We start from the raw sequence: 72089 nt of genomic DNA on the forward strand, positions 1-72089 counted from the left end.
CATGGATCTCTATGCCACAGAGCCTGCATATCTTATTTCCCAGGTGTGGGTAAATAATAATAATAATAATAAATTTTAAACATTTGATTTTAAATCTATTTTCCAGGTCAGTGGTTTTTCCAATGAGATATTTCACATTGCCTTGTACTTTTTCATTTGTATGGATCTGTTTAATATCTTGATTTCTCATAAAGTCACTAGTGTCCATTTGCTCCAATGTTATTCTGAAGGAATGATTCTCTTCAGTGAGCTTTTGAGATTTTTTTTTCCATCTGGGAAATTTTGGTATTATAAGGTATCTTTCTCCTCATTGGCCTCTGTTGCCATTTGGATTAGTTTATTTTTTAAAGTATTATTTCCTTCAGTCAGGTTGTTGTCTTTCTTTTCATGATTTTCTTGCATCATTCTCATTTCCCAATTTTTCCTCCACATCTCTTACTTGATTTTCAAATTCCTTTCTGAGCTCCTCCATAGCCTGTAACTAATTCATATTTTTCTTGGAAGTATTTGGTGCAGGAGTTCAGACTTCACTCTCTTTCTCCCATTCCCATACTTTGATCATTTTTGTTCCCCAAAAAGTAATCTAATATTTGATTGCTGTCCTTGCTTTGCTTCCTTTGCTTACTTAAGGTTGCACCAAAATACTTGAATTTTGGGCTTTTTGCCACTGTAGAACTCTGCATCCAGAGAGGAGAGCTTTGTCCCAAATTGCTGGGGTTTTCACAGCTGCTGGTGCTATTAATTTGGTGCCTTCTCTACAATCCCCACAAGCTCTGGCTCACTGGTGACATACCCCAGTACCTCCAGCCAAGACATCAATTCACATCCAAGCAGGTTAAAGCAAGAGTGATTACCTCTGAATGGTTGCTTGTTCCCCCTACAATCTGGCAGCTGCATAGCTGCAGCACTTCCTCTGTTTCTCGTTCTTGGGGGAAGGGCCAGACCACACCTCTCCCCCACCAGTTCCAATAGAGTTCCATACTGACTTTTTATTTTGTCTTTGGCATTTATGGGTGTATAATTCTGGAAACTGCCACTGCTGCTAGTGATCTACACTCCCGGTATAGGCTCCAGCCACTGCTTGTCAGGGCTACTCTGGGGCTAAAACTGCAGACTCAGCTGGTGCTGGGTTCTGCACCCAGTTTGCTGTAATGGGCCCTTTTTATCTGCCTGCCTAGCAGTCTGCTTTCAGCAGAAGATTTTTTTGTCTCTGTCACTTTTTGAGTTCTGTAGCTCTTAAGTTTTTTAGAGTCATATTTTATTGGAATTTGTGGTGGTTATGGGGGGAGCGCATGGAGTATTCCTGCTTCTACCTCACCATCTTGGCTCTTCCTCCTTTCTGAAGCTTTTTCTTAAAGCAATCGGGGTTAAGAAACTTGCTCAAGGTTACATGGCCAGTTTTTTTTTTTTTTTCTGGTTGTGGGGCTGAGTATCTGAGCCCAGATTTGATCCAGGTCATCCCGACACTGGAGCCAGTGCTCTTACTTGCTGAGCCACCTGGCCACCCCTAAGCAATTGGGGTTAAGTAACTTGCTCAAGGTTACATGGCCAGGTGTTTCTGGGTGGGTGCTAAGGGTCTGAGCCTGGGATTTGATCTCCAGGTCATCCCAACACTGGAGCCGGTGCTCTTACTCGTGGTGCTACCTGGATGCCCCCTTTCTGAAGCTTTATTTAAAAAAAAATAATATACAGAAATGGTAATACTTTATTTTTACAGGTCACTTTTAAAAATACCTTAATCCATTGATTTTTCATTCTTTCTAAAATGAAATTTATGTGTTTTTAGTTTTCAACATTCATCTTGAGTTCCAAATTTTCTCCTATTCTCTCCCTTCTCCCCACGCCACTGAGAAGGCAAGCAATTCAATATGGGTAATATATGTGAAGTTATGCAAAACACTTCCAAAATGGTCAGTTCTTGTCAATATTTTATTTAACTCTATGTAATTATTTTCTAGTCAGATTTTTTATTTAAGTCTTGTTTTTTCATCAAGAATGCTTGAAAATCCTATATTTCATTGAATATTCATTTTTTTTCTCCTGAAGTATTATACTCAGTTTTTCTGTATAGTTGATTCTTGGTTTTAATTCTAGCTCCTTTGCCCTCCGAAATATCATATTCCAAGCCTTCCAATCCCTTAATGTAGAAGCTATTGATCTTCTCTTATCCTGATTGTATTTCCACAATATTAATTTTTTGTTTGTTTGTTTGCTTGCAATATTTTTTCCTTGCCCTGGGTTCTGGGGAATTTGGCTAGAACATTCCTAGGAATTCTTCTTTTGGTATCTCGTTCAAGAGGCAATTGGGGGATTCTTTCAATTCCTATTGTCCTCACTGGTTCTAGAATATCAGGGTAATTTTACTTTATAATTTCTTGAAAGATAATATCTAGGCTATTTCTTTGATCATGACTTTTGTATAGCCTGATAATTTTTAAATTATCTCCCCCAGATATATTTTCCAGTTTAGTGTGGTTTTCCAAAGAGATATTTCACCGTATCTTTTATTTTTTCACTCTTTTTCTTTCACTCTTTCAGTTTTTCAATCTGTTTTATTATGTCTGGATTTCTTATTAGCTTCCATTCGCTCCATTCAAAATTTTAAGGTTTTTTTTTTATTAATGAGCTTTTTGGACCTCCTATTACATCTGGCAAATTCTGTTTTTTAAGGCCTTCTCCTCATTGACTTTTTGGATGTCTTCTGTCATTTGATTTAGTCTCTTTTTTTTTTCTTTTTGGAAAGGGGAGAGCAAGACAACTGGTGTTAAGTTACTTGTCTAAGGGCACATGGCAAGTAAGAGTTAAGTGTCTGAGGCAGAAGTTGAACTCAGGTCCTCCTGACTTTAGGGCTGGTGCTCTATTCACTGGGCCACAGATCCAACCCCTAGTCTCTTTTTTAAGGTGATATCTTTTTTTCAGTATGTTTTGGGTCTCATTTATCAAGCTATTGATTTGTTTTTCAATATTTTTATACATCACTCTCATTTCTTTTCCAAATTTTTCTTCTACTCCTCTTACTAGATTTTCAAAATCCTTTTTGAGCTCTTCTATGGCCTGTGACCAAATCATATTTTTCTTGGAGGCTTTTGATGTAGGTGCTTTGACTTTGTTGTCTTCTGATTCTCTATTTTAATCTTCTTCTTCAGCAAAGTAAGTTTCTATAGTCTGAGGTTTTCTTTTTTTTTTCTTTTTTTGCATTGCTTGCTCATTTTTCCCAGATCTCAACTTTTAAAAGTTGTGTCAATATTGCATTTTACTTCCAGTAGGTGTGGGAGTGACAGTGCATGTGGGTATACTCTCCCAGGCTTCTGGGGTTTTGTGCAGATGTTTTTAGAAATATTTCTTTAAATTTTCATTTCTTCCTAGGTGTTATGATCAAAGGAGAGATGTTTACTCCTTTCCTGGTGTGTTCTCTGATCTGTGAGTGAGCACAAGCACTCTTTTTTGCCCCAGAACCGTGAACAGTATTTTATCTCCACCACAGCCACAAGCTCTGACACAGCAATGTTCCTCCTTACCGCAGGAATGAGACCCATATTAAAGCAGGGCAAAGGAAGAGAATCCTGCCTTACCACCAGCAAAGAGAACCTTGCAATCGTCTCATCATTTGCTCAATCCCCCACTATCTGTGGGCCCAGAGCTACGGAACCAGCTGCTGCTGCTGCTGCCCCCATTGCCACTACCTCCATTGCCTGTCATTTTTATTATGTTAGCTTGGCCTACTCATACTAGTATTTTCCTATTTATTTAGATCTGACTTTATTTGTGTGGAAAGTGTTTTATAATTGGGCTCATATAGTTCCTGGGTTTGTTTTCACTCATATACTACCAAATATGTTATAATGTCTATAGTAACTTTAAATGGAATTTATCTTTTTATCACTTGCTGTTCTACTTTATTAGTAATATGTAGAGATGTCAATGATTTATGTGCATATATTATGTATCCTGCAACTTTGCTAAAGTTGTTTATTATTTCAAATTATTTTTACTTGAATATCTTGGATTCTCTAAGTATACCATCATATCATCTGCAAAGAGTGATTGCTTTGTTTCTTTGAATCATTTTTCTTCTCTTATTGCTAAAAAGTATATTTCTAGTGAAATATTGAATAATTTTGGTGTTAATGGACATCCTTGTTTTACTCTAGATCCTTTGGAAATGCTTCTAGTTTATCGCCATTATGCACAATGCTTCTAGTTTATCGCCATTATGCACAATGCTTCCAAATGGTTTTAGTTGGATGAAACTTATACAATATCATGGTAAGGAAGACTTCATTTATTCCTCTGTTTTCTAGTGTTTTTAATAGGAACAGGTGCTGTATTTTGTCAAAAGTTTTTCTCCATCTTTTAACATAATAGTATTATTTCTGTTCATTTTATTGTTGACAGTGTTAATTATACTGACAGTTTTCCTAATACTGACCTACTGCAGCATTCTTGGTATAAATCCTACATGGTCATAGTGAGATATTTTCATGATAAATTGCTGTAATCTCTTTGCTAATATTTTCCTTATCTGTTCATTTATTTTTTATCCATATTTATCAAATACATTTTTTTTTTTATAATTTTCTTTCTCTTTTTTGGCTCTTCCAGTTTTGGGTATCAAAACTATATCTGTGTCATGAAAAAAAGTGGTTGAAGTCCACCTATTTTCTCAAATATTTTATGTAGTATTAGAAAAAATTGTTCTTTAAATGTTTGATAGAATACATTAGCTTCCATTTGTCCAATTATTATTTAAGAAATTATCTTCAATGGATTTTTGTACCTCCTTTTACCTATTGCCAATTCTACTTTTGAAGGAATTTTTTTAGTGTATTTTTTTTCCATTCAGCCAATTGTAATTTTAATTATTGTTTACTACATTTATTTTCTCTGTACTTTTCTAAGCTGTTGGCTCTCTCTTGTGTATCCCTCAGTCCTTCCCCCTATTTTTTTGTTCTATCTTTCATATTTGACTTTTAAAATCGTTCTTGATCTACTCCCAGAAGATTTTTGGGCTTGAGACTAATTCATGTTTTTTTCTGTGAGGTTTCAGATTGAGGTATATTGACGATGTTGTCCTTTTCTGAATTAGTGTTTCAGTATTCTCTGTTACCTGAGTAATTTTCTATGCTTTATGATCATTTTTGCTTCTTGCTCATTTTTTGGCCAATTTTTTGTCTTTTAAATTTGAACTCTGTTTCTGGGACACAGGAGGGACACAAACTTCTTGTTCTGGGAATCTGGTGCCTGGTTGTGGGCTTTCTGCAGTAGGGCCTCACAGCTAGAGGTTGTAGGGGTTCGGCAGATTGCCTGGCACTGAGCTAGTATCCTAGTGGTAGTGTCTGGCATGCACTGAGGACAGGGAGTGTTTTTATGTGTTTCCCCAGGGCTACATTGGCTGGGAAGTGGAAATCTGGCATCTGGAGGATGCTTCTTTGCTATAGACTGTGCTGGATCATATGACCATTCTGTGACTTGGAGTTTGCTTGCTCTCCTGTCTATACTAAACCCTGGGATGGGGTGGGGGTGGGAGGTGATCCTGGTGCTGGTATTTCCCTGTTTTATCAAACTGTGATTAGGGTCTCCCACTAGCTTTCTGACAAATGGCTTGATCCTGGCTTTCTGTGACACTGCCTGACTTGGAATGCACTTTTCTTTTACACAACTAAAATGAACCTTTCTCATGGATCCTCCAAGGTTCCCAGGACAAAAGACTCTGCTATGCTTTCTTTCTGCTGGCTCTGTTGCTCCAGGAATTTTCCTCTGCAATACTTTCAGTTTTTTCAGAGGTCAATATGGGAAAGTGATGGAGATTCACTGCTTATTCCACAATCTTGTCTCCTGGAAGTCACTGGCTGCTGTTTTCTTTTTTCTTTTCCCCAAGTTAATAATTTCCTCAAATATTTTACTTAATTCAGTATTTTTTTTTCTTACCTTGCCATCATCTTTGCAAAATGAAATAATTGTGTTTTGTCTTTGTGTATTATTATTCCTTCATTTTTTTCTCCTGCCTTTGTTGCTATAGTTAGTATTTTTAAATTAATATCAAATGATAGCATGGAAAAATTGATACTCTTGATTGAACTTTTATAAATTATGGAAAGATGGATAGTGTTTCTAAGTTATAGATGATACCAGTTCTGGTTTTGTATCAAAATCTTTGCATATTAAGTAAAGCTGCTTTTACTGTGATGTTTTCTACTGTTTTGCCTGTTTTTCCCCAATCCCATCAATATTGACCATTGCCAGGTTTGTCTTCTTTACCAATTTGTTGGTTCTGAGGTGTATCTTAGAAATGTTTTTGGGGTGGCTATTTGGTGCAGTTAATGGAGCACCAGCCCTGGAGTCAGGAGTACCTGAGTTCAAATCCGGGCTTAGACACAACACAAAAATTGCCACGTGACCTTGGTCAAGTCACTTAAGCCCAATTGTTTTGCCTCCCGCCTCCATAAAAGCAAAACAAACAAACAAATAAAAAACCACCACCACCACCACCAAGAAAAAATGAAAACAAATGTTATCATTTTAAATGTGGGTTGTTAATTATTTGCTTTTTTGGAGAATAGATTTTCATATCATCCAAAATGAAGCTCATTTTATTTTCCAACAATCTATTTCACCCATATTTCTTTTTGAGGGTAAGGTTATCCTTCCAATAAGTCTCTTTTTCAGCGTTGCAGTCATACTTGATTCTTGACTTTCCTTCATCCTCATATGTAATCAATAATGCAGTCCTATAAGATCCATATCCACAAAATCTGCCAATTCATTCTCTTCTCTTCAATCACATGGAACCTCTGTTCTTATTACTCTTGTCAATTATATTACTTATTATATAGGATTGTGGCAACATTTCAGTTGGTTTCTGTATTTCCTGTCTCTCCAGTATCGAATGCATTTTCTATAGAGCTGACAAATTAATATTCCCAAGACACTGGTGTAACCTTGTAACTACCCTATTTAAAAATCTTGAGGAACTCTGACCTGATTTAATCACACATTTGAAACAGATTCAGAATACCTGGACACAAAGTTATTTCTGATACCAGTTTTGCTACTTCCTACCTACATGACATTGAGCAACTCTTTTAACCACTCTGAGTTTCAAATCATACATAAAATGAAGTTTTTTGTCTTTTGTTTTCCCTAAATGGATTCCATGCCTACTTCCAGTTGAAAAATATATCATCTTATGAGTTTTATTTCCTCTAGGATTAAATATAAATAGCTGATAAAAGTTTTCACATTTTTTTACCTTTATTTCACTCCACATCCCTTATAGAATTCTCCACTCTAATCAAAATGACCTATGATGTTTCCCAAGTAAACGACTGTCTTTTTTTTTCTGCCTTACCTCAGTCTTTCCACAGTGCCTGAATGCACTCCTTCCCTGGCTGCTACCTCTTAAAAGTTCCCCACCCTCAGTCTAGGTACTTTCTTTACATTGCATTTAATTATCTGCTTACATGTCATAACCTACCAGATACACTATAAGCCTTAGAAGGAGAGACAAAAATTCATTTGTGCTTTAGAATCTTTAGCATTATTTATAGTTTACCCAATGTAGAAGGCTACATATTTTTCATTGAAATAACATTTTTCAAATGAAAAAATATATAGCCATCCAATCAGATATTCAAGAAAAAAATGGGAGTAAATATTTTTGAAAGGTCAGCTCTTCATGAGAATTAATGCAGACTGACTTATTATATGAAAGTGAATCTGCAGTCAGAATGATTTGTGGCATAGGCAAATTTAAGCTAGAATTCCAGAGAATATCAAGAACGATTTTAAGTTAATTTGAATTTCATAAAAATACTTTAACATCTAACTTTATTTCAGCCCAAAATGAAATTTTCAGAGCTGCAACTGTTTGTAGTATTGATTGACATATTTTCATCTGCTAATTTTAATATTTTATTGTAATTGGCACCAGTTATGTATTAGGACATACATATGTATTATGTATGTGTGTGTATAATTTTGTCTTTGAATCATTTCTGTTTGAATAGTACATAAGTAGTGTATGCATTTAGATACCATTTATACCAACTTTTTAAACCTTCTTAATATTCAACTGTTGAGGTAGAGAGTTAGTGTGATCCTCTCTATTACTTAATTTAAAACATGTTATTGAAAGAAAAGAAGTTTATTTAACTTCAATATCTAGTTTGACAATGTTAACTAAATCTAATGTTTACTTTTCACTCCACTTTGATTGTGGTCATATTTACTTGTGATTAATAGTCTGAAAAATAGATGTGTTAGTCAGACAATATGACCTATGATGCCCATACTAATTATCATTTGGATTCAACCTAGATTTAAGTCACTTGAACCTGGAAAATTTCTTGAAAGAACTGATGATAGCCATATGATAGGTAAGCATAGAATTAGAAGCAACTTTAGAGGTCTTGTACTTCAGTCTCTTTGTTTCACAGAAAGGGACACTAAGGATTGGAAGTGGGGATATTGCATAAAGTGATTTATCCAAGGTCTAATCACACACACAGATATTCATGTGCACACTCACACACACATGTCTCTACATACTAAAAATAAATAATATCTTTTTGCTCTTCTAAGTCTTGAAATCTTAAAATGAGACAACCTACCTCAAATATGTCTAACATATCAGCATGAAAGCCATGATGCCTCTCAGTAGAAGAAAAAAAAACATCTCATTCAGCACTTCAAGTGCTCGTCAGCTGAAGAGAATTTGAGACCCAATTAAGAGAGCAGAGATATACAAGCTCCTAACAAACATGGGTACAGTTCTTTGAGTAAATAAGCAGCTTCAAGGAATGTGACTGTTGACAGACAGAGAGAAGATCTCCCTATGGAGATGAGTAGAGTGGCTGAGTAAGACACATAACAGAAACTCTGCAAAAAATAGTCCCTCTATGAGGAAAATACAAGTTGACAAAGAATTTCCAGGCCCTGGGAAACTGAAAGCTGTGATAACATAGTCACACATATATCTTAATAATATGCCTCACCACCTTTTTATTCTAAATCTGAGTATACTCTTTTCATGCAATTTTGGGAAAGTATACTACTGGTGGGAATGCTTATACCTGTTTTAATGCCATCTTAGGAAATATATTTGCTAAGAGCAAATTGCTTTCAGTGACTGATTGTTAATGGAACTTATACCATTTGGGGCTCATTAAATTTTAGGATGTCATTCCCCTTAGGATTATCCCTATGTGAGATAGCAGTTACCCTTTGGAGACCCAACTTACTAGTGAATGGGAAGAGATTGCCATCACCTCATATTATAAGATATTTTTATGAAACAGTGATATGCACACGAAAACTTCCAGTGAGTTTAATTAGCTATATTGAACTAATTATTATCTGTTTATCAATTATAATAGTAGATAATTAGACCAGAAGGGTATACAAAATTGGATTAACAAGCAATCCTATCCTGCACATGATAATGTTATTTCCTCACCTCATTGCTAAGGTTTTGCTTTGCAAAATGTGTGTGTGGTGGTGAAGTAGGGAAATAAATCATATTTGAAGAAATAAAAGGCAAGGAAAAGTAAGTAAATAAATAAAACACATTTAAATAGTGATCTATAATATATGTACGTATATAAAGACACATATAGAGACACATACTCCTGCATGGCCCCTTTTTTACCTTCACAAAATGCCACTAAGGGAAGTTATGTGTATGTAATGGTAAGCAAAGGAACATTTAGCTCCTTGTTTCAGCTCTTCAAGTGCCTTTGAGGCACACCTGTGATTATATCAAGTCTTTGTAAAGCCCACAGTGGGAAGGACTTGCTAAAGGTCAGAACAGGAAGGATGTAAGAGGTGGGTAGAACAGGGAGGAGCTGATGATAAGTGTATTAATATATCAACTGGGACTCAGCAGAAGTGGGAAGAAGGATGGCTATGGTAGCCACACTTTGTCTACCTGTGCTGATGCTACTTTGTCAAACCTGTCTGGTGATAGAGGATGTAGCTGCTGTTACAGAAACCCTGGAACCTTACTGTTAGTTCAGAAGCCCTGAAAGAGGACTTTCTTGTTTGTTTACAGAAGTCCTGGAAGAGGGTTTTACTGATATTCTCAGAGCTCCTGGGATTTTACTGATGTGTGTTGATTTCTCAGAAACTGTTTGTGGGTTTGTGTTGATTTTCACAGGCAGAAAGTGAATTGGTGGTGCTGGCAATGTGTCTGCATATTCTTGTGACTCTTTTAAGTTTTTTCTTTCCAGAAACAGACTTCAAAGGTCTTAAACTAGATTGGCCACCATGAACTCAATATGCAATGGGAACTGGATGAGGAACTGGATGAGGACATGGAGCTGATAGCTGCCTACCTGTGAATCAAGGCAGGAAGTGGGAGCATGGAGGAGGAACCGAGGAATTTGAGAGCCAGAATCAAACCAAGATGAAAGAACCTTTCCTTGGATACTTAGTGCTGACTGAGAAGATAGTGATTTATTGTTACCTAGGGGTGGGAAAACTTTGTATTTTATAGCCCCTTAAAGATGACTGAGTTAAGGGTGATGGTTAGCTAACCTCCAATCAAGATGAAAGAAGACTTTCTGACTGATGACATGAACACAATGTGACCTAAGTGTGGGAGACCTTTGTACTTAATATCCTTAAAGGATTATTGCTCCTTAAGGATGATTGAGTTAAGGACTTAATGAATGATATCTTTTGTTCAACACTATGTGGCCACTTTAGTGATAAGTTTTTATATTATATCATTGTGAATGCTGTACTTTGGTTTTTGTGAATATTTCACTTTAGTTTACTGCGGAATAAATGGAGAGTTCCCTATACTATTTGATCAGAGCCTTAGAGCTATTCATAGCAGCAGTCCTCTGGAGAGCTTCTTGTGCCTGGCCTTAGAGTATATCATGGCTATTTCACAGAAAAGGAAAATGATGAGAAGAGTGATTAAGTGACATGTTCAAGCTGAGACAGCAAGGATGGATTTGAGATAATTGCACATTGCAAGATACTTTTTAATTATTATTTTTTTTGCTTTTAGTTTACAAGATTTAATTCCACAATTCCTTCAATTTCACATTTTGACCCCCCCATACCCTCATGGTGGCATAAAGTCAAGTATAGGACCTGTAAATACTTTCACATTATACATTAGTCAGGTTATAGTGACGGATTCTATCAAATGGAATGAAAAATGGTAAAGAGGACATAAAACCAAACAAGAAAAGGAAAAAGGTCAGGTAATTTACTTCTATCTGGATATAAATTCAGTTCTTTCTAGTTCTTTCTGTGGATGTACACATTTCTCTCCATCATGAGTCTTTGGGCATTGACTTATATCACTTCATTTCTGAGAACAGTCCAGTCTATCAAAGTTGGTAATCACACATACGTGTGTCTGTAATTGTGTACACATTTCTCCTGGTTCTACTTTTCTTACTCAGCATTAGTTCGTATAAGCCTCTCCTGGTAAATATTAAGACCATCTGCCCTTCATTTCTTATAGCACAATAGTATTCCATAACATGCATATACCACAACTTGTTCAGCCATTCCCCAATTGATGGGCACCCCCTCAATTTACAATTCTTTGCTACCACAAAAAGAGCTGCTATAAACATTTTTGTACATATGGGCCTTCCTCCCACTTCTATGATCTCTTTCGGATATAACACTAGGAGTGGTATTGCTGGTCAAAGGATATGAAATTATTTATAGCCCTATAGGCATAATTCCAGATTGTTTTCCAGAAAGGCTGGGTCAATTCACAACTCCACCAGCAATGCATTAGTGTTCCAGTTTACCCACATTCTCTCCAGCATTTATCATTTTACTGTTTGGTCATCTTAGGCAATCTGACTGGTGAGATGTGGTACCTCAGAGTTGTTTTGATTTGCATTTCTCTTATCAATAATGATTTAGAGCATTTCTCCATGTGCTTATAGATGTCTTTAATTTCTTTCTCTGAAAATTTCCTGTTCATATCGTTTGATCATTTATCACTTGGTGAATGACTTGTATTGTTATAGATTTGACTCAATTCTCTGTATATTTTAGAAATGAGTCCTTTGTCAGAGACATAGGTTGTAAAGAATTCTTTCCCAATTTCCCACCTCCTTCTTAATCTTGGTTACATTGGCTTTTTGTACAGAAGCTTTTCAATTGCATGTAGTCAAAGTTATCCTTTTTACATTTTATACTGTTCTCTAATTCTTGATTAGTCATAAAGTTTTTTTTCCTCTCCACAAAACTGACAGATAATCTATTACCCATTTTCTAGACTGCTTACAGTATCAACCTTTATACCTAGATCATGCACCCATTTAGACTTGATTTTGGTGTATGGTGTTAGATAATAGTCTATGCTCAGTTTCTGCCATACTATATTCCAGTTTTCCCAGAAGTTTTTGTCAAGTAGTGAGTTCTTATCCCAAAAACTGGGGTCTTGGGGTTTATCAAACAATACATTACTATATTCGTTGACTTCTGAATCTCGTGTGCCTAATCTATTGCATTGATCCACTCTTCTATTCCTCAGCTAGTACCAAGTAGTTTTGATGACTGTTGCTTTATAACACAGATTGAAATCTGGTATAGCTAGTGTACCCTCCCCAGCATTTCTATTGATTAATTCCCTTGATATTCTGGACCATTTATTCTTCCGAAAGAGTTTTCTTACTCTTTTTTCTAGCTCTATAAAGTAGTTTTTTTGGTAAATTAATTGGTATGGCAATAAATATATAATTTAATTTAGGTAAAATAGTCATTTTAATTATATTAGCTAGACCCAGCCACGAAAAATTTATATTTTTCCAATTAGTTAGATCTGACTTTATTTGTGTGAAAAGTGTTTTGTAGTTGTGGTCATTATAGGTCCTGGGATTGTTTTGTCACCTAGATTCCCAAATATTTTATAATGTCTACAGTGACTTTAAATGGGATTTCTCTATCTTTTGCTGTTGAATTTCATGGGAAATACATAGGAATGCTGAGGATTTGTGTGGGTTTATTTTATATCCTGACACTTTGCCAGATTCATTTATTGTCTCAAGCAGTTTTTTTACTTGATTCTCTAGGATTCTCTAAATATCTCATCATATCATCTGCAAAGAGTGATAGCTTGGTCTCTTTTTTGCCTAATTTTATTCCTTTGATTTCTTTCCATTTTTTTTTAAAGCATTTGGGGTTAAGTAACTTGCTCAAGGTTACACAGCCAGTTATTTATGGGTGTGGTGCTAAGTATCTGAGCCCGGATTCGATCCCAGGTTATCCCAACTCAGGGGCTTCTGCTCTTACTCACTGAGCCACCTGGACACCCCTGATTTCTTTTTCTTCTTTAATTGTTGCTGCTAGCAATTCTAGTACCAGAATGAATAATAGCGGTGATAGTGGACACACTTGTTTCACGCAGATCTTATGGGAAATGATTCTAGCTTCCCCCCATTACATATAATACTTGCTGATGGCTTTAAATAGATGCTACCTATTATTTTAAGGAAGGCTTCATTTATTCCTATACTTTCCAGTGTTTTTAATAGGAATGTATGTTTTATTTTGTCAAAAACCATTTCGGCATCTATTGAGATGATCATGTTGTTTCTGCTAGTTTTATTGTTGATATGATCAATTATACTGATGTTTTTTCTAATATTAAACCATTCTTGCATTCCTGGAATAAATCCTACCTGATCAAAGTGTATTATTCTTGAGATAATTGCTGCAGTCTTTTTGCTAACATTTTATTTACATTTTTTGCATCTGTATTCATGAGGGAGTTTGGTCTATAATTTACTTTGTCTGTTTTATCTCTTCCTAATTAGGCATCAGTACCATATTTTTGTCATAAAAAGAATTTGGTAGGACTACTTCTTCACTAATTTTACCAAATAGTTTGTAGAGTATTGTAATAAATTTTTCTTTAAATGTTTGATAGAATTCACTAGTAAATTCATCTGGCCCTGGAGATTTTTGCTTAGGGAGTTGACTTATGGCTTGTTCAATTTCTTTTTCTCAGATGGGGTTATTTAAGTAATTTACTACCTCTTCAGTTAATCTGGGCAATTTTTATTTTTGTAAATATTCATCCTTTTCCCTAAGATTGTCAAATTTGTGTGCATATATTTGGGAAAAATAATAAATGAATATTGTTTTGTTTTCCTCTTCAATGGAGGTAGATTCACCCTTTTCATTTTTGATACAAATAAGTTCTTTTTTTTCTTTCTTTTTTATTATATTTACTAAGGGTCTATCAATTTTATTGTTTTTTTTTCATGAAACCAGCCCTTAGTTTTATTTATTAATTCAATAGTTTTCTTAATTTCAATTTTATTAATCTCTGCTTTGTTTTTCAATATTTATAATTTAGTATTTAATTGTGTATTTTTAATTTGTTCTTTTTCTAGGTTTTTTCAATTGCATGCCCAATTCATTGACCTCCCTGTTCTCTAATTTAATCATGTATGCATTCAGGGATATAAAACTTCCTTTAAGAACTACCTTTAATGCATCCCACAAATTTTCATATTTTTTCTCAATATTATCATTCTCATGAATCAAATTACTGATTGTTTCTATAATTTCTTGTTTGACCCACTCATTCTTTAGGATTAAATTGTTTAATTTCCAATTAATTTTTAGTCTTCTTTCCATGGCCCTTTTTTGCATATAAATTTTATTTCAACATGATGTGAGAAGGATGCATTTAATATTTCTGCCTTACTGCATAGAATTGTGAGGTTTTTATGCCCTTGATCATGGTCAGTTTTTGATTATGTGCCATGAACCACTAAGTAGAAGGTATATTCCTTTTTATCCCCATTCAGTTTTCTCCAGAGATCTATCTTACCAATCCTCTCTAAAATTCTTTTTATCTCCTTAATTTCTTTCTTGTTTATTTTGAAGTTGGATTTATCAAGTTTAGAGAGGGGAAGATTAAGTTCTCACACTAGTATAATTTTGGTATCTATGTCTTCCTCTGATTCCTTTACTTTCTCCTCTAGGAATTTGGATGCTACACCACTTTGTGCATATATGTTAAGTAATGATATTCCTTCATGATTGATGGTGCCTTTTAACAGGATAAAGTTCCTTCCTTATATTTTTTAATTAGATCAATTTTTGCTTTTGCTTTATATGAGATAAGGATTGCTACACCTGTTGTTGTTTTTTTTACTTTAGCTGAGGCATGATATATTTTACTCCAGCCTTTTACCTTTTTTCCCTGTGTGTATCCCTCTGTTTAAGTTGTGTTTCTTGTTAACAGCATATTGTAGGATTATATTTCTAATCCATTCTGCTATCCGTCTCTGTTTTATGGGAAAGTTCATTCCATTCACATTAACAGTTATGCTTGTTATCTGTTTCTTTCTTTCCATCCTATTGTTTCCCTTGTTAATGTTCATATTTTCCCCCTTTTCCCTTCTCCCCCTTAATAATTTTCCTTTTAACCACTGCCTCTCTCAGTATTCCCTTATTAGCACCCCCTCCTTTTTCCTCCCCTTCCCCCTTACTTCTTCCTTCCCTACTAACCGTCCCCCATTTCGTAGCCCTTTCCCCTCCTACTGCCTGTAGGATATGTTTATACTTAATGAAGTATGTTATTTATTCTTCGTACCAAGAGGGACTGGAACAAAACTCATGTGAAGCTCCTCTCCCTCCCCTTTTTTCCCTCTAAAATGATACTTTTTTCTTCATAAAGTTCTGTGCTTAACTGGCTGTTGTTCCCTCCTTTCACAAGAATGACTGACGGAAAAGCTTATATGATTCTCATCTCCCTCCCTTCTTTTCCTCTGCTATCTTGTTTTTAGGCCTCTTTGTGTGGCATAATTTACCCTTATCCACTTCATTCATTCCTCTTCTTCCATTGCAGTCCCTTTGTAGCCCTTAATAAGATTTTTTAATCATCATTTTGTATATTTTACACTCATACCCTCTACTTGTCTACTTGTTTGCTCTTATCTAATAGCAGTGTGTGTATGCGTGTATGTGTGTGTGTGTATGTGTGTGTGTGTGTGTGTGTGTGTTTACCTCGTTTGCCTTTCTATGTCACTCTTGCATCTCCTATTTGGAGGTTGAATTTTCCATTGAGCTCTGGCGTTTTCATCAGGAAGATCTAGAACTCTGTTATATCATTTAATGACCAACCCTTTGCCTGGAAGAATAGCCTCAGTCTCAGTGGCTATGTGATCCTTGGTTGTAACCCAACCTCTTTTGCCTTCCTGAAAATTGTATTTCACTGCCTCCGATCTTTCAGTGTAGAGGCTGCCAAATCCTGTGCCATCCTCACCGTGGACCCTACATATTTGAATTGTTTCTTTCTAGCCACTTGAAGAATTTTCTCTTTTACCTGGTAGTTCTGGAGTTTGGCCACAACATTTTGAGGACTTTTCATTTTGGGATCTCTTTCAGCAGGTGTCTGGTGGATTCTCTCAATTTCCATTTTACCCTCAGGTTCTAGTATCTCAGGGCAGTTATCCTTAACAAGCTCTTGGAGAATGTTGTCCAGGCTCATTTTTTCATCATAATTTTCATATAGGTCTATGATTCTCAGATTATCTCTCCTGGATCTGTTTCCAGGTCAGTTATTTTTCAATTGAGATATTTTATATCTTTTTTCTAATTTTTCATTCTTGTTGTTTTGTTTGACTAATTCTTGGTTCCTCATAGAGTTATTTGTTTCAGTTTGGCTGATTCTATTTTTTAGCAAATCATTTTCCTTTGTTAATTTTTGGAGCTCCTTTTTCATATCATATACTTTTCTTTTTAGAGAGATGTTTGCTTCATTATGAAGTTTTTCTAATTCTGCAATTTTGGTTTTGAAAGAATTTTTCATTTTTTCTTCTATTTCTCTCATTGGGTTTTCAAAGTTCCTTTTCAGCTCATTTAGAAGAGCTTTCTGTCTTTGGGACCTGTTCCCTGATGATGTTTCAGATGTGTGTGTGTGGAGTCCACATAGTCTCCCTCTGAGTTTTGTTCCTCCCTCTGAGGATAGTAGGACTCCAGAGTCTTTTTAGTCTGCTTTCTATCCATTTGGAGGCAGGGCCCTCGCCACACCCTTCCTCTAGTGATCCCAAGAATTTACTGTAGAGGGTTTTGCCCTGGGGCAATAGTTACTATGTTTTCAGAGTGTGTGGGGGGGGGGAGGGGAGTTGGAGTAGGCTGGCTTCACTCTGGCATCCTGGTGTTTGGAGGTCCTGATAAGGGCTTTTTTTAAATTTCAGGGCCTGCCTGTCTCTGCTGCTTGCCTTCCAGCCCTGCCTCTGGGGCCACTCACCTTCTTGGTCTGCCTCTCTATGTTGCAAGATTCTAAGCTAGATAGATAGTCTTTGTAATATTTAAGTATTAGAGAAAAGATAATTAATGGGAAAAATAAAATGTAGACTTCTGGTTGGTTCCTGATCTTAAACTGCATCACATTCCTTTTTTTTTTTTTAAACCATGATTTAGTTCTGGTGCTATGTTGTATGTGACAACCTGCTCATGTTTTGAGAGAAGGCACATGGACAAATACATTCAACTGAAAAATTTGAATAAGGCTAAGACTGATAAAGAGAACAATGCAAACTTAATTTAAAATTTCATAATAACTAATAATCCTAGAAAATCTATACATATCTGGAGATAAGCTATAATAGGGTCTTCATTAAATACAAGCAACAATTTAATTTTTGTTGTTGGATGTGTTGGAATTTGCATTCTGCCAAAAAACAAACATTGGTTAAATCTTCCGTGTGAGCCTTTATATCTCAGAAATTGACAAATCAGGGCTTGCTTTGTTATTTTGGTATTTTTCTAGACACGAATTGTGTCATGAATACTTTCACTTCTTCAGAAAACCACAGGTTTTTAGAATCATAGTATTATCTGAAGTAATTTAAGAGGACTCCTAAAAACTACTGCATTCTTTGTACTGTTACAGACTCTATATCAAGTATATTACATATAGGCTTTTTAAAACCCATTTGAAAGGTTCCTGGAAATCTGAGCATGGTGAATTTACTAATATTTTTTTATGGGGGTTAAGGCAGGGTTATTGGGGTTAAGTGATTTACCCAAAGTCACACAGCTAATAAGTGTTAATTGTCTGAGGTCAGATTTGAACTGAGGTCTGCCTGACTCTAGGGCCCATGCTCTATTCACTGTGCCACCTAGCCACCCCAACATGGTAAATTTCCAAAACAGGTATACATAACTTCACCCCTTCCCCACTTTATTTGTTGAATAGGAAATATTGCACTGTAACTGGACTGCAATTATACATTCTTAGCTGACAGTTGTTTTTCTGAAGCTGAATTATAGAGACTTCTTTTCAAATTAAACTGAATGATTTTAGATTCAGTGGGAAGTATCACTATTCTTTTGAATGATTACTACTCTAACCATAAAACCTATGCAATAGGAAAATAAAAATTAGATAAAGTACACAAAGTGCCTAGCTTTAAGCTTTGAATGACATCATTTTGAGGATTAAAACAAGTGGGAAGTTCACCCAAACTTTTTAGTGGCAGGTAGTAAAGTATAAAAATTAATTATTAAAGTATAAATTATATATATATATATTTAATATATATATTATATAATAATTATATATATAATATAATATAATTATATAAATAATAATTAAAAATATAATTATTAAATTATTATTAAAGTATAAAAACCAAAAGTCAATTTAGAGATCAGTTCACAATAGTAAATTTAATTTAAGAAGAATTCATTAGCTGTATCACTAAATAATAATTAATTAAAAATCAGCTTTATGTACTCTATGACTGATTATTTAAGGCAAATAAAAAACATTATATGATAACAACATACTTTGTTTTCAATTATACCCAGACTATAAGAATAAGGAATATTTATGGTTACATAAGTAATTCTGCTTCTTAAAGATGGACTTTCCTTCCTGAATTTGAAAACCAAAAAAAAAAAAAAAAAGATATCGGATCTATCAAATGTTTTCCAAATGCTAATATATTAAATTTGACTTAGAGGGAATGGAGCCAAAATGGCAGAGTAGAAGAAGGAAATTCCATTTGCTCCAGGCACAACTACCTCCAATAACTGTAAAATATGACTGTAAACAAATTTTAGAGATACAGAACCCACAAAGTGAGAGAGAGAAATAAATCGCCCACTGAAATGATCCCAGCGGGCTGATAGAAAGGATCTATCACACAAGACTAGGAGTTGAGCATAGTTCGGCATGAGCCGAGCTGAGCACTGTGCAGCCTTGACCTGCTGCCCAGATAGACTGGACCAGATGTCAGGAGAGTGAAATACCAGCAGCTGTGTTGTTTTCCAGACTGCTCAGCCCATAAACACCACAGAGAAAGTAAAAGGTTAATTGGGAACTCTGTTGGAACTGGGTGACAGAAGAGTGTTGTCTGGCCTCTGCCCTCTGTCTGAGAGAGGGCAGAGGTGTGGTGGCTGCAGCTGCTGCCATGAGGCTGCCTCCAGAGCACATGGCCTGCAGATTGTAAGGGTACCCAGTGATGATTCAGAATGTAATCACTATTGCTTTCTTCTGATTGGATATGGATCCTGATCTTGGGTGGTAGTCCTGGGGTGTGTGGCCAGTGTGCCAAAGCTTGTTGTGGCTGCAGAGAAGATGCCCTCCTCAGACCTCTGACAATATTTGTGAAAACCCCAGTGATTTGGGACAAAGCTCTCCACTCTGCAAGCAGATTTATACTATGGCAAAACAAACTTAAGAGTCAAGTAATTGGCTGGCAAGATAAGCAAGCAAAGGAAGCATAATCAGACCAGAGAATCCCTTTTTTGAAGACAGAAAGGAGGAAATCATGGAACCAGAAGAATTCAACAATGGCAAAACTCCTTGCATAAAAAGCCTCCAATAAATATATGAACTTCTTACAGGCCATTGAGGAGCTCCAGAAGGATTTTGATAATAAAGTCAGTAAAGTATAGTAAAAATTGGGCAGAGAAATGAGCATTGCAAGAATATCATGAAAATGAGACAGTCTGCTAAAAGAAACCACAAAAAATTCTGAAGAAAATAGACTTTTAAAAATAAATCTTTAAAAATAGACTAACTCAAATTGGAAAATAGGCTCAAAAAGCCAATGAGAAGAATACTTTAAAAAGTCAGATTGCCCAGATGCAAAAGAAATGTCATAAACTCACTAAAGAGAATAAAGCTTTCAAAATTAAGCTGGAGCAAATGGAAACTAATTACTTCTTGAGAAATCAAGACACTATAAAATAAATCCAAATGAGTCAGAAAAATAAAAGTCAATGTGAAATATATCGTTGGAAAAACCACTGACCTGGAAAATAGATCCAGGAGAGATAATTTAAAAATCATGGGACTACCTGAAAGCCATGATCAAAAAAAGAATCTAGAAATCATCCTTCAAGGGATTCTCAAGGAAAATTGCCCTGATATTCTAGAACAACAAGGCAAAATAGAAATTGAAAGAATTCACCTATCACTTCTTGAAAAAGATCCCCAAAAGAATACTCCTGAGGATATTATAGGCAAATTCCAGAGTTCCCAGGTCAAGGAAAAAATCCTGCAAGCAGTCAGGAAGAAACAATTTGAGTATTGTGGAAACAAAATCAGGGTAACACAAGATCTTTCAGCTTCTACATTAAGTAATTGAAGGGCTTGGGATATGACATTCCAGAGGTCAAACGAGCTAGGATTAAAACCAAGAATCACCTACCCAGCAAAACTGAGTATAATGCTTCATTGGAAAATATGGTCATTTAATGAAATATAGGGCTTTCAAGTATTTTTGATGAAAAAACCAGAGCTGAACAGAAAATTTGACTTTCAAAAACAAGAAGCAAGAGAAGTATGAGAAGGTAAACAGGAAAAAGAAATAATAAGGAACTTATTAGAGTTGAACTATTTACATATCTACATGGAAAAATGATTTTTGTAATTCATGAGACATTTCTCAATTTGATGATAGCTAAAGGGAATATATATCAACATATGTATACAATACATGTATACATATATATATATATATTTATATAGGAGGGTGTTTATGCATATAAATTACATATCTGAGTGTGTGTATATATAGACAGAGAGCACAGGATTAGTTGAATTGGGAAGGATAATATCTAAAATATAAAATTAAGAGGAGAGAGAAGGATCTAATGAGAGAAGGAGATAAAGAAAGAAAATATAGGGTAAATTATCTCATACAAAAGAGGCTAGAAGAAATTGCTACAGTGGAGGGGAAGAACAGGAAGGTGAAAGGAAATGGGTCAAACTTACTATCATTGAATTTGGCTTAAGGAGGAAATAACATACACACTCATTTGGGTATCTTACCCTACAGGAAAGTAGGGGTTAAGGAGATAAGAGGGCAGATGCTAGAAGGGTGGGCAGATTGGGGGAGATGGTAGTTACTAGCACACACTTTTGAAATGGGACAGGGTCAAAGGAGAAAATATAATAAGTGGGAGGCAGGATAGGATGGAGGGAAATATATTAATTTTCACAATATATGTATAATGGAAACATTCTGTTTAAGTACACATGTACGACCTATATTGAATTGTTTATCTTCCCATTGGCATTGGGTGAGGAGGGAAGAAGAGAAATAATCTGGAAATCAAAATTTTTTAAAATAAATTTTAAAAAATTGTTTTTTTACATGCAACTGGGAAATATGATATACAGGCACTGGGGTATAGAAATTCATCTTGTCCTACTGGAAAATAAGAGGGGAATAGGGAAGCATATAAGAGAGAGCAGAATGGGGGAAGAGGTATCTAGTAAGCTTGCTATTTGGCAGTGGGAGTAGGGGAAATATGTGCAGAAAATATGTAACTCAAAATCTTGTGCTAATGAATGTTGAAAACTAAAAATAAATGAATTTTTAACAATAAATGTAACTCAGAATCAACATTTACACAGTTTTCACTTGTCAGTATAATTAAAAATAAAGCTGGAGGAAAAGAAGCATGTGAGTAAAACATGAGAGTTGAATATATATTCACAAATATAAATTAAATACATTCTATCATATTTAATCTAGGCTTGGGTAATAGAAGATGACAGGTAATCTAAGCAGGGGCTTCTCATAAATTTTAGTATCACAATGAAAGCAAAGAGGGAAAGGGAATAAATAAGTAATAAGTTCCAGGGAAGAATTAAGGACCACAAGGAGTCTGGTGCATTAAAACACTTTAAAATTCACTCTCTAATGATTCCTTTAAGTAAATATTATATTGAACCAGTGAAAAATAAAAGGGTTGTTCAGTAGATAAATACAATGTTCTAGATTAAAAAAAGAAAAAGCTATTTTTTCACCACCTCCTGAAACACTGAAAAGTAAAAGATAAATAGTCTGTATTAACTTCTATTCCTTGTTCCTCAAATGAATATATACTCTCTTCAGTATGAATATATATATATATATATATATATATATATATATATATATATGCCAATGATACACATACCGGCTCATCCATGTCTGCCCATTCCTTGCTACTCTTATCTATGACCTCTGATAAATTATCTATGGTGTATCAGCCCAGGGTTCTAAGGAACTTATTCCTTTTCTCATGCTATTTTAAGGATACAAATGGAATATATGTCCTGTACATGTGATGTCTTAGTTTTTCATGTGACTAGATATGTTTTTTATCATACTGTACATACTCTGAAGCTATCCCCTATATCACTTCTTTTTAATTTTTGAAATGTATTTTTATTTATATGATTATTCCCTAATTATGTGTAAAATTTGTGACATGGATTTTTTTGATTGGACTCCTAATAATCTTTTTATGTCCCTTTCCCCTCTTTGAGAATGTAGGTACTAACATATTTCCACATTCACCACATTCCTATATGAAACACAAAGAAGAAAATGATTTTAAATGTAAAATAAATATGTTTCAATTTATACTGAGCTCATCATTTTGCTCTCTGATGGTATATAGCATTTTTGGAAGTTATTTCAGATAATTGTCTTGATCAGAGTAACTCATTCATTCAAAATTAATCATAACTATGTGATTGCTGTGTAATATGTTTTCCTGGATCTGCCAACTTTACTTTGCATCAGTTCATATAACTTCACAGTTTTTTTTTTCTGAAATCATCATGCTCAACATTTCTTTTAGTACATTACCCTCATAACTATAAATTGCAATTTCTTCATCCATTCCCCAATTTAAGGGCATTCATTCAATTTCCAGTTTTCTGCCACAACTACAACAAAAAAAATTGCTACAAATATATTTCTATGAAGAGATTCTGATTCCCATTATGTTTGAAAAGTGAGGTATACTGTGAGAGAAGATACTGAACATGATCAAACATTTAGTTAGGTTAGCATTAACCAATAAATGGGACCAATAGTTTCTTTCAATAATCAAAACCATGAGAAAGCACTTAACAGCCTTCATATAGCTTTGAAAAGTAGAAGAGAACAAAGAACAGATTCGGTAGATATAGAAAACTATGTGATTGTTTTTTGTAGAGTAGACAACATTATGGAGGTAGGGATAATATGACTGCTTACATCAAGGAAAATAGATTCCTTTATGGGGGGATAGCATTCACCTGTCATTAAGGAATGCTTATTTAATTTAGGGGACACATCTGTATCCTAAGGTTATTGGACACTAGTGAACTAGGGATAGAGACTATCAGGTTCCTAAAACAGTGTGTTAGGGAATAAAGATCCCTCTAAATATCCAAGGACAGGCAAGGATGAACAATATACCTTCTAGGGGGTGTACTAGATAATTGTGTATGCTTTTATCCTGGAATTTTCCCAGGAGATGAAGTTATATTATAGAAGAGGTTTTTCCCATTAATTATAGCTTTAAACTAACTCCTAGCAAAAATTTAATTCTGAAGTCAACTAGGGGATATAGGTGACGTTAGGCAGATGCATATGCAATTATGAAAATTAACACCACATAAAATTCATTGCATTGTAAAATCAGTACAGTAGTTGATCAAGATAGCATTAATTTTGGTCTTCATATCCCCTTTCTTTGGGACACAGATTTAACAGTGGTATTGCTAGGGTAAAGGGTATGCACAGTTTATCACCCCATTGGCTAAAGTTCCAAATTATTATCCAAAATGATTGGGCTAGTTCACAACTCCACCAAGTGTACATTGATGTCTCAATTTTACACATCCTCCCCAGAATTTGTCATTTTCCTATTCTTTCATGATAAATGTGAAGTGGTATCTCACTATTTTAATTTGCATAGAAGGGAGAGGATTCCAGTCATGGAGGAAGTCAACAAAAATGGCCCAAATCAGAAAATATATGACCTTTTTTTCTAGAAACAGCTTGAAGGTCAGAGGAACTGGATTCCAGAGTGCATGTGTGTGGGGTGGGGGAGAGGAAGAAGTGGAGTTAGTATTTGTGAAGTTCCTAATATGTATGCATAAAGCATTGTTGTAAGCTCTTTTCAAGTATTAGCTCATTTGATCCACATAACAATCCTGTGAAGTAGGGGTTATAATTATCCCTATAATATAGGTGAGAATCCTGAGACAGGTTTAGACTGGGTTCGCACAGTTAGAACTAAGTATCCATGGCCACATTTGGACTCAGGTCTTCCTGACTTCACTACAACAGCTGGATGTTAAAGAAAAATAGTTTTTGGAGGTGGAGTCAAAATGGTGGAGTAGAAAGAGGACTTCCTCGCATCTCTGGCTTCTACATCCTCCAGCACATGTAAAAAAAAAATACTCTAAATAAACTTTAAAGCTACAGAACCCACAATGTGACAGAGAGAAACAAATCTTCCACTGAAGGGAAGCCTGGAAGACCACGAGGAAGGGTCCATCACTGGGAGCTGAGAACAGTCCTGACTAAGCTGTGGTTTTAACACCAGAGCAGCCCCGACCAGTGGCAGATGGACCAGACTTCTCACCAGTAAATCACCAGCAGCTGTAGCAGTTTCCAGACTTCTCAATCCACAAATGCCAAAGTGAAAGTTCAGTGTCAAACTTTGTTGGAACAGGGGGAGCATGGTCTGGCAGCTACCACCAGGTGAAGAAGCAGAAGAGGTAAGGTGGCAGTAGTTGCTGCCACATGTATGCTTCTGGTGTTCCTGGTCTGCAGATTTTAGGGGGACCAAGAGACCATTCAGAAGGTAATCACTCTTATGTTGACCTCCCTCAATTCTAGAATGATGGTGCGGGGGTTTGTGACCAGTGAGCCAAAGCATGTGGGGGCTGTAGAGAGGGCACCTATCTAATAGCTCTGGCTGCTGCAATAACTTCAGTGATTTGGGACAAAATCTCTCCATTCTGGAAGCAGAATTATACCAGGGCAAAGAGCTCAAAAATCATGTAATTGGCTACCAGTAGGAGCAAGCAATGGAAGCACAAATAGAGGATAGAATCAATTTTGGGGGACAAAAAGGATAAAGGCATGGAGTGGGAGAAAGACATCAAAGTCAGAACTCCTGCATTGAAAGCCTTCAATAAAAATGTGAAGTTCTTATAGGCCATGGAGGAGCTTAAGAAGGATTTTGAAAATCAAGTAAGAGAAGTGGAGGAAAAATCGGGAAGAGAAATGAGAATGATGCAAGAAAATCATAAAAAGTGAGTCACAGCCTGCTAAAAGAGACCCAAAAATACACTGAAATAATTAACACCTTAAAAAACTAGCCTAACTCATATGAAAAAAAGAGACCCAAAAAGTCAATTAGGAGAAGAATGGTTTAAAAAGCTGATTTTGTCAGATGGAAAAGGAATTTCAAAACCTCATTGAAGAGAGTAACTTACAATTAGATAGGACAATTGGAAGGTAATGACTTCATGACAAATCAAGATAATATAAAACAGATACAAACAAATGAAAAAATAGAAGGCAATGTGAAATATCTCATTAGAAAAACCACTGAACTGAAAAATAGATCTAGGAGAGATAATTTAACAAAGATTGGACTACCTGAAAGCCACAATCATAAAAAGAACCTAGACACCATCTTTCAATAAATTCTCAAGAAAAATTGCCCTGATATTCTAGAACCAGAGGGCAAAATAGAAATTGAATGAATTCACCAATCCTTTCTTGAAAAAATATTCCATAGAGAATACTCCTGGTAATATTATAGGCAAATTCCAGAGTTCCCAGGCAACGGAAATAATACTGCAGGCAGTCAAGAAGAAACCATTTAAGTATTGTGGAAACACAATCAGAACAAAACAAGATCTAGCAGCTTCTACACTGAAGGATTGAAATGCTTGGAACATGATATTGTGGAGGTCAAAGGAGCTAGTACTAAAGCCAAGAATTACCTACCCAGCAAAACTGAGAATAATGATACAGGGGAAAATATGGTCATTCAAAGAAATAGAAAAATTTCAAGAATTCTTCATGAAAAACCTGAGGTAAACAGAAAATTTGACTTTCAAATACAAGAATCAAGAGAAGCATGAGAAGTTAAGCAGGAAGAAGAAATAATAAGGAACTTATAAAAGTTGAACTATTTATATTCATACATAGAAAAATGATAATTGTAACTCATACAACTTTTCTCAGTATGAGGACAGCTGGAGGGAATATGTGTGTATGTATGTATATATGTATACATACATATATATATATATATATATATATATATATATTGGTTTAGGAGCATATATGTGTGTGTATGTATGTGTATGTGTATATATATATATATATATGTGAGTGTTGGCATTTGTATACTCAAGTATACACAGAGGGCAGAGGATGAGTTTAACATGAAGGGATGACATCTAAAAATAAAATTAAGTGGTGAGAGAGGAATTTTGGGGGAGAACGAGAAAGGGAGCAATAGATTAAGGCAAATTATCTCATTTAAAGAGGCAAGAGAAAACTGTTACAATGAAGTAGAAGAGCAACAATGTGAAATGGAATGAGACAACCTGATTCTAATTGAATTTGACCTAAGGAGAAAATAACATACACACAATTGGTTATCTTACCCTACAGGAGAATAGGAGGTAGGAGATAAGACCAGGGAGAATAGAAGGCAAGGCAGAATGGGGGAAAGGGTAGTTAGAAGCAAACATTTTTGAAAAGGGATAGGTTCAAAGGAGAAAATAGAATAAGTGGGGAGTGGGATAGGATGGAGGGAAATATAGTTAGTCTTTCACAATATAACTACTATGGAAATGATTTGCATAACTACACATGTACAATATATATTGAATTGCTTATCTATGCATTGGGGGTTGTTGAGAAGGGAAGAAGGGGAAAAAGAAATATGGAACTCAAAGTATTAAAAACAAATGTTTAAAAATCGTTTTTCTACATATAACTGGGAAATAAGATAGGCAGATACTGGGGTATAGAAACCAATCTTGCCCTACTAGAAAGTTGGGGGGGGGCAAGGGGAATGATATAAGAGAGAACAGATTGGGGGAAGGGATATTCAGTGGGCTTGGTATTTTGGGGTGGGGGTGAGGGGAAAGACAGGGAGAGAAAAAATTGTGACTGAGAATCTTGTGGAAATGAATGTAGAAAACTAAAAATATATAAATTAAAGATTAGAAAAAGAAAAAATAGTTTTGAAAATTAATTTTAACTTTGGTAAATTCTAACTTTTCTTCTGTGCTTAAGAATTGATCTACTTTGGTGCATATTCCTTAAGTGATGCAATATTTTATTCTTTCACTATCAAAGAGAAAGTAAAATGGGAAAAGTCAGTCACATTTCTTTTTTTTTTGTTTTTTGTTTTTTTTGGCTTTTTGGAAGGCAATTGGAGTTAAGTGACTTATCCAAGGCTAGTAAGTGTTAAGTATCTAAGTCTGAATTTGAACTCAGGTCCTCCTGATGCCAGGGCTGGTGCTATCTTCACTGGGCCCCCTAGCCACCCCACATTCTTTCTCAAAGAAATGAGCTTCGGTTTGAAGTATAGATTTGCAAATTCATTTCTTCTCAAGATTAATATTTATATATCCCCTAGCCCTCTGAATCTCAATTATCATATCTTGTTTATTCTATTATCCCAGGTAATTTGTGAGCAGTGAAAAATGATGCAAAGGGTTTCTGAGCTCAGTGTATTCATTAGTCACTATATAAAGACTTTAGTCTTCTTTTACACCAACATAAATCAGTAGAAGTTTATACCCCTAATAAAACAGTGATGTCTTGGTTGTTGATTTGGTGAGCTTCAAGGCAGTTGTAGCCAGTGTTACTCACTCCCCTCTTTTTGGACTGGCTTTCTTTCTAGATACTTGCTTCATATTTCCATTCAAGGTAGTGAATTGCTTTTGTAACAGTTCAAGTCTGTAAAAAATGCAGATGGCTAGTCTCAATGCCAGCCTAGCTATTTGTTGTTCAAACAACATTATTGACTAATTTTTTTTTTCCTAACCGCAGAAAAAGTCTTTTCTTCACCTTGGGAAGTTGTAAAAATCAATCAATATTTATCTTTGCCAGCTCACAGTCCCTAACCACAGATCTCACTTTGACAAATTACTCACATTTTAAATATCTCTCATTTCCCTTCCCAATTACCTCCACTACCCCCCTTTGCCTTTGAACAAAACAAATTTAATTACAATGCTGACAGTAAATAGCTTTATCACTTTAGAGAATTTAAAAGGAAAAATAAACATTTAAGAGTTGAAATGTAAACAAATATTAAAGTAATGAACCTAAGGCACTCCACCTTGGTGAAGAAACTTCAGGTTCATACACAGCAGAAGACATAGGGGAGAACAGAAATTAAGGATTAGGAATTTCTAATTAGCAATGATCCTAGGACACTTCCAGATTTATCTTATTTTTAATTTTTCCCTTTCTGGAATAAGGATTGGGTGTTGTTAGGTTCTTGATTGCAGCCCTTCTTCTTTTTCATGACTACACATTTTCTGCTTTTTCACACCTCTTCGCTCAGTCCAAAAAATGGGAAGAATTTGACTTCTTCTCAAATAACTAAGATGCCTTGTTTAAAAAAAAATTTAATTTTTTGTTACATTTTAGGTTTTGAACTGTCTCCCTCCTTGTCTCCCCATCGCACACTAGTGAAGGCCACCATTTGATACAGATTTATAAATACATGCAAAACCATACTATATGTACTTCTACTTCTCAGTTCTGTCTCTGGAAGGGGATAATATCTTCCTTCCTAGATCCTTTATAGCTAATTTGAGTATTTATAGTACTCAGGATAATTTGGTAGCTCATAGTTACTTTATACTGTATATTGCTATTACTGTATACAATCTTCTCTTGGTTCTGCTCACTTCACTTTTTATTATTTAATGCAAGTCTTTCCATGATTTTTTTTAAATCAACCAGCTCATCATTTCTTACAGAACAATACGTTCTCACACTATCTCCTCTTTGACCTCTATTTAATTTGAAAAAGGACCTTACCCGTTCATAAGTCAACCCCTCTATGTGAACAAATGATCCCATTCTGTCCTCACTCTTCCAACAGATTGGCCTCTCAGTAACCCTCACTCTATCATTTATCTCCAGTATTTCACTGTCTACTGCCTCCTTTCCTACTGCTTACACACAGGTTCTGGTCTCCCTCTCCCTTGGAGAAAACAAACAATAAAAAACAGGTCACTTAATCCTTCCATTCCTGGTATCATCTTTCTTCCCTTCAAGGCTAACCTTGAAAAGATCATCTACATTTGGTGACTCCAAATTTTCTTTTCTCACTCTCACCTTGACCTTTACAACCCTGCTTCTGACCTTATCATTCCACCAAAATTGCTTTTCCAAAGTGATCTCTTAATCACCAAATCTAATAGCCTTTTCTCCATCCTTATTCTTCTTGACCTTAGACACTATTTCATCACCCTCGTCTCATTGATAATCCCCTTTTCTCTGTATTTTTTAAAAAATATTTCTCCCCTGGTTCTCTTTCTATCAAATTACTCCTCAGTTTCCCTTGCTCAATACTCATTGAGGCTGCATCTTCTAACCATAGCTGTCCTACAGGGCCCTGTGCTAAATTCTCTTTTCTTCTATACTATTTCATTGGTGATCTCATCAGGTTCCAATGAATTTAATTATAATCTCTATATTGGTGGATCTCAAGTCTACCTATCTTGCCCTAATGTCTCTGCTGATCTCCAATCTCATATCTCCAACTGTCTTTCATACATTTCATACAATTACCTTAATTACAGGTAGATGTCTCAAACTTACTATATGCAAAATAGACTGTCTCCTCTCACTCCCCCCTCCCCTTTCAACTTTCCTATTACTATTGAGTGCAACACCATCCTCCCAGTTCCTAAATCTCACACCTTTTATTCCTCACTATCTTTCTCCCTCTACCCCATATCCAATCTGTGGCTAAGGCCTTTTAATTTCACCATCGCAGCAATGCTCTAAATGTCCCCTTCTGTCCTCTGATACCACCACTAACCTGGAGTAGGCATTCATCTACTCATCCTTCTACTAATACAAAGGCCATCTGGTGGGTTTGCCTGACAGAGTTCTGCTTTTCTTTTTCTTTTGTTTTGTTACATTTTTCTCTACTCCCATACATTCTCCATTCAGTCATCAAATTGATCTTCCTAAAGCTAAGGTCTGATCATGTTATCCCCCTACCAATAAACAAAAGTGGCTCCTTATTGCTTCAAGGATCAAATATGAAATTTTCTCTTATTAAAAGCCCCTCATAACCTAGGAACCTCTACCTTTCTGGTATTCATAAACCTTACTTCTTATCATGTAATCTCTTATCCAATGACATAGACTTAATTCCTGTTCCACAACACAGACACTCCACATTTCAACTTCAGGAACTTTTATTCTCTGAGGGCCCCCCATAAATGGATTATTCTTCATTATCATCTCTACTAATTGATTTACCTGGCTGCCTTCAGGTCCCAACTAAAATACCATGTTATACATGAAGCCCTTCCCAATCCCTCTTAATTTTAAAGTGGTCCTTCTCTTAATTACTAACTTTTTAAACTTTATGTATATTTTTGTACATTTTATTTGTATGTGGTCTCCTCCAAAACATTGTAAGATTCTTGAGGGTAGGAACGATCTTTTACTCTTTATGTTTCCCCAGTGCACAGCACGTGGAATACAATAGGCACTTAACAAATGTCTATTGATTGCCTGTCTGATATATGAGTTGTAGTCAGCTCCTAGGCCAGTTACAAGGTCAGGATAAAACTCTAAGGAAGAAGAAGAGAGTTGGGCATTTCTGTCTGGGAAAAGAGCAGATATTCATTTCAAGGGTCCTATTCTCCCTAGCAATTCCTGTAAGAGGGTGATCATACAGTGGCTAAATTATTTCTTGTTTAAATGCAATTATTCCAATTTTGTTAATTCTTTTAACATTTTTATTTGTTTTCCTTGCAGACCAGATCTATGAGGGATTCTATAGAGCAGAAATTCCTTTCACACTGAGTGAGCCCTGAGCAGGGCCACAGTTTTAGGCTCAGGGTTGCCCTGACCACCAGTGGCTGAATCAGACTTCAGGAGAGTGGATGAGCAGCAGCTGGGGCAGTTTGCAGAATTATCAACCCATAAATGCCAAAGACAAAGTTAAAGCTCAATGTGGAACTCTGCTGGAATTGGGAGGGAAAGAGCTTGGTCCAGCTCTTACCCACTGGGGTGAGAAATGGCACAGGAAAGATGGCCCTTTCACCACTGAAGAGGGGCTACTTCAGAGATCTTAGCCTGCAGATCATAGGGAAACTAATCGACTATTCAGAGGATAATTGCTCTTGCTTTAACCTGCTTGGATATGGATTGCTGTGTTACATAGATTTCCTGGGATTTGTGACCAGGTGTCAGAGCTTGTGGGACCTTTAAAGAGGGCACATAACTAATAGCTCCAGCAGCTGCTGAAATCCCAGTGATTTGGGACAAAGCTCTCCTCTCTGGAAGCAGAGTTCTACTGTGGCAAAGAGCTCAAAAATCAAGTAATTCAATGGTAACATGAGCAAGCAAAGGAAACAAAGCAAGCACAGCGATCAAATCTTAGATTCCTTTTTTGGGCACAAAAAGGATCAAAGCATAGAACAGAAAGAAGACAACAAAGTCAGAATTCCTGCACCAAAAGTTGCCAAGAAAAATATGAATTGATTAAAGGCCATGGAGGAGCTCAAGAAAGATTTTGAAAATGAAGTAAGAGAAATGGAGGAAAAATTGGGAAGAGAAATGAGAATGATGTAAGAAAATTATGAAAAGAGAGTAAAAAAACTGACAGAAGAAAATAATACCTTAAAAATAGCCTAACTCAAATGGCAAAAGGGTCCAAAAAGCCAATAAGGAGAAGAAGGCCTTAAAAAGCTGAATTTGCCAGATGGAAAAAGAATTTCAAAAGCTCACTGAAGAGAATTATTCCTTCAGAATTAAATTGGAGCAAATGGAAGCTAATGATTTTATGAGAAATCAAGATACTATTAAACAGATTCAAACAAATGAAAAAATAAAAAGCAATGTGAAATATCCAATTGTAAAAACCACTGACCTCGAAAATAGATCCTGGAGAGATAATTTAAAAAAATTATTACAGTACCTGAAATTCCATGATAAAAAAAAGAACTTAGAAATCATCCTTCAATGGGGTGGCCAGGTAGCACAGTGAGTAAGAGCACCAGCTCCAGTGTCAGGATGACCTGGGGATCGAATCTGGGCTTAGACACTTAGCACCCACCCAGAAACACCTGGCCATGTAACCTTGAGCAAGTTACTTAACCCCAATTGCTAAGGGGAGGCCAGGTGGCTCAGCGAGTAAGAGCACCAGCTCCAGTGTTGGGATGACCTGGGGATCAAATCTGGGCTCAGATACTTAGTACCACACCCAGAGATAACTGGCCCTGTAACCTTGAGCATGTTACCTAAACCCAATTGCTTTAAAATAAATAAATAAAAATAAACATTAAATTTAAAAAAAGTATGTAGGACAAACTTATTTCTCATTCTTTTCTGTACTTAACTCAGCTTTATACTCAACCATTTTAAGCTACCATTCTTTTTACTGTCCCTTTCCCCAACCAGAATGACTGTAAAGAAGTAGGTATTCATGGGTTTTACTTTAAAAGATAATCTAAGATCAGGTCTTTCTGATCAATTTGAAAATTATGTTTATTTATATGTTATTGAATTTCTGAATTCTAAAAATTATCATGTGACATTTGTGAGTTATACTTTTCTTTTGTCACAAATAACAAATTCATTTATTTTCTCATTAGGACACAATCAATTTGCTGTTGTGTCAAAATGTATATCTATTAGACCTTGCTAACAGAGGCTAATTAAAAATGCAATGCATGGCGTATTAAGGTATTTGTTTTGATATCTAATGATAAGTGCAGCCTAACCTAAATTCTGGTGAAAGAAAATGTGTATAGAAATATTTTGCATAACAACCTACATCCATGGATAAACTTTATTAATCAGACTGAATGTAGTAAAGAATAAATCCTTCAAACTTTGTCAACATTAGATTATTTTTTTCCCTATTTGTAAGGTGACTTGGGTCTATTCATTCCAAAATAACTAATCCATTCTTTCTCTGAATTATAGTTTCATATGAAATTCAAATGTCCAGTGTGTAGTGGAAGAGGGACACTAAAATAAACAGAAGTCCATGTTGGGAATCTGACTCAACCATTCTGTATGGAAAGGAAATGCAATGAAAATATCCACAGTCAGATATAAGCAACCAATTTAATTGTGTTCTCAGTAAAATGTGCATTGACAAATTTGTTTTTGTTTTTTGCTTTTTGGAGGGGGAGAAAGGGCAGTTGGAGTTAAGTGACTACCCCAGGTCACCTGGCTAGTAAGTGTGTCAAGTGGCTGAGGCTGATTTGATCTCAGGTCCTCCTAACTCCAGGTCCAGTACTCTATTCACTGAACTACCTAGCTGCCCAAGAAAACAACTTGTGTATATATATATATATATATATATATATGTATATATATGTATATATATGTATGTATGTATATGTATATATATGTATATATACACACACACACATATATATATGTTAATAGAGCTCTGTGTATTTACAAGTATATTTTTATTAATAATAATAACAAGTAATTTTCTGGTCAGTTTCCACTCACACTTTTTCTAACATGACCCAGAAACTTTTTGGCTAATTCCAGTTCTAGAATTCTCAAGTTGATAGAAACCTCTAATCCTTCAGGCTCTCCCTCCAAGTGAAATACTCCTTTCTCAACTTCCATTTGAGAGCACTCCAGTCACCTAAAATTTCTTTCCTCTACAGGCTACAGTCAGGATTTTCTCTACCATGACCTTATGCCTGGTATCTCTCCCTCTGTCCTCCCTTTCTTCTCATCTTGATTTTAAATGGTGCTTTCTAGTATTGGAATGTACTTGCCTTGAGGGCATGTATTGTTTTTCTTTCTGTTTGTATTTGTATTTCAAACAGAGCAAGGGTCTAACTCATAGCAAATATTTAAAACTGTTTTTGGACTGGTATATTATATGGATAGATAAATACCAATCTATGTACATATATGCATATACATGTATAGTATATTTGTTCATTATATACATACATTGCACATACATATACATGGTATATAAATACAAACTATTGCAATATAATAAATGTAAGTGAAAGGAATGCATTAATAAAAAGCAAATCAAGAGGAACAATACCACTCTGTCAGACTGTATAATAGCTTTAGGTATTGGAAGAAAATAGACATTTCAAAAATCTTACTTTGTTTCATTAAGAAAAAATATAGTTCTACTAAAGAATTTAAAGCAATAAATTTTAGGAGTACAAACTAACTTCATCTCTGTTGTTGCTGTATTTTAAAAGAAAAATATCTTTGATAGTCAACTGTAAGCATTAGCTATTATTACATATAGAATGTGGTTATCAGTATATAGTAGTTAAGAAATATCCAATGCCAATTTTAAGGACAGTTTTCTTAGAATTTCAGGACAAAGAGAAATCCTTCTATTTTATCTGCATCAAGTTTGTCTGAGCAATCCATGCTATCCTAAAATAATTCAGCTATTCTTGTTTCTATGTTATGAAGGATATCCACTTTGTGGACTATCTTATATATTGCCATCAGAATAGTCTTCCTAAAGAAGCTTTAATAAATCATTTCTTCGATCAAAAATCACACATGACTCCTTATTGTCTAATGGACCAGAAAAAAATTCTTCAATGGGCTGGTTAAGGTTGATCCTCATTTGGTCTAATTTACTTGTCAATTCTTCTTTCCCATTGATGAGGGGCCAGAGTTTTGAGGGTGAAATGCCCAGGGTTCCGGGATCTTGATGTTGAGGTTTAAACCCAGGGGTGTCAAAAAGCTGTTGCAGTTTAAATCCAGGGAAATTAAAAAAAAACTGTTGAGGTGGGGGCTCTGCCCACCCAAAAACTGTTGCAGTTCCATGATGTGTGGTGGTGAAACCATCTCAAAGAATTCAGGGTCAGACAACCTCTAATGGTAGTATAGGCATTTATTGAAATTGACACCTCTCACGATGTGGGCCAAGTTCCAAGAGGAAGCAGCAACTTCAGAGAAAGCAAGATGGATTTTTATAGCATAAAGATGCAAATACACAACAGAAATTTACATAGAATAGAGCAATATCATTAATATTAAAAAGGCAGGTGGGCTTTGTTAAAGGATTGGGTAATGGAGGAGGGGTCCCATCTATGGTTCGGTGGTTAAACATTCTGGTCATGTGCCCTCCAACTGGCTAGCTATTGTAGCTCTGTCTTGGGCTAAATGGATGATGTGTTGTGATTGCACACCTGTTTTCCTGGGAAAGGGTCTGGGGGCAGTGACCAGGTAGAGGCAGTAGCTAGGTTCCCATCATATGGATACACCTGCTGTTTCTGTGGGAACTAAGAGTTCAGGGACACCCCTGTTGTTCTAGTGAGCAGTAAGGCATATACAAAGAAGTTAGAACATTGGGGGGGGGGGGGAAGCTGGGGCTAGATAGGTGCAATGAGCCTTCTTTTCAGTAGGACCACGCCTATAATGAAGTTAGCATATTGGGGCTGGGAGAGGGGAGGGGAGGGCAGGGGAAAAGAGGGAGGGAAGCTTCATTTCATGAGTCACTGATGGGTTGAGTAAATTGTCTACAACACACAGATTGTCAACATTTGAACCCATGTTATTCTGCTGACTTCTATTTTGCTTGTTTTCTTGTGTGTATGTGTAGGGAGAGGTAGTGGTGGGAAGTGGAGGGGTATTGAATGAAAAAAAAAATCTTTCAACCAATGTGAATTGATACTTACCCTGCAACTTATAGTCTGAGAATTGCCTACTTATTTTCACATAAATATTAATTTAAATGTCCTTTGTATGGTTCCACCATTGAAAAATCTTGCCTCTGCTACATGTGAAATTGAAGCCATTTGATTTGTAGGTTCAAAGGTGTGAGATTATTATTTAAATGCTAAAGTGTGGTGCTCTTTTACTTGTATTAAACTGTGGTACATGATTATAATTGAATTAGCATAGGAGAAAATGACTACCCCCAAATTCCCCAGTCTTCATAATTAAATGTGTATCTACATTTCACAAGAGGATGATCCCAATAAAGCCCTCAAGAGATGTTGCTGTCTGATTTAGTTTATACTAATAGAGTTCACCCCCATCAAGTATTCACTTATATTTATAATTCACTTATAATTGTCAGTCCTAAGTCAGTAAGAACAAAGATATTCTTGAACATATATCATTAAAAATTCTCTTTAAAAAAATTTTCATGATATGTGGTTTGCTAAGGATATCACTGATAAAGGCACTATGTGATATTGTAAAAGGATATTTATGCCATTTTCTATTCTATGCCCCTTGGAGGTTGTCTGCTGAAGAAATTATTCCTCATAAAACACCAATAAGAACCCTCTCTCTCTCTCTCTCTCTTTCTTTCCCTTTCTCCCCTACCAAACACACACCCCATCATCATTTACACAACCATAAAAACACATATTTACCATGAAGCTCTTTGGGGGGGGGGAAGTCTCATTATATAAAACCACAAGTTCTTGATATAGCACCTTTTCTGAGTAACTTTCAAAGTTTCATAAATAGGATGTGTATATTGTAATTTTCATAATATTTCAACTGTACTTTTATTCATTTCTTAAGGAAAGTTTAGTCAAGTGACAGACCTCAGTTAAAATAGCATATAATATGGTAAATTTAATTGTTTAATTCCTCAGCCTACTAATTGAATCTACTAATTGAGTCTTAGGTTACTAAGACTCAAGACTTTTTCCAAAATACTCTCCTCTTTGACAGAAGCTGACTTCCAGGTGTTGCTAATTTGTTTGTTTACTTTGTTTTGTTTTTTGTTTGAGGAGCAAAAATGGATAGAGCATGGTCTTCTGACTTTTAGTTCTGAGAGAGAGGACATAGATTGCATCTTCCTCTCTCTCTCTCTCTCTCTCTCTCTCTCTGTTTGGGAGAAGTCTCTAAAAGGAGAGGAAAATCATGAGAAGAAGCCAACATATATAGGAGCTTATGTACCCTTTCACTATGAATCTTTAAATGTTTTAGATGCTTAGAATCTTTAAAATGCTAGAGATTACAATGAATATTCCCTTAGATGAGATTTGATACTCTCACACATATACCCTTGAAGTGAGATATCTTTATCAGAGTGGGGTGAGTTCATTTATTAAGTGTATTGTCTTTACTACAGTTTTTATAACTTCACTATTTGTTTACTTTTGTTTTTAATAGAAGGGTCTCTTGTTGTCTTTGTGGCATTAGGTTTTGATAGGTACAGAGTTAAGCTTTTGGATATATAGTTTAAAACTACACTTCTCCATAAAATGGTTAGTGATCAGGACCATTACTTGATCATTATATATATATATATATATCCCCTAGAACAACTATTAGGGGTGGTGGAGTACTGAAGGATAAGATACCAATAATCATTCTCTGAGGATAGAAGAGTTACCAGTCTCATGGGGACAAATTCCTTTTCTACTCCAATCAAGAAATAAGGTCTCCCTTGGAAAGGGTGGGCAAAAGATATCTAGAAATATCTATTTACGCCTTTTTGTGATTCACTTATGGACATAAATTACCCATGTGGCCAATAAATATCACAAAACTAAAGCTATGTATTAATTGAATTGGCTTCTTTTGAGGGGAAAAGATAAGAATATGATTTTTCTTCTACTGTGGTATTTGTGAACATCATTTATGCAATTGAAAAATCCATATAATCATCAAACGTTTATTAAAAGAGCGAAAAAAAATTTCTCTAACTCCAACAACCCAACAAAGACAGAGAAAAACATTAAAGGTTAAAAAAATACTTTCTCATCTTAGGCTGAACGTTCACATTATGACTAAAATCACAGATTCTTGAAGTTTTGAAGTTATTAACAATTCAGAAATTTCTTCTGCTAAACCTGACCTCAACATTATTTATATAATATGTGAATTTTTGTTAATTAAAACAATAAAAACATATTTATATAGTAAATTAAGGGCAAATATCAAAGTACTGTATGAATATCTTCTAATTTGGTAAAGATCATTTTGAATGAGGAAACACCCTATTAAAATGCAGGTCCACACCTTATCTAAAAATTATAATCTTAGAGAATTGCCTATCACAATAAGAGGTCAAGTAAATACCTGGGGTGTTCCAGAGTAGAGACTTGAAGCCTGGTAGATCTCCTTGATTTCATGAGAAGGATCTTTATACTTATACCACAGTGGTTCTTTAAAAATGGAGTGAATACAATGAATAGTAAGAATCAGTATTTATTTGTGTATATGCATGTACATATGTGTTGATTTCCATAAATAAATATTGCATGATCTATCTAAAATAATCAGCAAAGATTGTTTGCAATGCTAATAAACTAGAACCATTCCCAATAAGATCAGACATGAAACAAGGTTTCTATTATTGTCAATATTATTCAATATGGTACTAGAAATATTAGCTTTAGCCATAAGAAAAGAAAAAGAAATTGAAGGAATTAGAATAGGCAATAAAAAACCAAGTTATCACTCTTTGCAAATGATATGATGGTATACTTGGAGATAAAGAAAGATCTTTATAATTGTGAAAAAATCAACTACCAAAATCAATTTACTTAATCTGAAAGAACAAAAAGGTACAGAATAGCAATGGAATTAATGAAAAGAAATGCAAGGGAAAAGTGGCCTTCCCATACCAGATCTAAATCTGTGATTTAAAGTAACAATCATAGAAAGTATTTGATACAGGCTAAGAAATAGAATGGTAGATAAATGTACTAGGTTAAGTACACAAGACAAAATAATCAATAACTACATAAAGCTAATGTTTGATAAACTCAAAGAATCCAGCTTCTGGAAGAAGAACTCACTGTTTAACAAAAAGTTTTTGGAAAGCTGAAAAACAGTATGGCCAAAAACTAGGCACAGACCAATATCTTATACTGTATAACAAGATAATGTCAAAATGTGTAGACAATTTAGCCATAAAGCAAATTACGAAAACTAGAAAAAACTTTACCTATCAGATCTAAGGAGAAAGTAAGAATTTATGACCAACCAAGAAAAAGAGAGGGTTAAGGTATGCAAAATATATAATTTTGATTTCATTAAATTAAAAAGGGTTTGCAAAAACAAAGGCTACAGGATAAATAGAAAATTATCAATAAGGAAGGCACTGAAATTAAGAGAGTTTAGCAAAGGCTTCCTGTAGGAGTGTCTATTTGGAGTAGAGGAGAGAGAGCATTCCATGCATGGAGGAGAGTCAGAGAAAAAACCTGGAGCCAAGAGCAGAAAACTCATAATCAATTTTTACAAACACTGTCTCTGATAAAGTCCCCATTTCTAAAATATGTAGAGAACTAAGTCAAATTTGTAAGAACACAAGTCATCCATTCTGCTATGTAAAAATGGTCTAAGTGTATGAACAAGGAGTTTTCAGAAGAAGAAAGGAAAGTTATCCATAAACATATAAAAATGGTCTAAATCATTATTGATTAGAAAAATGCAAATTAAAACAACTCTCAGGTATCACTTCAAACCTATCTGATTGGCCAACATGACAAAACAGAAAAATGATAAATGTTGGAGAAGATGAGGGAAAATTGGAAAACATCCATTTTTGGTGAAGTTGTGAACTGATCCAAATATTCTGGAGAACAATTTGCTTTTCTTTTTTTTGCCTTGATTTTTTTTTAAATTGAGTTATATGTTTATTTTTAGTTTACATCTTCCATTTCCATTATATTTGAGTTAAAATTTTCTCCCCATCTTTTCCTTACCCCAAAACCATGATCCCACTGTATATGATCTCCACTGATCTGCTCTCTCCTATATCCTCCCCCATAGCCCTTCTGACTTTCCAGTAGGGCAAGATGGATCTATATATCCCAGTGTCTGTTTATTCTATTTCCCAGTTGCATGCAAATAATAATAATAATAATAATGATAATATATATATAAATATTTAATTCTACAACTTTGAATTCTATATTCTTTCCTTTAATCCCTAGTCACCCCACCCTTACTGGGAAATATAAGCAATTCAATATAAGTTGTACATGTGTAGCTATGCAAAATATTTCCATAGTGGATATATTGTGAAAGATTGATTATATTTTCCTCCATGCTATCCTGTCCCCCCCCACACTTTTTCTATTCTCTACTTTGACCTTATCCCTTTACAAAAAAGTTTGCTTTCAACTTCCCTCTCCCCGAAACTTCCCTCCCTTCCACCAGGATATCCCCCCTGGGTATATTATATGGGATAATTTACCTGATTTTATTTCTCACCATCTCTTCTCATTATATTCCTCTCCCACCTCTGAATTTCACTTTTTAAATATTATCCCTTCCTACTCAACTGGTCCTGTACCCACTGTCTATGTATACTTGTACACATATATACACACACTCACATATGTATTCATACACCAGTATGCCCTCCTATATAGATATATGTATGTATTTATATGCAATACACACACACACACACACACACACACACACACATATATATATATATATATATATATATATATGTACACATACACTTATATTCCTTTCAACTATTCTCATACTGAGAAAAGTTTCATAAGTTATAATCATCATATTTCCGTGTAGGAACATGAGCAGTTCATGTTTCATAAGTTCCTTATGATTTCCTTTCCCTGTTTACCATCTCATGCTTCTCAAATATGAATGTCAAATGTTTTATTCAATTCTGGTTTTTACTTCCAGAATGCTTTAATGTCCTGTATTTCATTGATTGAACATATTTTGCCTTGAAACATGATATTCAGTTTTGCTGGGTACATGATTCTTGGTTTTAATCCTAGCTCCTTTGACCTCCAAAATATCAAAGTCCAAGCTCTTTTATCCCTCAAAGTAGAAGCTGCAAGATCCTGTGTTATCCTGATTGTGTTTCCACAATGTTCAAATTTTTCCTTCTTGGCTGCTTGTAATATTTTCCTCTTGATCTGGAAACTCTGGAACCTGGCTATAATCTTCCTAGTTTTGTTTTGTTTTGTTTGCCTCTTTTACAAGAGGTGATAGATGGATTCTTTCAACCTCTATTTTGCTCTCTGGTACTAAATTACCAGGGCAATTTTCCTTGAGAATTTCTTGGAGGATGATTTTTAGGTATTTTTTTTTATCATGACTTTCAGGTAATACAATCATTTTTAAATTATCTCTCCTTGATCTATTTTCCATGTTAATGATGTTACAAATAAGTTATTTCACATTGCCTCCTACTTTTCCATTTGTTTGGATATGTTTAATAGCATCTTGATTTCTCATAAAGTCACTAACTTGAATTTGCTACAAGATGATTCTGAAGGAATGATTCTATTCAGTGAGCTTTGCAGATACTATTTCCATCTGGAAAATTTGAGTTTTTAAGACATTCTTCTTCTCATTGAATTTGTGAGCCTCTTTTTCCATTTGAGTTAGTCTATTTTTAAGGTGTTATTTTCTTCAGTCAGGTTGTTGACTCTCATTTCCTTATTTTGTTATGTTATTCTCATTTGTCTTCCCAATTTTTCCTACACTTGTCTTATTTTGTTTTCAAAGTCCTTCTTTATCTCCTCTATGGCCTGTAACCATCTCATATTTATCTTGGAAGCTTTTGGTGCAGGAGTTCTGACTTTGTCTTTCTCCTGTTCCATGCTTTGATCCTTTTTAGTCCCCAAAAAAGGAGTCCAAAATCAGATTGCTGCTCTTGCCTTGCTTCTTTTGCTTGTTCCTGTTGTCACTCAGTTTTTATTTTTACTTTTGAGATCTTTTGCAACAACAGAACTCTGCTTCCAGAGAGGAAAGATTTTTCCCAAATCCCTGGAATTTTCTCAGCTGCTGGAGCTATTAGTTGGGGGCCCTCTCAGAAACCTCCTCTAGCTCTGACAAACTGGTCACTCACCCCAGGACCTCCACCCTAGACAGAAATACAGATCCAAGCATGTTAAAGCAAGAGCAATTACCCCTCAGAATGGTTCATTGGTCCCCCTAAAATCTGCAGGCCAGGAGGTCTGAAGCAGCCATGCAGCAGTGGCTTCAAGGCTGCCGTGCCTCAGCCACTTCTCCCCCCTTGGAGAAGAGGCCAGATGACCCTCCTGGACTCCCTGTTTCCAAAGTCCACTAACTTCTCACTTTGTCTTTGGTATAAATGGATTGATAATTCTGGAATCTGCCAAAGCTGCTGGTGATCCACTCTCCTGAAATCACTCCAGCCTGGCCTAGTTTGGCCACCCTGGGGCTGAAACCATGGACTCACGTCAGGCTGAGTTCTGCTCCCAGGGTGCTGCAATGGACCCTTACTGCCAGACTGCCAGGCTGTCTTCAGTGGGAGGTTTATTCTCTCTGTCACTTTGTGGGTAAAACTAGAGTCTGTTTAGAGTCAGTTTTTATAGGTATTTGAGGTGGTTATGGAGGGGCATATGACATTTTCCTGCCTCTATGCCACCATCTTGGCTCCTCCCTGAGATCAATTTGAATCTAGAACCAAAGGATTATAAAACTTTGCATACCCTTTGATTCAGCAATAAAATAATCTAAGAACATTCCAAGACTCATGATAAAAAATTGTTATACACATCCAGAGGAATAACCATAGAGTGTAAATGCAAATCCAAGCACGCTATTTTATTGATTTTTTTTTCCTTTCTTGCATTTTATACCTTTTGTCCTTATTTTTTTCACAACTTTATTAATATGGAAATATGCTTATTTTGATTGTACCTGTATAGCTTATAACAGATTTCTTGTCATTTTGGGGATGGGAGGGTGAAAGGAGAAAAGGAAAAAAAATATTAGGAACTCAAAATCATATAAAAGTGAAAGCTGAAAATTGCTTTTATATATAATTAGCTAATACCAAATATTATGTGAAAACAATGTATTGCATGAATGCACAAACACACATAGACAGAAATAATTATGTATGAGAAAACTTTTAAGGGTTTGTGAGTATACATTTATGTACACAGTACATATAACATGCTTTCAGGCATGTGTATATAAAGACATATATACACATACCAAATACATTGCATATATAAACGCATACATAGGTATATGGATTGCATAAGTCTATACATTTATGTATGCATGTATGTACACAATGAATTTTATGAATTTATATATGTAATATAGATGCATATGCATTAAAGCATGTATTTGTGTATACATACACATATGTGTGTGAATTGTGCCCATATGTTTATGCATGTGCAAATTTTATATTTATTTGTGTGTATCCATTCCTGAGTTGAATTTTTAATAAACATATCATTCTAGGATGATTTAGACTCACCTTTCCCCCTTTCATGGCATAGAAGTAAAATAATCACAATGTTTACATGGTGCAAACTGCACTTATGAATATATTTACATTTTTAAGCACATATAGGCATATATGCATATACGTGAATACCTGCACATATGTATATAAGCATAGATGTGTGTATAAACAAACCTAACTACATGTACCTATTTATATATCCCAGAAAAATGCTTTTTAAAATTTTTCCTGCCCCATATATCTCTGGTGTTTTTTATCCTTTTATTTTACTATTTATTTTTGGAATACATTTTTTTAATTGTTTCAAATTTTCTCACTTCCTATTGTCCCATATCCACTGAGAATATAAACAATATGATATAAATTTACCTGTGAAATCATGCAGAACATATTTCCATATTAGTCACATTTCAAAAGAAGCAAGAAAATTAAAAAAAAAGTAACAAAATACACTTTAATTTACACTCAGAGTTTATCAGTTGTCTCTCTGGTGATTGATATCACTTTTTCATCGTGAATCCTTTTGAATTTTTTGGATCATTGTGTTGATCAAAGCAGACAACTATTTCACAGCTCATCTTAATAAAAACATTGCTCTTACTGTGCACAATGATTTCCTGGTTCTTCTTATTTCATTTTGCATTAGGTTATATAGGTCTTATCTTGTGTTTTATTTTGTTTTGTGTTTGTGAAGCCATCCCTCTCATCATTCATCATAGCGCAGTAGTACTCCATCAGCTTCATATCACACAATTTGTCAGTCATTCCCCAATTAATGGGATTTCCCTCAATGTGTACTTCTTTGCTAACACACACACACACACAAACACACATGACTGCTACAAATATTTTTTTTTTTTACTGAGGGAATTAGAACAGCAAAACATTAGAAAGTGGAAGTGAGATTTGGATGAACCAAACTGACTCCGGTTTATGACTGTCTAGAGCTAACTCAATTCCCTTTTTTATTTAATTATTGATTTAGTAAAATTTCTGTCCAGAGAGAAAGCTTTATTCAATTATTTGAACTATGAGAGGACTTTGTTATATTGTTTGAAGCTAGCCTTGTGTGGCTGAGAGACTGAACCACATCTTCCTATGGACCTAGAAACCCTGTCAGATCCAAAGATTGGGTCTAGGTGTGTTTTTTTCCCCCATTCTAAATCTCAAGCAAATTATTTGTCTTATCTGAAAACTGCCTCCTTATTGGTCCATTCATTACAGTTTCCATTTCCCTTAGATTAAATATCAAACACTTAGTGGCAATGGGATACATCTTTTTTACTGATTTGAAGAAATTTTACTAGTTCATTCTCCTCTCCCCAAATCAGAAAGTCCCTAATCTTTCCTCTAATTGCAAAGCAGATTATCTAGCTTTGTTTCCTGGATAAAAGTTTACTTTTAATTAATTGGTTTTATTTGATGAATTTTTCTTAATATATAAAATCTGTCTTTCCCTGTAATCATAGTCAGTCCCTAAGCTGGGGAGATCTGGTCCTGATTTTTTAGGTAATTGGCAGGCATTGCTTAACAAATTGATATGCTTGGGAAACTTAAACTTCCATTTTTTAAGGTAATTCCAACTTTTACCACTACTGTACATATAGGTCTTTTTTTCTTTTTCTTTCTTTATTTTTCTAAAAATTCCTGGGATACAGACCTAGCAGTGGTATTGCTAGGTCAAAGAATTTTGATAGTTTAAGAGACCTATGGGCATAATTCCAAATTGTTATCCTGAAAGTTTGAACCAGTTGACCTGAAATTCATTAGTCTACAAATTTTCCATTTATTCTCACCAGCATTTGTCATTTCTGATAGATATGAAAAGTGATCTGAGTTGTTCCAATTTGCATTTCCTTAATCAGTAGTGATTTTGAGCATTGTTATATGACTGTAGATAGATCTGATTTCTTCTTCTGAAAACTTCTTGTTCATGTACTTTGACCATTTATCAATGTTGGAATGCCTCTTATTTTTATAAATTTGACTCAGCTCTTCTCAATATATTTTTGAGAAATTAGACCTCAATCATAATTGTTATATTTTTGGATAATTAATTGTCTATGATACCTTTTATTTTTATTTATTTTTTCGAAATTGTTCATTTAGTGCTTTATTACTGCCAATTACCTTTAAAACAACAACTTTAACATTAAATTTTAAAAGTTTGACTTCCAACTTATCTTGCTTTTTTCCCATCTCCCTCATTTAAAATGAACAAACAAAAAGGTATACATGTGTAGTCACATCAAATATATTTCCATAATAATCAATATGTAAAATAAACATGAACCAAAAAAAGAGAAAAAAATAAAGTTTAAAAAAAAGCTTGCTATGATTTAGATATGGAGATGTATAGCATTTTTCATTGTAAGTCCTTCATAGTTTTCTGCTCAATGTACTGATAAAAATAATTGTCATTCAAAGTTGATGATCTTCCAATATTACTATCACTGAGTATAATATTCTCCAAGTTCTAATAATGTTACTTTGCATCAGGTCCTGTGGTTGTAGGTTTTCCTGATAGCTTGCTTTTCATATAGATGATATTAAACGTATACATATGCATATGTATACGTTTAATATCATAATAGTTTTACATCACAATCACATGCTACAAATCATGCATCTGTTCCCCAATTGATGTGCATCCCATCAATTTTCAATTCTTTGCCATTAGAAGAGAAATACTATAAATATTTTCACAGACAAAGATCCCTTACCTTTAAGAAAAAATCTCTCTTGGGATACAGACCTATGGTACCTTTAAGCAAAGTATAACTTTCAGGATTTTTCCTTTTAATTAGATCTATTTTTTATCCCTCCCTTTTTTGTTTTACTTCACCTGAAACACATATTAGACTATGCTCCAACTCTTTATTTTGACACTGTGTCTTTCTGTTTCAAAATTGTCTTTTGCAAACAAAATATTGTTGTGTCTGATTTTTTAATCCATTCTATCTAATTCCGTTTCATGGATGAGGTCATCCCATTCACATTCACAGTTATGATCACTCACTAAGTGGGTAATTCTCTTTATCCCATTTTCTTATGTTTCTTCCTCTCTCTATTTTGATCTTGTCTCTCCTTAAAAGTCTGTTTTGCTTCTAATCACTCTCTCCCTTATTTAATTCTCTCCCTTTTCTCCCCCCACCTTTTTCTTGTCTCTTCCCCCCCCATTTCCTTATAGAGTAAGTTACATTTCTATATAGAACTGAGTGTGTATGTGCATTTCCCTCTTTGAAATAATTCCAGTGAGAGTGAGGTTCAAGCATTGCCTACCACTATCCCTCATTTTCTTTTCCATTTTAAAATTACTTCCTTGTGCCTCTTTTTTATGGTGAAAATTTCTCTCCAACTGACCTCTTCCTTTCTCCTTATTCCAATGCATCACTCATTCTTGCCCTTAAAAATTACTCATTTTTCTTTGAGATTATCCCAAGATAACTATCTCACATCCCTACTCTCTGTCTGTGAAGTACTATATTGTGTTGAATTACAAGGCCTCAAGGCGGAAACCTAAACTCTTCTAGTTCAAGAGATTGTAATGTGGGGAGACAGAACATTATCCATTAAAGAATCATGTGTGTGACTATGACTTCTGTTGGGCTTAATAATAAATATTTTAGAAATTTTATTTACCAAACTAAATGTCTAGAGTACTATTGTGCTGACCTCATTGTTGTATACCTGTTAAACCTGGAATATACACAAACACCATAGCAGGAAATGGAATAATTTCTATTTGAATTTTATTAGGAACATTCTGCACTTAAGCTGGAAGGATAAAATTTCAAACACTAAGATCCTTTCTTGAACTCAACAGCCAAACATTCCAGCTTTATTGCAGTGAGTGCAAGTATGATGGACTGGTCACATTGTTGAAATGTTAATTGTATGTTTGACAAAAAGACTATTTTATGGAGACCTCACACAACGTGTGTTGACAGGTCAGAAGAAGTGATATGAGGACACTCTTAAGGTCTCTCTTAGAAACTTTGGAATTGATTGTTTGACATGGGAGACACTGGCACAGGACTGCCCCACATGGTGTGCCCTCATCAGAGAAGGTTCTGTGCTCTATGAAAAAAGGCAGAATTGAGGTAGTTCAAAAGAAATGAGATATGCACAAATTTAAATAATCCACCCCAAATGTTCACATGAACTATTTGTGCACAACCTGTGTAGAAAATTCCAAGCTCATAGTGGTCTGATCAGCCATAGTTGGATGCCTTGCAGGTGGACTCTAACCTAGTGATATCATTTTGGGACTCGTTGCAAACAAGGGGCAAAAATGAACCAGTAATTTTATTGTGGCATTGATAATCCATAGCTGCAAAGGATCTAGTAAAATAATCTAGTCTAATCCTTCACTTTATAGATGAGGAAATTCAAGCCCAGAGATATCAAGGAAATCATTCAAGGTCATCTTTCCACTATACCATAATAGCTTATTAAACCTTATTATTACAAGTATAATGATTAGTCCTCTTCCTACTCCTCTTCCTCCTTCTCCTCCTCCTACTACCACTACCACTACCACCCCTACTAAAACCATAACAACTACTAAATGGTATTTAGCATTTATATAGCACCTATTATGTGTCAGGCACTGTGCTAATCACTTTACAAACATTATCTCTCAACAGGATGGTGAAATAGTCTCCTATTATTAGTCACATTTCACAGTCGAGAAACTGAGGCAAATAGAAGTGACTTGACTAATATCACATAGCTAGTAAGTGTCCAAAACTTGATTTCAACTCAAATCTTTTTTATTAGAATGTCCAGCATTCTATCTGCTGCACCATAAAGCTTACAAAGTGATTTCCATGTTATTTCAATTTTACTAAATATGTGGTGAAGTTTAACATATCCTAAAAATTGTTCCAGTTTCATCTAAGTTGACATATTCCCCCAGAGAAGTGATCCATCTCACAAGAGTGCCAGCAAACATGTGTACAGTTATATTCCCCATCTTATAGGGGTTAGGGACACACCACCCCTACATTCTAGAAAATCCACATAAAATATTTTAGCTGTCCTTGTGTGCCAAGAAGTTTGACTTTTTTGTTTTTTTCTTTTATGTGGTGTTTTCAGTACCTTATTGTAAAATTTGGGTTAAGTATTTGGCCATAGACTCTGTGTCATCTGCTGACCTTAGAATGTTGTCTGCAACTTCCCAAAAACTCCTTGGAAATTCCCATTTTATTTCTTATGCCAACCCAGGATGTATCCAAACCATGATGGGGAAAGTTGCAATGTGGAAGAAATAACTTTATTCTTCTTTTTCTGTTGTTACTTGATACCCATGGCAGGCAAGATTAAACCAAATGGTCCCAAGAATGATTTTGGTAGCCTCAAGTATCTTTCAGGCTATATAGAATGTATTTAGACATTACTAAATTTGCCAAGTGCTTAGATATTTCCAGAGCATTATGTATAGATTTTAGGTGATATGAAATCAATGACCAACTGGGAACTACAGTAAGTTCACAGTAAGATATTTATGTGTCCAAAACAATAGTGACTCCATAAGGACTCATCATATTAGGGATTGAGACCAGTTTGAACAAAATATGAATTAAACTCTGTGAAATTCAGATGATTATCAAGGAGAATAAAGTTCCTCAGAAATCAGTGATGGTAGTTTAAAAAAAGTGAATTGTATTAAATAAGCTTCCCTGCAAATAATGAAAATTAATATCTTATGTCTTAATCAGCTAAAAGGACTGAGTGACTAAAGCAATTAATTTCACACTGTGTGTGGGTTACTGCTACTGTGCTTTAGTGCTTTAAATTTATAAGATTAAAAACTTCATAACTGCTATAAAAAGTACATTTTCCATCAAGAAATGTGTTATGAAATAGATCTTTTATTTTATTTAAAAAGTGTCACTTTGTCTAAAATATATTATTTAAAATACCTCTATGGAAATGTTCAGTTTCCTATATAGAAGATGCCAGACCACTTTTCCACATACTAGCTCCTCTGTCTTTGGGTTGAGGTCGAATTGCATATGACTCTCTTTATATTCACTGGCTGCAGGGGTATTTGTACACAGCAATGGATACCATCACTCGACATATTGTTTCTGCTATGAGTTTTATGTAAGATATTACCTTGGACAACTCTCATATCATCTCTTTAATTGTTCATTATCCATCCCAATCACCCTGATTTGAAGTCACGGAGTAAATTTTAAAATCTTCCTTTTGACCTTTAAAAATAAAACAATACCTCACCAGTTTCTGCCAACTCTACTGTAAGTGCATGTATCTGTGTCTGTGTTTACTATCATTAGTCCTTTGTTCCATTCCCTTGAACACAACAGCAACAAAAGCAATTCAGACTCAGGAAATTATTATCTTCCATCTAGAAGATTTTATTAGATTCCTAACCATCTAGCATTATGTCTTTCCCCACTGCAATCTACTTCACTTATTCTAACACTTTCAAAATCTTCCATGACCTAGTAGTGGAATGAGTACTCAATATGTAATATTTAGTTCTAATTCTGACTCAGAATCTTCATCATTGCTGTTCTTGGAAAACTCATTTAACCAGTGCAGTGTAGACTTTGTAAACTGGGAGTTTGGGAGTGTTGTCAGGCCTTTACCCCCTAGGGGGAAAAGAGTCTGAGGCGCCGTGGCCATGCAGCCACTGCCACATGGCTGCTTCAGTGCTCCTGGCCTGCAGAATGTAGGGGGACCAAGCAACCAGTCTGAGGGGTAACACCTCTTGCTTTAACCTGGTTAGACCTGGTTCACTGTGGAGAGTGGAGATCCTGGGGTGCATGACCAATTTGCCAGAGTGTGTGGGGGCTTCAGAGAGGGCAACCAACTAATAGCTCCAGTAGCTTAGAGAACCCTAGCAATAGGCACAAACCTTCTCTCTCTGGTAGCAGAGTTCTACTGTGGCAAAAATTTCAAAAGTCAAGTAATTGAGTGGCAACATAGCAAAGGAAGCAGAGCAATGCAACATTAGACACATATTGTGGGGACAAAAAGGATCAAAGCATGCAAAGGGAGGGAGTAAATGAAGTCAGAACTCCTGCACCAAAAGCTTCCAACAGAAATATGAGCTTATTACAGGCCATAGAGGAGCTTAAAAAGGATTTTGAATACCAAATAAGAGACGTGGAGGAAAAATTTGGAAAAGAAATGAGAACAACACAAGAAAATTATGAAATGAGAGTCAACAACCTGACTGAAGAAAATATCACCTTCCAAGATAGACAAACTCAAATGGAAAAAAAAGTCTCAAAAAAGGCAATGAGGAGAAGAATGCCATAAAGAGCCAAATTTGGCCGAAGGAAAAATAATCTCAAAAGCTCACTGAAGAGAATCATTCCTTCAAAATGAGATTGGAGCAAATGGAAGCTTTTGACTTTATGAGCAATCAAGATACTATTAAACATATACAAATAAATGAAAAAATAGAAGGCAATGTGAAATATCTTATTGGAAAAACCACTGACTTGGAAAATAGGTCCAGAAGAGATAATTTAAAAATTATTGGACTACCAGAAAGCCATGATCAATAAAAGAACCTAGAAATCATCGTCCAAGAAATTCTCAAGGAGAATTGCCCTGATATATTTTAGAACTAGAGGGCAAAATAGAGGTTGAAAGAATCTATTAATCACCTCCTGAAAAATATTCCAAAAAGAAAACTACTAGGAATATTACGGCCAGTTTCCTGCATTCCCAGATGAAGGAGAAAATATCACAAGGATCCAGGAAGAAACAATTTCAATATTGTGGAAACAAAACAAGGATAACACAGGACCTGCAATCTTCTACCCTGAGGGATTGAAGGGCTTGTAATATGATATTGCAGAGGGCAAAATAGCTGGGATTGAAACCAAGAATTACCTACCCAGCAAAACTGAGTATCACGTTTCAGTGGAATAGAGGACTTTAAAGCATTCTTGATGAAAAAAATAGAGTAGAATAGAAAATTTGACATTCAGATACAAGTATCAAGAGAAACATGAGAAAGTAAACAGGGAAAAGGAATCATAAGTAACTTATTAAAGTTGAAAAATTTAAATTTCTACATGGAAAAGTGATAATTGTAACTTATAAACTTTTATCACTATGAGAATAATAGAAGGGAAGAGAAAAAAATATATATATGTATATGTATATCTAAGAGGGTATATGGGCTTATGAATACATATGTGAGTGTTTATATGTCCAAAGGTTTACATAAACAGAGGACATAGCACAAATTTAATAATTTGGGATGATAATTTAAAAGTGAAATTAAGAGGTGAGAGAGGAATATAATGAGAGGAAATGGTGAGAGATAGAATGGGGTAAACTTTCTCCTATAGAAGATGCAAGGGAAAATTGTAACAATGGAGGGGAAGAAAATGAAGGCAAAAGGAAATTAATCAACCTTATTCTCATTGAATTTGGCTTAGGAATGGAATCACATACACATTAAATAGGGTATCTTACCCTACTGGAGAGTAGACTGGAAGGGGAAAAGTGGGGAGATAATGGAAGGGAGGGAAGTCTGGGGGTAGGGATGTTGGAAACACCCACTTTTGAAAAGGGACAGGATCAAAGTAGAAAAAAAAGAACAAATGGGGGGTGGGATATGCTGGAGGGAAATATAGTCAGTCTTTCACAATATATCCTGTATGGAAATGATTTGCAAAGCTACACGTGTACAAACTATATTGAATTGCTTATCTTCCCAGTGAGGGTGAATGACTAGAGAGGAATGGAAAAAATCTGGAATCCAATGTTTTACAAATCAAATGTTTAAAATTTTATATACATTTTATTATTATCATTATCATTAGTATTAGTATTTTACACGTTACTGCGAAATAACATATACAGTCACTGGTGCATAGAGATCCATTGTGCCTTAATGGAAAGTCCAAGGGATAATGGGGTAGATATGGGAGAGATAAGTTTGGGGTACAGGCTATTCAGTGGGAATGCTGTTTTGGGGTGGTGGGTAGGGGAAAATGGGGATAAAATCTGTAACTCAAAATCTTGTGGAAATGAATGATGTAAACTAAAATATATAAAAGGAGAGAAAAAATAAAGGATGGAAAGGTTGGAATAGGATATTGTGGAGGTTAAAGGAGATAGAATTAAAACCAAGAGTCACCTAGCCAGCAAAACTGTCAACAATGCTCCAGGGGACAAATGGTACTTCAATGAAATAGAAGATTTTCAAGCATTCCTGATGAAAAAACCAGAGCTGAACAGAAAATTTGACTTTCAAATACAAGAAGCAAGAGAAGAATATGGAGGTAAAAAGGAAAAAGAAATCATAAGGGAGTTATTGAAGTTGAATTATTTATATTCCTACAAGAAAAAATGATAATTGTAATTCATGAGACTGTTCTCAGTATGAACATTGTTAAAGGGAATAAATATAGATATAAATAAAGATATGTATATATATATACATATATATAGTTACAAACACACAAATATATATGAATAGGGAGGGTGTATGTGTGTATAAATATGTATGTGTATATATATACATATATATATATGTGAGTGTGTATTTGTATGTACATATATACATGGACAAAGGGCACAGGATGAGTTGAATATGAAGGAATGATATCTAAAAATAAAATTAAGAAGTTATAGAGGAATATATTGGGAGGAGATAGGTAGAGATAGAATAGGGTAAAATATATCATATAAAAGAAGCAAGAGAAAATTGTCACAAATAAGGGGATGAGCAGGAAAGTGAAAGGAAAAGGGTCATCCTTACTTTCATATACTGGCTTGAAGAGGGAATAACATATACACTAAATTGTATATCTTACCTACAGGACAGTAGGGAGGGGGAATAAGATAAGAGAGGAGATGATAGAAGGGAGAGCATATTGGGAGAGAGTGTATTGAGAAGCACACACTTTTGAAAAAGGACAGGGTCAAAGTGGAAAATAGAATAAGTGGAGGGTGGGAAAAGATGAAGGGAAATATATTTAGTCTTTCGCAATATAACTACTATGGAAATGTTTTCCATAATTTCACGAGTGCAACCCATAGTGAATTGCCTGTCTTCCCAGTGGGCGGGTGAGGAGGGAAGAAGTGAAAGAATCTGGAAATCAAAGTTTTAAAAACAAATGTTAAAAAATCGTTGTTTTGTGTGTGTGTATGTGTGTGTGTGTTTATATTCAACTGGGAATTAAGACATACATGAACTTGGGTATAGAAATCCATCTTGCCCTCTTTGAAAGTTAAGGAGCTGTGGGGGAGGATATAAGAGAGAACAGATCACCCAAGATCACACTTGCTATTGAGGTGGGGATATGGGAAAATGGGAAAATGTGCAAATCACAATCTTGTAAAAACGAATGTTGAAAAATAAAAATAAAAAATAAAACTTTGAAAAAAATCGATCTTGTGAATCTTTGCAACTTCTCTCATTTTTCCTGGTTTTCACTGGAGGAGTTCACCATTACAGTAGTTCTCAAAAATTTTGGTCTCAATACTTCTTTGTAATCTAAAAATAATCTTAAAGAGATTTTGTTTTTGTCAGTTATAGCTTCTAATGACCTAAATTCAAAATTAAAATTTAAATATTTATTATTTCTTCTAAAGTTAAAAATAACCCCATTTCACATGAATATAAATAACATGGCTTCATAAAAATAACTTTTCTGAAACAAAGATGAAATGGTGAGAAAAGCTGCAGTCTTTTCCATATTTTGTAAATTTCTTTAATGTCTTCCTAAATAAAAGACTACTGATTTCTAAAAAGAATATATATATATATATCATAGTGTCCACACCCATTCTGAAAACCATATAAATTACCTCTCCTTAAAATTTTTATTTCAATCCATTTGAAATTCAAGACATATACAAAGCCTCCACATTGTAAAATCCACTTGCTATTACTTGGAGAAATATATATTGCATTAAAAATAAACAAATTGAATCATCGTCTAACTAGACAAGAAAATGATTTCAGGTTGTTTTGTGACTTCAAGAGAGGTCCCCATATAGTTAATTTTAAAAGTTAATTGGAGTTCTATTTTGTTGTTTTAATTTTGTCCCTTTGATGTATCCATCAGAAAGGGATCTATCTATCTATCTATCTATCTATCTATCTATCTATCTATCTATCTATCTAATGACTTTAAAAGAGCAATGCTATGAGGCAGCAAGTTGGTGGCTAGGTGGTACATTGATTAGAGCTCTGGCCCTGAAGTCAGGAAGACCTGAGTTCAAATCTGGCCTCAGACACTTAACACAAAAACTAGCCATGTGACCTTGGGCAAGTCACTTAACCCCAATTGAACTCCAAAAAGCAAAAAAAAAAAAAAAAGATCAATGCTGCACATATTTTTTTTATTAAATATCATCTTTGGACTTTACTGCTGTCTTTCAATTTTCCACCTGATTTTGAAGGAGTAGAACATTATATTAATTTGAAAAAATAGAGGCAAATAGGTTGCAAAATGAATAGAGCATTGGCCCTGGAGTCAAGAGGATGGGAGTTGAAATCCAGCTTCATGCAATTGGCACTTGCTAGTTGTGTGACCCTGGACAAGTTATTTAAACCCTGATTGCCTTAGTTAAGGTAAATGTCCCTATGATGAACCTGGAAAAATAAAACCTCAGAGAAGGTGTTTCTTCTTATATTCTGTAGCTCTAAAATTTTAGAGTGATATCTTACAGGATTTGTAGGTGTTTGGAGCTTGAGCCCAGTGGAGTTCCTGTTTATTCTCTGCCATATTTGCTCTCCCTGAGGACACTTAATCTGATTCCCTTTTTTATAAAGTTTAAGAATGTGATCCCAAGAGTTGATTTAACTTTCCCTGCTTTTATAGTGTCTTCTTAATTTGCTTTCTTATTTACAAGTTCTCTCCTTTTCTTCTTGCCTTCTGAACACCTTGAGGAGTTAAAAAAAAGTACAAAAAAACCCCACTCTACCCATTATAGATGATAAGTCATTTTTCTCACATTTGCTAAATTAAAAAAAAAGCAGAAGTATCAGAGCAATCGAGATGGTGGTATAGAGGAAATACTGTGACAACTGACCTCTCCTAACATTCCTTTCAGGTTTTCAAATAATTCCTCAAATCAAATTCTGAAGTGACAGAATCAAGAAATGGTCAAGGTGAGACATATTTTTGACACTAAGGTGATGAATGTCCTGGACCTCATGTGACAGTAATGCCAGCAGTGGGACATGGAGGCATTGACAGAAGCAACAACATATTGGAAGCACTTAAGTTAGAGATAGTAAAGATATTAGGTAACTGGTAAGGCAGAGATCACAGGAACTCCTGTACTAGAACTAAATGTAGGACCAGGCACGTTTGCCAAATTTCTTGCATGTCTACACTTCCAAATCTCTATTCTAGGGAAGGGAGGAGGAGTTTTGGTATAAAGGAAGCAGGAGTCCTGAGGGACAGTAGGACTTTTGCTCTTAAGTAGAGAAGCAAGGGTCCCGAAGAGCAATAGTATTTGTGATTGCAAGGTATCAGGTGCTCTTCCTAGGGGAAGAGCACATTGTGGACCTAAAGAGTAGTCACCATACCTCTTTCCAGATTATAACACTTTGGAAGCACTGCAAGCTTCCAAAAGTCTAGAATTAGAACTGAAAATAGAAGAAAGGAAAATCCTGAAGCTTGGAAGAGTGACACCCCACTCTGCCAAGCCTAGGAACAGGGTCCAACTTTAATTAAAAGTAAAATCAAGAAGTAAGCTAGAAAATGAGCAAACAGTAATAACTAATTTGGTCATTAAAAAGTTACTACAGTAATATGGAAGATAAAAAATGAACTCATAAAAAAGCAATGAGGTCAAAAGAACTTCAAAAATAAACCACAATAGCAACATGTACAGAATGAACACAAGCCTGATAAAAATTGTGGAAAGTTTAAGATTTTGTAATTAAATGAAAAGCAGAGGAAAAAATGTGTTAAAGGAATGAGTGATATAAGAAAATTATGAAAAAAATATTTAATGGTGTGATTTTTAAAACACTTAGAAATATCGAGGAAAATAACAACTTAAGAAAACAGAATTGGTGAAATCATAAAGAAGGCACAGAATTTCACTAATAAAAATAAATCTTTAAACAATTCACAAAATGCAAAATAAATATCAATTCTCACTGAAAAAATAAAACTATAATAAAATTAGAATTAAAAAGGAGGAGATAAAGATTTCACAGTACAACAAAAATAGAATAAAAACTGTTCACGAAATCAAGGAGAGATTATACAAAAGTTACGAACTAAAAGGGACTATAAAGAATAAAGGAAGAAGCTGAACTCTCCCATAATTCCTATGCAAAGAACTTTAAATAACTATGATCAATAGTGAAAAGCTGAATAAAGTGAGGAGGCAGAGTCAAGAAGGCTGAATAGAAAAAGGACATCTGGGCTATTCCCACTTCTACCTCCTCCAATTCATGTAAAAATGTCTTTAAACAAACTTTGGAGCCACAAAATGACAGAGAGAAACTAACCTCCCACTAAAGATAGCCAGGCAGGTAGGCAGGAAAGGGACAGCACAACACTCTAAGAGTTGAGCCCAGCCCTATATGAGCCAGAGGTTTTAGCCTCACGGTGGCCACACAATGTCACAGGATGGAGGGAATTCAGATCACCACCAGCTGTGATCATTTCCAGTTTTATGAACCCATAGATGCTAAGGACAAATTAAGAGGTCAATGTAGATGTTGCGGGAACATGGAGTTTGAGAGTGGGGTCCAGCCTTTGCCCCTCGGACAAGAAGCAGCTGAGACTCCGCAACCATGCATCCCCCTTCTAGTGGATGCTTCAGAGCTCCTGGCCTGCAGACTGTAGGGGGACCAAGCAATCAGTTTGGGGGGTAATCATTCTTGCTGTAATCCGCTTGGATCTGGATCACTGTCAAGGATGGAGGTCCTGGTGTGCATGATCAGTTTGCCAGAGAATATGGAGGCTTCAGAGAGGGCAACCAACTAATAGGTCAAGAAGGGGAGAAAACCCCAGGGATTGTGACAAAGCTCCCTTTTCTGTTATCAGAATCTGTGGCAGAAAGCTCAAAAGACAAGTAATTGAGTGGCAACATGAGCAAGCAAAGTAAGCAAAGCAAAGATAGAAATCCAACTTTGCACTCCTATTATGGGGACAAAAAGGATAAAAGCAAGTAAAAGGAATGAGACAGCAAAGTCAGAACTCCAAAAGCTTCCAAGAAAAATTCAAGCTGGTTACAGGCCACAGAGGAGTTTAAGAAGGATTTTGAAAACCAAATAAGAAAAATGTAGGAAAAATTGGGAAGAGAAATGAGAACGATGCAAGAAAATTATGAAATGAGAATCAAAAACCTGACTGAAGAAATAACACCTTAAAATGTGCTAATTCAAATTGGCAAAAGAGACTCTAAAAGTCCATGAGGAGAAGAATGCCTTAAAAAGCTGAATTTCCCAGATGGAAAAAGAATATCAAAAGCTCAGTGAAGACCCATATTCCTTCAGAATGAGATTGGAGCAAAAGGAAGCTAGTGACATTATGAAAAATCAAGATACTATTAAACAGATCAAAACAAATTCAAATAAATAGAAGGCAATGTGAAATACCTCACTAGAAAAACCACTGACCTGGAAATTAGATCCGGGAGAGATCATTTAAAAATTAATGGATTACCTGAAAGCCATGATTAAAAAAAGAACCTAGAAATCATCCTTCAAGCAATTCTCAAGCAAAATTGCCATGATATTTTAGAACCAGAGGGCAAAATAGAGGTTGAAAAATCCACCCATCAACTCCTGTAAAAGATCCCAAAAAGAAACCTCCTAGCAATATTATAGTCAGATTCCAAAATTACCGGATCAAGTACGAAATATTACAAACAGCCAGGAAGAAACAATTTGAATATTGTGGAAACACAAACAGGATAACACAGGATCTGGAAGGTTCTATACAGAGGGATTGAAGGGATTAAAATATAATATTCCAGAGGTGGGATTATAAGCAATGGAGCTGGGATTATAACCAAGAATCACCTACCCAGAAAAAGTGAGTGTCATGTTCCCAGGGAAAATATGGTCATTCAATGGAATAGGGGATTTTCAAGCAATATTGATGAAAAAAACCAGCTGAATAGAAAATTTGATAGTCAGACACAAGAAGCAAGAGCAGCATGAGAAGGTAAACAGGGAAAAGAAATCATAAGGAACTTATGAAAGATGAAGTATTTACATTCCTTCATGGAAAAATGATGATAGTAACTTATGAAACTTTTATCAGTATGAGAATAGTTGAAGGGAAAAGAAGTAAATATATATGTATATATGTCTAAATATGACAGTATATGGTTGTATGAATACATATGTGAGTGTGTGTATATATGTGTACAGGTATACATAGATAGAGGAAACAGGACTGATTTAATAGGAAGAAATGATACTTAAAAGGTTAAATTAGTGGGTGAGAGAGGAGTATAATGACATGATATGGGGAAAGACAGAATGGGGTAAATTGTCTCTTATAGAAGAGTCAAGGGAAAATGTTACAATGGAGAGGAAGAAGAGGAAGGCAAAAGGGATTGCGTCAACCTTATTCTCATTGAATTTGGCCCAGGGAGAGAACGAGATATACACTAAATGGGGTATCTTAGCCTCCAGGAGAGAGAAAGGGGGAAGGTGATAAGAGGGAGGATGATGGCAAGGAGGCCAGGTTGTGGTAGGAGGGAAGTTGAAAGCACCACTTTTGAGAAGGGACAGGATCAAAGTGGAGAATAGAACAAATGATAGATGGCATAGGAGGGAGGGAAATATTGTGAGTCTTTTATAATATATGCACTATGGAAATGTTTTGCATAGCCACACATCTACAACCTATATTGAATTACTTATCTTCCCATTAAGTTTGGTTGTCAAGGGTGGAAGGGAATGAATATGGAATTCAAAGTTTTAAAATCAAATGTTTATATATATATACATATATATGTATACATACATACATACTATTATTCTATTATTTTACATGTTACTGGGAAATAAGATATACAGGCACTGGGACATAGAGATCCACCATGCCCTACTTGAAAGTTGAAGGGAGTATGGAGGAAGATATTGGAAAAGGCAGATTGGAGGAGGGAATATCCAGTGGGATCGCTATTTTGGGGAGGTGGGTAGGGGAAAATGGGAAGAAAATTGGTAACTCAAAATTTGTGGAAATGAATGATGTAAACTAGAAGTTAATAAAGCATTTAAAAAAACAAACAAGAAAAGAAGTGTACATACAAAAAAGTGGAATTGGTCAAATGGAATAGGTGGTGCAAAAGCTAACTGAAGAAAACAATTCATTGAAAAGTGGAATTGGACAAGTGGAGGCGAATGAGTCTATGAAATATCAAGAATCAGACAACCAAAATCAAAAGAGTGAAAACATAGAAGAAAATGTGAAATGCCTCATTGTAAAAACAACTGACTTAGACAAATTATCCAGGATAGATAATTTCAGGATTATTTTCCTATATGAAATTCATGATCAAAAGAGCCTGTTCACCACCTTTTAAGAACTTATCAAGAAAAACTGTTCTGAGGTCACAGAACAAAATGGTACAATAGTCATTGAAAGAATCTACCATGCACCTCTTGAAAGATATTCCAAACTGAAAACTTTGAACAATATTGTAGACAAAATCAGGAATCATCAGGTCATGGATAAAATAAGCAAACAGTAAGAAAAAAAAATAAAATTCATGGAGGCATAGTCAGGATTATGCAGGACCTAGCCGCTTCTAAATCAAAGGATCAGTGGAATTGGATTATGGTATTCTGGAAGGCAAAGGACCTTGAATTGCAAGCAAGAATCAACTAATCAGCAAAAATTGATGTAATCTTTTGGGGAGGATATTGGGACATCACATTTTCCTAATGAAAAATAAATAGAGGTGAAAAATTTCATTTTCAAATACAACACTCAAGAGAAGCATAAAAAAAGTGAACAGGAACAAAAAAAAAGTTATACACTGAGCTTAAACTTTTTGCATTCCTATGGTACTTGTAACTCTTGAAAACTATACCTTTATTAAGGCATTTAGAAGGGATATACATAGACAGAGGGTGTTATACACATAAAATGTGATGATAAAAAATTTAAGTGGCAAAAATTAATTATAATTGGTAGAGGAAAAAAAGGGAGGGAGGCAATCATTGTCTTACTCTCATCTGATTTGGCTCAAAGGCAGAAAATCATAAGCATTCAATTATTTATAGAAAACTGCCTTACTCTATATAAAATAGGAAGGGAAAGAAAAAGAAGGGGGGTACTGATAGAAAGGAGAGCCGATTGAAGAAGGCAGTGATCAGAGGCAAAACAACTTTGAGGAAGCAAACAGAGAAAGGGGAGAGAAAATCGTAAATGTAGAGAATGACACAGTGAATTTGTTGTGAATGAGAACTGAATAATCTCTCCCATAAAATGGAACTTGAGAGCAGAATGGATTAAAAACCATAATCCTACAATATTTTGTGTAAAAGAAACATTTGAAACTTAAAGATTCACATGAAGTAGAGGTAAAAGTTGGAACAGAATGCAATAAGTTTCAACTGAAGTTAAAAAAAAGGGCTACCAGTAGTTTCCTTAGGAAAAGCAAAAGTAAAAATAGATCAAATTTAAAGAGATAAGGAAGAAATTACATCTTACTAAAAGGTACCATAGAACTTGAAGTGATATCAAGTAATATTACTCCTATATATGTATATATATATGTGTGTGTGTGTGTGTGTATGCATCAAATATAGCAGTCAGATTCTTAGAAGAGAAGTTAAGTTACAAGAAGGAATAGACAACAAATCTATATTAGTGGGGTCCTCAAACTCCCCCTCTCAGAACTAGATAAATCTAATTACAAAATAAAGTTAAGAAGGTAAAGTTAAGGAGGTGAATAGAATCTTAGAAAACTTAGATATGTTAGACATCTGGACAAAATTGAATAGGGATAGAAAGGAATATACCTTTTTTCTCAGTGATACATGTCAGGTACACAAAAATTGACCAAGTATTAGGGGCTAAAAATCTGATAATCTCATCCAGAAAGGCAAATTTGTTAAATGTATCCTTTTCATATCATAATGTAATAAAGTTATCTTTTAAAAAATAGGCCTTGGAAAATTAGATGAAAATTAATTGGAAACTAAATAATCTAATCCTAATGAATGAGGGGGTCAAAATCAAATAAGAGAAAAAATGAATAACTCTATCCAATAGAATAAAAATAATGGCACAACATACCAAAACTTATGGGACTCAATCACCGTAATTCTTAGAGGAAACTTAACATCCTTCAATGCTTACACCAATAAAATAGAATAAGAGGAGATCAATGTTTTGGGCACACAACTAAAAAAATTAGAAAAAGAATAAATTAAAATGCCTCAATTACTTATAAAATTAGAAAATTCTGAAAATCATAAGAGAGATTAATGAAATCGCAATTAATAAAAAATGATCTAATAATTAAAACAGAGTTGGTTTTATGAAAAAATTAAATAAATATTTCATTAATATCATTTTAAAAAGAAAGAAGAAAACAAAATTACCAATATCAAAAAATGTAAAGGGTGAATTCACCGCCAGTGGAGAGGAATTTCATTATTTATTTACACTGTTATTAATTCAATATTCTTAGAAATATTGGTGATGGACCATAGCATTTAAAAATCTATAGTCCTTAAGATAACATTATTTTTTTCAGTTTTAAAATGGAATGAATTTCATTTGAAACTTTCATGGAATTGATAGCCCTAAGTTTAATTCATGAGATAATCATATTCATTTTAAAATTCACTAATTTCATATGCATTCATATTAACAAAAACTTTTTAATTCTATCATCAGTATTTTTCATGCCTGAATAAATATATCATGCTATTCTGTGCCTAAAGTTTAAAGATGAGTTGAGCAAAGAGAGATGTAAGCATATTAACACATCAATAATTGATTTATTTGTTGATTTGTGTAAAAAAGGAGATGAAATCAATATTTCCATTTGTTTGAAACAAAAAGTCACTGGGGCATAGAGATCCACCATGCCCTACTGGAAAGTTCAAGAGGTGATGGGGGAAGATATGGAAGAGAGCAAATTAGAGAAGGGAATATTCAGTGGGATTTCTGTCTTTGGTTGTTGGGGAGGGGAAAAACGAGGATAAAATTTTTAACTCAAAATCTTGTAGAAATGAATGATATAAACTAAAAAATAAAAAGAGAAAAAAACTAAAAAAAAGAACAATCAATAATTGTATTTGAACAGCTATCAAGCTTGCAACCAACTAATGCTGGCTTAAATTTTCATCTGCATTTATAGTTCATTGAGTGTAGCATATATCAAGCATAAATGTTATTCTTTACTGGCCTTCTCAACCCCAACTCATTTTGATATTATTGGAGTATTAGTGTTCTATTTATATTAAAGGGTGTTTCTGGGAGCTAATAGAGTAAAGAAACAAAGCAGAAATCACAGTACTACTAATAATACATTTATGTAGCACTTTATATTTTGTGTACATTTATGTATACATTACCTTTCATTTCTATACCTTACACAAGAGACATAATGTGATTTGTTGGTGGATGAATGGAAGCTTGCTTCAAAAGTCAAAAGAACAAAATAAAAAGTTCAATGTGAAAAAAAAATCGTGAATAGTTGAGCTACCCAGATCAACACAAGGGTCCAAGAAATTTCTAAAGGACCTAGGATGGCAAATTCTGTCCACCTCCCTAAAGAAAACTTAATGAACTCTGAGATAAAATTGAAGGATGAATTTTTCATTTTTTTTAATTTTGTTGCTTCATTTGGCAGCTTTGGTAATATTGAAATATATTGTGCATAATTTCAAAAGTATAATTGATATATTCCTTACCTTCTCAGTGGGTAACAGGGGAGGAAGGGCAAGAATTTGTAATTCTAATTTTTGAAAGCTGAATATTAAAATAAAATTAAATTAAATTAAGGAATGAAAAATATACTTCAATTTCAACTTCATCAGCCTTCTATTTGGAAACTGAGAGCATTTTTATCAAAGTACTCTGTATTTGTTATGGATAATTATGACAATTGCATTTTTATTACATTATTATCATTATTTTTTCTTAATGTATATCTTTTTCTCCTGGTTATGTTCATTGAACTTTGCACTGTTTCTTCTGTTTTTACTTTTAATTTTTGCTTTATTATTTCTCTGTCATGTGTAAACAAAATTTCAATTATCTTCTTTTATAGAAACCCATATTATCTATAGTTATTCCTTGAAAAGGGGAACAATTTGGCTTTGATTGTATATGTGCACTCATGTGAAAACATTTCCACATTATGCATGTGGTGAAAATAAATGTGGACAAAAAAGCCCCACAACAATAATAAAGTTTAAGAAGCATGCTTCATTATGCTCTCAGATTCCATCATTTCTTCCTATGGAAGTGAATAGCATTTTTTCATCATACATCTTTAAGATTTGCCTTGAATTGTTGATTTCCTGACAATAAGTCATTCACAGTTGATGATCATATCATATTGTTAATATGTGTAATATTTTTCCTCATTGTACTCATTTCACTTGGCATCAGTTTACATAAAACTCCTCAGGTTTTTCTGAAAGCATCCTGCTCATCATTTCCTATAATAGGATATTATCCTATCTCATCACTATCATATACAATCAAATGGTTCAGTCATTTTTCAATTGATAGGCATCCCCTTAATTTCTAAATATTTGCCACCACAGAAAAACCTACTTTAAAAATTTTGTATATATAAGTCCTTTTCCATTTCAGTTTATCACTTTGGGATAAAGATCTAGTTAAGGTATTTCTAGCTAAAGAATATTTTATACTGCTTTGGATATAGTTCCAAATTAGTTCACAATGCCTTTAAATGATAATAATGTCTCTATTTTCCCACTTCATCTCCAACTTGCTTTCCTTTTCCTTTTTGGTCATATTAACAAATCTTATAGGTTTGATGTTGGTCCTCAAAGTTGCTTTAATTTGCATTGCTCTAATCAATAGTGATGTAGAACATGTTTTTCATGTAACTATTGAAAACTTTGATTTCTTCTGGCATCTGTTCAAATCATTTGACAATTTATCAGTTGTGGAATGACATTTTTTTAAAAAATAAATTGAAATCAGTTCTATACACATTTGAGAAATGAGGTCTTTATCAGAGAAATCTTTTTTAAAAAGCATTCCCCAGGGTTCTGCTTTCTTTCCAGTCTTGGCTACATTGGTTTCCAGCAAACAATAGGAGTGGCCTTGAGCCTAATGCCCCCAGTTTCAGTTTCCATATCTCACTCTTTTCAGAATACACAAAGATAATAGTCCAAGACCTCTTCCATGCCATGCCAGGCAGTGCAGGACTAGACTTATACTACCCTGTGTCCTACCTCCTTACAGATATAACGGGTGTATCCTCAATCCCTCTAGGAGTTTATGGTCCCCTTTCTCCTGGCATCATGGGACTGTTATTAGGGAGAAGCTCTTACTCACTGATAGGGCTCATAATTGTGCCAGGGGTCATAAATTCTGATTATTTAGAATAAATTCATATACTTGTTCAAGCACTCCCTCATAATGACATACTCATAACAAATGGTCAAAGAATAGCACAGTTGCTAATAATAGAATATAGAAGAAGAAACAAAAAGCAAGAAAAAAGAAAAAGAGGAAGCACAGGTTTTGGCAGCACAAGTAACCAAATATTTTGGAGTCAGGCCATAACAAACAGATGGCCAACCTTGAGGATAAAAATTGAAGGGAAATATTTTGAGGGACTGGTAGACACTGGGGCAGACAAGTCAGTTACAGCAGAGTGACACTGGCCTACAGCTTGGACTGTTATCAGAGATGAAACACAGCTACAAGGAATAGGGAACATATAGATGCCTAGCAAGAGGGCAAGATGGCTCACATGGAAGGTAGAAGGAAAGATAGGACAATTCAAGCCATACTTTCTGCGAATAAGGCCAGCCAATTTGTGGGGGAGAGATCTATTGAGGGCAATGGGCACAGTAATTCAAACAACACCTATCAAAAATCAAAAATCAGAATTTTTGATAGGGGCCACTGTCGAGAAGGAACTTAGACAAGGGAAATTAAAGGTTCCCAATATCACATGGAAAGAAGGGCCCCCTATAGGGGTTGATCAGAGGCCACTGTAATCTGAAAAATTAATGCCCTTAAGAAAATAATTAGGGAACACTTAGAGTCAGGACACATAAATGAATCTACTAGCCCTTGGAATTTTCCCATTTTTGCCATAAAGAAGAAATCAGGAAAATGGAGGATGTTAACTGACCTTACTTAAGCAAATGATAGAATAGAAACTATGGGAATCTTACAATGCCTTTAGTCCTCTCTAGGCATGATACCACAGGACTGGCCATTATGGGTCATATATCTAAAGGATTCTTTTTACACAATCCCACTCAGAAAAGAAGATTGTAAATACTTTGCTTTTTCTGTGCCAGCAGTGAATCTGGTAGCACCCCATACAAGGTATCAATGGAAAGTATTGCCTCAAGAAATGAAGAATTGTCCCACAAAGTGTCAAAAGTTCATTGCACAAGTACTAAAAGGTATTAGTGAAAATCATATTCCATAAAGCTATCAGATAAAACCCCAACACGCAACGGATCGTCAAGCAAGTACACAAATGCAGAGAGATGGTAAGGCTTACGTTGGCTGGCCAGAAGAGTTGGTCTTGAATGATCTCCTATAACTTCCTACATGTTTAAACCTTGAGGAATAGAGTACCTGGACACTTAATGATACAAATGTTTAATACTTATTAGTAATAAGAATACAGTCCTAAAATAAGTAGATTGTCTATCCTCCAAGACCAGATCATTATGAATGGTCTAAAAAAGGGTCACAAATCCCATCATACCATTGGAGCAACTCCTCCCACTGTTCAGAGAAGGCACAATACTCTTCAACCACATTGATACCACTAATTGCTTCACATTAGTTTGAAAATTGAAATGTTTAATAAATAGCATTTATGACTATAATGTAACACCAAGTTAAGGCAACTTCCCAAGGTTCAGAATACCAGCATAGGTGCTCTCCATTTTATTCAGTGACAAACCAAGAACAGAGAAGATCAAAACATGACATCATTCAAAATACAGCATTTACTAAGAGTGATTAAATAATCTCCAAGTACAACCCCACCCCAGGACCTTCCAATCATTCAATCAAGTACAAAGTCTCTGTTCTAAATACTTCTCCACCCCTAGGCTGTACCTTCATTTGGTCCATCACAAAGCACCAAAAGGTCAAAAGTTCCCCACCCCTGGATCACAATTGAATCTACCCCAGAGTTACATCAAGTTTAAGCACAGCACTTAATAACCAAATGGAGGTCTTTTCTTCATCTTGACAGGAGGCAAGTTCTCAGCAATCTTAGTTCCTGGGGAGACAAGGCTTAGCAAGTCCACAAGATACATTGCCAGTCCCTTCATCAATTCATCCTCTGTCTGTAGAACAGTCCTAGAACCCCTGAAAACATTAGCAAAACCCTCTCCCAGGATTTCTGTAAACATACAACAAGAAAATCCTTCTTCAGGGCTTCTGAACCAACAGAAAGGTTCGCAGACCCCTGCAACAACAGCACTGTCCTTCACTAGTGGACAGTATTCATTCTGTCTGCAGGACAGTCTCCAGACCCCTGCAACAACAGCACAGTCCCTCACCAGTGGACAGTATTCACTCTCTGTCTGCAGGACAGTCTCAGGGCTTCTTAACCAAAAGCCAGGTTCCAGGACTTCTTCAACAACAGGACTGTCTTTCACCAGGGGACAAATCTGGCAAAACAACATCAAAACAGACAGACAAAGTACCAGCAGAACAGCCATGTCTCCTCAGTCCTTGGCAGCTCTGGGGACAGGTCTCAAAAGTCCAGGGCAATTCAAAGTGGCCCCAGCAATCCTTCTCAGTCTCTCTCTCTGCCTCCACGAGGTGCTGCTTCCAAAAAATTCTTCTGCCTCTCTCTTGTCTCTCCAAATCTATGTCACCAGCTCCTCCCAGTTCAGGACTCTCTTTTCACATCAACAAGTCCATCCCACAGGTGGGATTACCAAGCTCTGGGTTTTAACACAATCAATTTGAAAAACCAAGCCAATACAGGGGAATCTTTAAATGCCATTACTATCACAATGACAAAAAAAGATTGATATCAAGGTCAGAGAAATTAAAACTAACCAAAATCTGAAGTACTACCTCATACCTATCAGACTTGTTAACATGGCATTAAAAGAAAATGGTAAATCATGGAGGGAATTTGGGAAAATACGTACATTAACAACCATTTTTTTTTCATTTTCTGTATTATGCTTAATTTTTCTGGGCAAGTGATTTTTGGTTATAGTCCTAATAGGATTCCCTTGCCTACTACAACATAATGTTCCATTACCTCTAATCCATTAATTTTGCAGCTGCTAAGTCCTGTGTAATCCTGATTGTGACTGCCTGCTATTTGGATTGTTTCTTCCTGGTCATTGGTAGTATTTTTTTCCCTTGACCTGATAGTTCCTAAATCAGGCTATAATTTCTTTGGAGTTTTTGTTTTGGGATCTCTTTTCTGAGGTGATTGATGGACTCTTTCAAAGCTTATTTTGCCCTCTGCTTCCAGGACATCAGGGCAGTTTTCCTTGAAAATTTCTTGAAAGAATACTGTTCAGGTCCTCCCTTTGATTTCAGTTTTTAGGTGGTAGAATTATTCTGATTTTGTCTCTATTGGATGTACATTCCAGGTCCCCCCCCCCCCCAAGAGGTACTTTACATTTTCCTCCAGTTTTTCATCATTTGGAATTTCTTTGATTCTTGTTGTCTCAGAGTCATTAGTTTTCACTTGCTTAATTCTAAATTTAAGGTGTTGTTTTCCTAAATTAACTTCTGTAGTTTCTTTTCCATTTCTCCAATTGTCTTCAAGGAGTTTTCTTTGGTGGATTTTTTTTATCTCCTCTTCCATTCACTCAATCACTCTTTTAAAGAAGTTTTCTGAGCTATAGAATCTTTTTTTTAATAATTATGTTATAACCCTCTCATTTCTTTTCCTAATTTTTCCTTTTACTTCTCTTATATGGTTTGTAAGGTACTTTTTGAGCTATGCCATGAGTTCTTTCTGGATTTGAAAACACTTTCAATTTTTCTTTGAGGATTTATTCAGAGGTGATTTGACATTGCTACCTTCTTATGAGTTTGTGTCTTGCTCCCTACTCTAACCATTAAAAAATAAAAAGCTTTCTATCATCAGATTCTTTTGTCATTGTTTTTCTGACTTTATTATTTTTTCCATTCTTCTATATTTAATTTTTACACCCAGGGTGGAAGAATCTCTGTCTTAGGATTCTTGTGCCCTTGACTGCAGGCTCTCACTATTTACCTGGAGCTGCTCAGATGTTGCCCTGATGGGAAACCCTCATGGGGCAACCTTGTGTCTGGTGCTGTGCTGAGGACTTATATTGGGGAATGGTGACTGGTGTTGCTTAAGGATGCAGGTGTCTGGCAGTTTAACTGATGCTGAGCTGGGTTCTTAATGATGGTTTGTTCCACGTGCTCAGACCTGGTGAGGTATTTCTGCATTTCCCCAGGGCTACAATGAAGCACTAAGAGGTCTGTTTTTTTTTTTTTGTCATCATTCTGGAGGATGCCTGTTTGCGTGGGGCTATACTTAAAGGTGGAAGCTGCCAGTTCATCTCTGTAATGGCAAGCAAAGAAGTAGTTAACACAATGTTTAGGCTATTTAGTTGACACCATGTTTCAGTGCTTGCCCATGATTGTATGAAGTCTTTATTGAGGAGAAGAACATGTGAACCCCTCAGCCTGTGAACCCTAGAACTTGTGAACTCTTGTTGCTGATGCAATAGGAAGTGGAGGAGCTAATGACCATAAGAAGAGGCCAGGCTGAAGAGAGTAGAACTGAGAGCTGAGTAGAATTGAGAACTGAGAATTGAACCCTTGTGTCAAGGAGGAGAAAATTTGTGGTTTCCTGGCACTCTATGTTTGTCTGGTGTGTCTATGTTTATATTTGCTTGCTATACTTTCTACAGAAGCCCTGGGACCTTACTGGAAACCCTATAAGAAGATTTTCTGGTTGTCTGTTTACAGAACTCCTAGAGGAGGGTTTTGGAGGTCCTGCAACTTTACTGATGATTTCTGTTGACTGCCATACTTTGCTTGTGGGTCTGTGTTGATTTCTATGTTGATTATTTCTGTTCATATCTCAGACCTTGTTTGTGGGTCTCTTTTGATTCCACAGGCAGACAGTGAATTGATGATCATGCTAGCAAATGCATGAGTGTTTTTTTTTTTTTGGCTCCATTAATATATATCTTCCCTGAAACAGGAAATGTGAAGGACTTGAGGATAACTGCACACTGTGAACTTCAATGTGGAATGAGAACTGAACAAAGAGCTGGAAAAGAAGCTGAGAGCTTCCTGCCTTTGAATTCAGGTGAAAGTTGGATAGATTTGGGCAGGAGCTGCACACGTAGAAAAGGAAACTTGGAAGCTGAGAGTTAGCCTCGAGTCAAGAAGGAAAAACAATTTACTTGGATACTATGCATTGATTGAGAAGATCATGATTTACTCTGACCTAGCGGTAGAGAAATCTGACCTTCGTACTTTGTGTCCCTGAAGGAGGCCTTCTCCTTAAGGATGAATGAGTTAAGGACTTACTGAATGATATCTTTTGCTTAAAACTATCTGGCCACTTTGGTGAAAACTGTGTGCCCACTTTAGTGATAACTTGTTATGTTACGAAATTGTGAATGCTCTACTTTGGTTTCTGTCAATATTTTGTGCTAGTTTGTTACTGAATAAATAGAGAGTTCACTATACCATGTAATCAGAACTTTGAAACTATTCACAGCAGCAGTCCTCTGGAAAGCTGCTTATACTTGGCTTTATAACCTATCAGTATAAATTTAGTCTTGTATTCTACTGATGTTTGGTAAATACCTGAATGTTGATCCATGTGTAGCAGTAAGCACCCCAAGCGTCCTCAGGGTTTGCTGCCACCACAGGTTCTTGGATCTGCTTTGTTAAAGGAAAGCAACTCAAAAGGGGTTAACAAGCTTACTTTAATCAGTCAGATATATATCGTTTACCTTGGTCAGGGGAATAGGTCAGCACCCCGAACTTCAAAGTATACAGGCAGAATTATCAAGACAGAAACAGATCAAGTAGGCAGCTTTCCAAACTGTCCAACCATTAAATCCATACCCAATCTGGGTTTCCACATCTTCGTTTCTCAAAGCCAGGGGGGGCCTGGACAACGGCTTCCCAGAATACAGACCAAATCACAGAACACTTCTCAAAGTGAGCCCCCAAAACAAAGCCTCAAATCAGGGTTTATATACCCTTCTCCTGCCTCAGAGAATGTAACAACCTTATTGATTCACTGGCCAATCAAGAAGTATCTAATGAAAAACAAGCCTCCCACCCCAGGCTTCAGGTGCACTTTAGCCTAGGGGCAGGGAAGATCTTTAAATTTGCATTTCCATTACACCACGTTGAATGGACTGGTTAAATGTTTATATCCTAATGTAAAAACAAAAACAAAAAAAGCAAAACCAGGGTAATTCCAAATAAATCTGTTTAGTTTACTCTTATACCTATGACTTTAAAATCTAATATTTATCTAAAATTTAAACATGCTAAATTTTATATATGTTTATAGTAATATTCCTAAATTCCACATATATATATATATATAAATATGTGTGTATGTATATATATATATATATATATATATATTTTTTTTTTTTTTTTTCCTCCATAATTTTTTTTTTTTTGTTTTCTCAAGAGAACATGTTGATACAAGTAAAGGTCATAACAGTGTTTATAAAAAGAAGCTTTCATTCAATATATCTGTTATATATGGCATGTTCATCTCTTTCCTACAAAAATAAGTGTTTTATATATCAGCTTATTTATGTTCAAGTGGTCCCCAACTTATAAACAACTTATATATACATATTTACACCTCTTCGCTTCTAGAGCCCTTGATGCCACTACCATGAAAATTAAGTTCTGTTTTTGGAAAAAAAAAAAATTTATCTTTTCAGAGAGTTGTCATTTAAAAGACAGAGAAAGGTAAGTGTAGAAAAAGTAAGTATAACTCCAGGAAGCTGACTAGTGAGAGAATATCAATTTGGCTGACCTACACAGTAATGACAAATTAAAGAAGAGTATCTCTGCCCCACATACCCTGCCCCTGTTTGTTTGTTTTTTAGGCGCCTATCACTCCCTATATATATATAAACCCTAAGGAGCACAGTACCTGACCACTTAATGATACTAATGTTCAATACTCATTAGCAATAAGAATACAGTCCTAAAATGACTAGATAATCTATCCTCCAAGACTAGATCAACTTTGTGATAACCAATGGGAATATCATA

This window comes from Petaurus breviceps, unplaced genomic scaffold, assembly GCF_028583685.1.
Source record: "Petaurus breviceps papuanus isolate PSGF00001 unplaced genomic scaffold, PetGlider_PUasm1.0 90849, whole genome shotgun sequence".
NCBI classification, from domain to species: Eukaryota; Metazoa; Chordata; class Mammalia; order Diprotodontia; family Petauridae; genus Petaurus; species Petaurus breviceps.